Source organism: Lissotriton vulgaris, chromosome 8 (assembly GCF_964263255.1).
Source record: "Lissotriton vulgaris chromosome 8, aLisVul1.2, whole genome shotgun sequence".
Taxonomy (NCBI): Eukaryota; Metazoa; Chordata; class Amphibia; order Caudata; family Salamandridae; genus Lissotriton; species Lissotriton vulgaris.
In genome coordinates, this window is record NC_141696.1 from 710,250,240 (window position 1) to 710,322,328 (window position 72,089).

Genomic DNA, 72,089 nt, shown 5'->3' on the forward strand with positions numbered 1-72,089 from the left:
ACCTTGTACTCTTGTGATTGACTTATTTAGAAAGTTCTGGTATAGTTAGCTCCACGGTTTAACCCCTGATTACTCTAGCCCCTATTGGTACCAGAGAAGGAAAGGCATGGATAATTGTGTTGTTGAACATTGCTGGGATAATAAGTAAGCTAAATGACCCTAACTGGTGTGCTTTTATAAAATGTTTTGATGTAATATGTCTCCAGGAGACATGGGTCATCACTAACAGTATTTTCCTAGTAGGGATATAAGACCTTCTTGGTGCCCGCAACTCCATCCAAGGCGGGAAGACTTAAGGGCGGTGATTATGTTTGTTTCCCAGGCTATCAATTGCTGTATGAAGGTGTTGCAAACGGACAATCCCTGAGTGCAGACTTTTTTATTTTCACAGCGGACAGACAAGCTGCTGTTACTGAACTTTTATAATGCTGTTACTGCCCTAGATGTTTGTAATATTTCTAGGCTAGGTGTGTCTATTAACAGTATGATACCAAAGTTTAATCAAAATGGTTTTCTTTTCATCGCAGGGGATTTTAATCTTCATCTATGCGGGGACCAAGCTGAGTTATACCCTCCTAATATAGGATGTCTGCGTTGGGTGAGAAGGCATGTTGAGCATACGAAGCAGGAAGGCTGTTTGACCTATTAGTGGATGAATTGGATCTGACTATGGCATTGTGCTGGGTGGATCGTAAAGGGAGGACACTTTTCCCCACCTTCTCAGGGAGGGGGTGCTCATCTTACATTGACTTTATTTATGTGTCTACTCCCTCCCTTTTCTGACAGAGTATTCAATTAAAGAGAGTATTTATAGTGATCACAATCCTAGAGGTGTGGCGCCGCGCCAGTGCAACTGACTCTGGAATCTGGGGATCACGGTTCGATCCCCCGTGCCGGCGGCAGTTTAGCCCAGTACCATGTGACTCTGGGCAATAGCTTGCTTAATCTTCCTGACGGACCCCAGCACCTAGAGACCCTTACGGGTGATTGATCACGCTTTACAAATGTGGATTATTATTTACAAATGTGGATTATTATGCACTACAGTCTGTTGGTTTGAGTTAAGGTAATATAGGTCGAAAAGAGAAAGGGGCTCCCTTAAGGTTACAGATCAAGGCAGAAGGTTAAGGTGGATCCAGATCACCCCGGAATCTTTCTACGAGTCCCTCACAGCAAGGTGTAAAAGGGAACTTGATATTTGCGGTAAAGGGCAAGAATCACCGGGGAGCATCCTTGACGCATTTGCGCCTATTTCTTGTGCTATTGGGGACCTCTCAAAGGCACCACCTAGGCACCCAAATGAGCACATAACAAGATGGTTTGACCGTTATTGTTCCATAGCAGCAAGGTAATTGAGGGGAGCTTTTGGTACGAAACCTAGGGACCCAGACCTAGTGAAAGTCTGTCGAGGTTAATATAAGGGAGAACTAGCGAGGCGAAAGGGCGAACGTCGGGACGAGGCTTAGAATAACCTTGTGCAGGCCAGTACCCTAAACAACAGCAAAATGTTCTGCAGTATAGTCAATAACCCCTTTCTGGCAGGAGATGCTGGACATGCCCTGGATGCTCATATAACAGGGGAGGAATGGGTTGAACACTTTCAAGAAATGTTTTCTATTCAAACTGATCTTAGGCCAGTGGAATGTTTGGGGGTAGGAAAGTCTGCTCTTGGTAATAATGCCGAAGAGGTTAAAAAGGGTGTTGAGGGTCTGTCCAGAAACAAGGCCCCTGGTTCTGATGGCATAACCCGACCTCTTTTATCTAATCCCCAGCTGTGGGTGCCAATACTTACTTTTACGAATAACACAGCTATTAGAGATGCCCCACCTACCTCTTGGGCCATTTCTACTATTATTCCTATCTTCAAGAAAGGAAACAGGGATAACACTTTTAGTTTTAGGCCCACATCTCTGTTGGACTCAACAGTAAAGGTGCTGGGTTGCATTTTATTGGAGAAGTTAACCACATGGGCGGATGAAAACAGTATACTGACAGATATTTAATATGGCTTCCACCTCGGGAGGTCCACAGTGGACCAATGCCTTAACCTGTATATGATTTTAAACAAATATACGGTTGCACACTCTGGTATGATTTACCTGGCCTTCATGGACTTGTCATCAGCATTTGACAAGGTGAACAGAAGCAAATTATGGGTCACATTAATATTGTCCTCTTTATACAGGATCCATAGGGATACCAAAGCGGTGGTTTGTTATTCTAATGATGGTAAAGTAATCAGCCAGTTCCCGAACCAGAGAGGGGTACGAGTGGGGTGTTTGTTGGCTCCTTTTTTACTTAACTTATATATTAACAATCTAAAGAAGGATCTGATAGCCACACATGCGGATGTTCCCCAGGTGGGCCGCCATGGCCTGCCTGTATTACTGTATGCCGATGATGCGGTCCTTATGGCCCGGACCGAGAGGGGTTGCAAACATTACTTAAGTCCTTTGTGTCCTTTATGAAAGACCGGTACCTGCAAGTTAATAACTCTAAGTCATACATGATACAGATAGGTCACAGGTCATATAAATCCTATAATTTTAAGGTAGGGATCATCCCTGTCCCTAAGACTAATGCCTTCCCCTATTTAGGAATTATGTTGGATACCAAGCTAAATTGGAGCTCTTTGAAAAAAAGTAAACAGGGGGGTCTCCTCTGCGCTAATACAGCTATTTTTAATTTGTCTTCCTGTCTGGTAAAAAACCTACAGGCGCCCTACTGCAGATGTACAGATCTAGGTGCGCATCTCTGGGGGTGTAGGGTAGTGAGATCTGGGGCTATGCCACTTATGAGGACCTTCAAATAGTGCGAACTAAGTTTATGAGAGCTCTGTTATGCGTTCCACAGGGCACTGCCAACTTATTTTGTTCATAATGAATTGGGTGTGCCTTAACCTGACAGACCTGTTGTCCTTTCGCCCTTTATTGTACTGGCTTAAAGTATGGTTAAGTGATGGGAGCACCCTCAATAAGGAGATATTGAGGGACTGCCTTGGCCTAGATGGTACCCACCGTATACCCTGGTTCAACTATATATGGGATGGATTCAGGAAACTAGTTAGGCCTGACCTCTTTTGTACCTCTGATATCATCAGTAGGAAAGACCTGCCATGGGTGAAGGAGTCCTTTTTTAGACTCAGGGTGATGGAAAGGGAGGAATTTGAGTTAAGGAAGCCTAGTGTGCGTAGACACATCCTTCTGAAAACAGCTCCTTCCATGGAACCTTACTTTTAGGGCTCACCAGCTCATATGACCATTTTTATTGACTAGATTTCGCCTTGATATATTCCATCTTCTTCTTGCTTGCCCTAGAGGGGTCAAGAAAGGTGAGATCTTGCTGCCCTGTGGCTGCAACAGTACATCTCCACTGGACATGCTTCATTTTTTAATGTTCTGTGGTAATTATGAGACGCCAAAGGAAGTCCTTTTAAATCCCTATTTTAAAACAAGCCAATATTAAACAAAGTGCGACCTGCTTTACTTTTTTATTAATGCTCTCAGGGAGCACCATATGGCACCTTCTTAGCTTTTTAAAGGTGGCAGTAAGGCTCAGAGCAACGTCTAATTAATCATCTGGGGTGGGGGAGAAAGGGACATGGAGCCTTCACGTATATTTCTTAACTAATTTTATTGTAATTGTTATGTGTTTGGGAGTAGTAACTTTGACTTTTGTAAATTTTTATGTGTTTTGGTGATGTACTTCTGACTTTTATGGTTTTTATTACAAAAGCAGAATAACGTTTTATTGAATGATTGATTGAAGCTTACCTTTGACTCCGGCGACTACAGGGTTGATTAGCTTCTGGGTCAAGTATCAGCAGCAAAGGTAGGAGTTAGACGATCGGGTTCAAAGTGGAAACTGAAGTGGATATAGAAAAAATGCTGAGTTTCTACCTTATATGTTATTGTTATTATGAGTTTTATATAGCGCTCAGCTACTCCGAGGAGTGTCCTGGCGCTGGAAACCCAAGGCGGTACAGAGCGGGAGAGAGCAGACAGAACTTACTGAACAAAAAGCCACGACTTAAGGTCCTTCCTAAAAGCTAAAAGATTGACACTCATCCTCAGAGACAAAGGCAAGGCATTCCACAACTGTGGCGCCAAACGTTTGAAAGAGCGGCCGCCACAGCGGGCACGCCTGATAGCTGGTACAGAGGCCAGGGCCAGGGAAGATGACCTGAGTGACCTAGATGGCTGATAAAATTCCATCCGTTTTCTGATGTATTTAGCGCCAATACCATGAAGTGCCTTAAAGGCCAGAGTGAGTGCTTTAAAGACAATGCGCTTCCGAATTGGAAGCCAATGGAGGGTCTTTAAAAGGTCTCTTGCACTGGATCTCCGATGAAGACCGAATTTGGCGCGCGCTGCAGAGTTTTGAAGAATTTGCAGACGCGTTAGGAGGAATTCCGGGAGGCCAAGATACAGCACGTTGGCGTAGTCCAGGCGAGAACCTATCAACGACTTCACAGTGATTCTTCGGTGGGCCAAGGATAGTAATGGCAAGAATTTCCTAAGCATTTTAGGAGGCCAAAACATTTGCCCACTAGGCCCAGTATCTGGGCCTAGTGGGCCCAGATACTGTATCCCTTCAAAACAGCCAATTCAGGTGTGGAGGTTTACTTGCCACAGTTACGTCGTCAGGAAGGCACATTGTGATTGGCCCGGTGGTAATATTGGTTGTACTCCCTCCAACAGCCGCTTTTGCCTATGGCAGCGTCAACGCGTGTGGAAAATTCTGATGGAGATGGCGGCACTCGGACGGACTATAGTCCATAGACCCACCAGCATTTAAATTGAGTTGGCGAACTGCCTAGTAGGTAGACAGAGAAACCGATAGAAAAGTGACAATGGGACCAGATCCGCCATGATCTAAATCAGGCGCTTAGTTTGTGGTATGTAAATGGTTATTTTTAGTGAAATTATACACTTAGGTATAACTGACATTTTAAAGAGCATATACCTATTGCACACATACAGAGGTTAAGAAAGTAAATAATGCTTTTAAATATTTGCAACATTTGAAATGATACGCTGGGCATCATTGCTTCCTACAATGGACATCTGTCGGAGGCTGGCAGCAAGGTGTTAGATACCAGTTATGAACGGCACCACTGTGAGCCAGAATTACCTTTTGGAAAATGGCTTATTCCTTGCTGTTTAAGTTTTCCAGTGAGGCGGTCCTCACTGGAAAATAAAACATGAGCTCCTCCTCGTTACTGCTGTGCATAGTGAAGCAAATTGAATGTACAGTCATTGCTGCATATGTCCTGATGTCAGAAAGCTGCACCAGAATCCAGTTCTGGATGAAGATTAGCTGGCGGAAATAGAAACCAGGTGGTTCCCACACTATTCCACACTATTCTAGCGCAGTTTCCCAAGGAAGATCCTTGCACAGAAGTTGGACAGGCATTGTGTACAAACCTATACTCTCCTCCATGACTGGCAGACTGGACTGAAACCTTAGAAATGGAGATACTGTGCACTGCTTGGCATAAGTGATCCCTGCCTCTTAGCGCTGGATGAGGACAGAACAAGCCGTCTCCTTCTGAATTTGGCATACAGATTGGTTATGTCGCATCACCAGATATCTCTAATTGGACGGTAGCAGTGCCTGCAACGGCTTTTTACTGGATAGAATCTTTCTTCTTCAACACAAACATTTACATAACAAATAAAAAAAGCCCTTTCCGATGACACAACTGAAAATTATAATGTCCTGCAAGGACTTGCACAGGTAACTAATTTGCTTTATGAAAAACTTGTAGCCTAAGATTTCTTAGAGATGCAGACGATTCTGTATGAAACAATCATTGGCAAAGCCAAAATGTCGCACCTGTGCATGAGCTATTGGCTTGAGATCTATTGGCATTGAGCTGGTACAAATGAAAGGGGACTTTTTCCAAGGTAGTATTAATCTATGTTAAAATGTGGAACTGGCAATATAATACTGCCACAGAATATTCCACATTATGCCACATATTTTTGCCTTTTCTAGCCCAGTAATTTAGCGAACTCTACTGAATAATTTAGTCTTCGATTGACACATAATTCCAGTGGTCCTAGTGGTACGCCTTCTTATGTTATGCCAGTTGTGCTATGTTTTATCTACAGCAACGTCAAATCCGAAGATTCCTATTCTATATGAAAACAATGGCACTGTGAAATGAGGGATCACTTTCATTCTGAGTAATGCGCATGTTGTTCCAATTATGATTCAGAAAAGGGGGTGGTGATGAACAGAGTGTCTAAATTAAGCAGACCACTCTTACCCAGTCCAAAGATCAGGGCTTGATCCATCACCGTTTTTTAGCTCACTGCACCATCCCAGCTCAGAACTTGGCTATATGCAAATTAGTCTGACCCTGGCCCAGTGCATCATGGGAACAGGGCAGACCAAACTACCAAGCCAATTCTTATACTGGGAAGGAAACAAGCTACCGGGGACCGGTTTCTGGCATTTCAGCCGTCTTCGGCCCGGCTTGCTTGAATCCTGATGGTGCAATGAGCTAGGGACTCACATCTGAGTATACCCTTCCACGCTTATGGTGGACAAAAATGATTCAGAAAAGGGGGTGGTGATGAACAGAGTGTCTGAATTAAGCAGACCACTCTTACCCAGTCCAAAGATCAGGGCTTGATCCATCACCGTTTTTTAGCTCACTGCCCCATCCCAGCTCAGAACTTGGCTATATGCAAATTAGTCTGACCCGGGCCCAGTGCATCATGGGAACAGGGCAGACCAAACTACCAAGCCAATTCTTATACTGGGAAGGAAACAAGCTACCGGGGACCGGTTTCTGGCATTTCAGCCGTCTTCAGCCCGGCTTGCTTGAATCCTGATGGTGCAATGAGCTAGGGACTCACATCTGAGTATACCCTTCCACGCTTATGGTGGACAAAAATGATTCAGAAAAGGGGGTGGTGATGAACAGAGTGTCTGAATTAAGCAGACCACTCTTACCCAGTCCAAAGATCAGGGCTTGATCCATCACCGTTTTTTAGCTCACTGCACCATCCCAGCTCAGAACTTGGCTATATGCAAATTAGTCTGACCCTGGCCCAGTGCATCATGGGAACAGGGCAGACCAAACTACCAAGCCAATTCTTATACTGGGAAGGAAACAAGCTACCGGGGACCGGTTTCTGGCATTTCAGCCGTCTTCGGCCCGGCTTGCTTGAATCCTGATGGTGCAATGAGCTAGGGACTCACATCTGAGTATACCCTTCCACGCTTATGGTGGACAAAAATGATTCAGAAAAGGGGGTGGTGATGAACAGAGTGTCTGAATTAAGCAGACCACTCTTATGCAGTCCAAAGATCAGGGCTTGATCCATCACCGTTTTTTAGCTCACTGCACCATCCCAGCTCAGAACTTGGCTATATGCAAATTAGTCTGACCCTGGCCCAGTGCATCATGGGAACAGGGCAGACCAAACTACCAAGCCAAATCTTATACTGGGAAGGAAACAAGCTACCGGGGACCGGTTTCTGGCATTTCAGCCGTCTTCGGCCCGGCTTGCTTGAATCCTGATGGTGCAATGAGCTAGGGACTCACATCTGAGTATACCCTTCCACGCTTATGGTGGACAAAAATGATTCAGAAAAGGGGGTGGTGATGAACAGAGTGTCTGAATTAAGCAGACCACTCTTACCCAGTCAAAAGATCAGGGCTTGATCCATCACCGTTTTTTAGCTCACTGCACCATCCCAGCTCAGAACTTGGCTATATGCAAATTAGTCTGACCCTGGCCCAGTGCATCATGGGAACTGGGCAGACCAAACTACCAAGCCAATTCTTATACTGGGAAGGAAACAAGCTACCGGGGACCGGTTTCTGGCATTTCAGCCGTCTTCGGCCCGGCTTGCTTGAATCCTGATGGCGCAATGAGCTAGGGACTCACATCTGAGTATACCCTTCCACGCTTATGGTGGACAAAAATGATTCAGAAAAGGGGGTGGTGATGAACAGAGTGTCTGAATTAAGCAGACCACTCTTACCCAGTCCAAAGATCAGGGCTTGATCCATCACCGTTTTTTAGCTCACTGCACCATCCCAGCTCAGAACTTGGCTATATGCAAATTAGTCTGACCCTGGCCCAGTGCATCATGGGAACAGGGCAGACCAAACTACCAAGCCAATTCTTATACTAGGAAGGAAACAAGCTACCGGGGACCGGTTTCTGGCATTTCAGCCGTCTTCGGCCCGGCTTGCTTGAATCCTGATGGTGCAATGAGCTAGGGACTCACATCTGAGTATACCCTTCCACGCTTATGGTGGACAAAAATGATTCAACACAAACATTTACATAACAAATAAAAAAAGCCCTTTCCGATGACACAACTGAAAATTATAATGTCCTGCAAGGACTTGCACAGGTAACTAATTTGCTTTATGAAAAACTTGTAGTCTAAGATTTCTTAGAGATACAGACGATTCTGTATGAAACAATCATTGGCAAAGCCAAAAGGTCGCACCTGTGCATGAGCTATTGGCTTGAGATCTATTGGTATTGAGCTGGTACAAATGAAAGGGGACTTTTTCCAAGGTAGTAATAATCTATGTTAAAATGTGGAACTGGCAATATAATACTGCCACAGAATATTCCACATTATGCCACATATTTTTGCCTTTTCTAGCCCAGTAATTTAGCGAACTCTACTGAATAATTTAGTCTTCTATTGACACATAATTCCAGTGGTCCTAGTGGTACGCCTTCTTATGTTATGCCAGTTGTGCTATGTTTTATCTACAGCAACGTCAAATCCGAAGATTCCTCTTCTATATGAAAATAATGGCACTGTGAAATGAGGGATCACTTTCATTCTGAGTAATGCGCATGTTGTTCCAATTATGATTCAGAAAAGGGGGTGGTGATGAACAGAGTGTCTAAATTAAGCAGACCACTCTTACCCAGTCCAAAGATCAGGGCTTGATCCATCACCGTTTTTTAGCTCACTGCACCATCCCAGCTCAGAACTTGGCTATATGCAAATTAGTCTGACCCTGGCCCAGTGCATCATGGGAACAGGGCAGACCAAACTACCAAGCCAATTCTTATACTGGGAAGGAAACAAGCTACCGGGGACCGGTTTCTGGCATTTCAGCCGTGTTCGGCCCGGCTTGCTTGAATCCTGATGGTGCAATGAGCTAGGGACTCACATCTGAGTCTACCCTTCCACGCTTATGGTGGACAAAAATGATTCAGAAAAGGGGGTGGTGATGAACAGAGTGTCTGAATTAAGCGGACCACTCTTACCCAGTCCAAAGATCAGGGCTTGATCCATCACCGTTTTTTAGCTCACTGCACCATCCCAGCTCAGAACTTGGCTATATGCAAATTAGCCTGACCCTGGCCCAGTGCATCATGGGAACAGGGCAGACCAAACTACCAAGCCAATTCTTATACTGGGAAGGAAACAAGCTACCGGGGACCGGTTTCTGGCATTTCAGCCGTCTTCGGCCCGGCTTGCTTGAATCCTGATGGTGCAATGAGCTAGGGACTCACATCTGAGTATACCCTTCCACGCTTATGGTGGACAAAAATGATTCAGAAAAGGGGGTGGTGATGAACAGAGTGTCTGAATTAAGCAGACCACTCTTACCCAGTCCAAAGATCAGGGCTTGATCCATCACCGTTTATTAGCTCACTGCACCATCCCAGCTCAGAACTTGGCTATATGCAAATTAGTCTGACCCTGGCCCAGTGCATCATGGGAACAGGGCAGACCAAACTACCAAGCCAATTCTTATACTGGGAAGGAAACAAGCTACCGGGGACCGGTTTCTGGCATTTCAGCCGTCTTCGGCCCGGCTTGCTTGAATCCTGATGGTGCAATCAGCTAGGGACTCACATCTGAGTATACCCTTCCACGCTTATGGTGGACAAAAATGATTCAGAAAAGGGGGTGGTGATGAACAGAGTGTCTGAATTAAGCAGACCACTCTTACGCAGTCCAAAGATCAGGGCTTGATCCATCACCGTTTTTTAGCTCACTGCACCATCCCAGCTCAGAACTTGGCTATATGCAAATTAGTCTGACCCTGGCCCAGTGCATCATGGGAACAGGGCAGACCAAACTACCAAGCCAAATCTTATACTGGGAAGGAAACAAGCTACCGGGGACCGGTTTCTGGCATTTCAGCCGTCTTCGGCCCGGCTTGCTTGAATCCTGATGGTGTAATGAGCTAGGGACTCACATCTGAGTATACCCTTCCACGCTTATGGTGGACAAAAATGATTCAGAAAAGGGGGTGGTGATGAACAGAATGTCTGAATTAAGCAGACCACTCTTACCCAGTCAAAAGATCAGGGCTTGATCCATCACCGTTTTTTAGCTCACTGCACCATCCCAGCTCAGAACTTGGCTATATGCAAATTAGTCTGACCCTGGCCCAGTGCATCATGGGAACAGGGCAGACCAAACTACCAAGCCAAATCTTATACTGGGAAGGAAACAAGCTACCGGGGACCGGTTTCTGGCATTTCAGCCGTCTTCGGCCCGGCTTGCTTGAATCCTGATGGTGCAATGAGCTAGGGACTCACATCTGAGTATACCCTTCCACGCTTATGGTGGACAAAAATGATTCAGAAAAGGGGGTGGTGATGAACAGAGTGTCTGAATTAAGCAGACCACTCTTACCCAGTCAAAAGATCAGGGCTTGATCCATCACCGTTTTTTAGCTCACTGCACCATCCCAGCTCAGAACTTGGCTATATGCAAATTAGTCTGACCCTGGCCCAGTGCATCATGGGAACTGGGCAGACCAAACTACCAAGCCAATTCTTATACTGGGAAGGAAACAAGCTACCGGGGACCGGTTTCTGGCATTTCAGCCGTCTTCGGCCCGGCTTGCTTGAATCCTGATGGCGCAATGAGCTAGGGACTCACATCTGAGTATACCCTTCCACGCTTATGGTGGACAAAAATGATTCAGAAAAGGGGGTGGTGATGAACAGAGTGTCTGAATTAAGCAGACCACTCTTACCCAGTCCAAAGATCAGGGCTTGATCCATCACCGTTTTTTAGCTCACTGCACCATCCCAGCTCAGAACTTGGCTATATGCAAATTAGTCTGACCCTGGCCCAGTGCATCATGGGAACAGGGCAGACCAAACTACCAAGCCAATTCTTATACTAGGAAGGAAACAAGCTACCGGGGACCGGTTTCTGGCATTTCAGCCGTCTTCGGCCCGGCTTGCTTGAATCCTGATGGTGCAATGAGCTAGGGACTCACATCTGAGTATACCCTTCCACGCTTATGGTGGACAAAAATGATTCAACACAAACATTTACATAACAAATAAAAAAAGCCCTTTCCGATGACACAACTGAAAATTATAATGTCCTGCAAGGACTTGCACAGGTAACTAATTTGCTTTATGAAAAACTTGTAGCCTAAGATTTCTTAGAAATACAGACGATTCTGTATGAAACAATCATTGGCAAAGCCAAAAGGTCGCACCTGTGCATGAGCTATTGGCTTGAGATCTATTGGTATTGAGCTGGTACAAATGAAAGGGGACTTTTTCCAAGGTAGTAATAATCTATGTTAAAATGTGGAACTGGCAATATAATACTGCCACAGAATATTCCACATTATGCCACATATTTTTGCCTTTTCTAGCCCAGTAATTTAGCGAACTCTACTGAATAATTTAGTCTTCGATTGACACATAAGTCCAGTGGTCCTAGTGGTACGCCTTCTTATGTTATGCCAGTTGTGCTATGTTTTATCTACAGCAACGTCAAATCCGAAGATTCCTCTTCTATATGAAAACAATGGCACTGTGAAATGAGGGATCACTTTCATTCTGAGTAATGCGCATGTTGTTCCAATTATGATTCAGAAAAGGGGGTGGTGATGAACAGAGTGTCTAAATTAAGCAGACCACTCTTACCCAGTCCAAAGATCAGGGCTTGATCCATCACCGTTTTTTAGCTCACTGCACCATCCCAGCTCAGAACTTGGCTATATGCAAATTAGTCTGACCCTGGCCCAGTGCATCATGGGAACAGGGCAGACCAAACTACCAAGCCAATTCTTATACTGGGAAGGAAACAAGCTACCGGGGACCGGTTTCTGGCATTTCAGCCGTCTTCGGCCCGGCTTGCTTGAATCCTGATGGTGCAATGAGCTAGGGACTCACATCTGAGTCTACCCTTCCACGCTTATGGTGGACAAAAATGATTCAGAAAAGGGGGTGGTGATGAACAGAGTGTCTGAATTAAGCAGACCACTCTTACCCAGTCCAAAGATCAGGGCTTGATCCATCACCGTTTTTTAGCTCACTGCACCATCCCAGCTAAGAACTTGGCTATATGCAAATTAGCCTGACCCTGGCCCAGTGCATCATGGGAACAGGGCAGACCAAACTACCAAGCCAATTCTTATACTGGGAAGGAAACAAGCTACCGGGGACCGGTTTCTGGCATTTCAGCCGTCTTCGGCCCGGCTTGCTTGAATCCTGATGGTGCAATGAGCTAGGGACTCACATCTGAGTATACCCTTCCACGCTTATGGTGGACAAAAATGATTCAACACAAACATTTACATAACAAATAAAAAAAGCCCTTTCCGATGACACAACTGAAAATTATAATGTCCTGCAAGGACTTGCACAGGTAACTAATTTGCTTTATGAAAAACTTGTAGCCTAAGATTTCTTAGAGATACAGACGATTCTGTATGAAACAATCATTGGCAAAGCCAAAAGGTCGCACCTGTGCATGAGCTATTGGCTTGAGATCTATTGGTATTGAGCTGGTACAAATGAAAGGGGACTTTTTCCAAGGTAGTAATAATCTATGTTAAAATGTGGAACTGGCAATATAATACTGCCACAGAATATTCCACATTATGCCACATATTTTTGCCTTTTCTAGCCCAGTAATTTAGCGAACTCTACTGAATAATTTAGTCTTCGATTGACACATAATTCCAGTGGTCCTAGTGGTACGCCTTCTTATGTTATGCCAGTTGTGCTATGTTTTATCTACAGCAACGTCAAATCCGAAGATTCCTCTTCTATATGAAAACAATGGCACTGTGAAATGAGGGATCACTTTCATTCTGAGTAATGCGCATGTTGTTCCAATTAAGCAGGGGCATTAACTTTTCTGTAACGAGAGAGAGCGGTAAAAAGTAAAAATCAATATCGCTAAAACACAGGGCCGGCTTTAGCACTGGTTGCGTCGAGTGTGTAGTGTTGTGGGAGTGGGCGCAACCACCCTGGCCCACGAATAGCGTTACCGTGCATGTCACCTCCCCCCCTTAAGCGTGTGTTCAATGGCTCCGCCCGACGTGGGGACGGAGAGCACGTTGTGATGTTAATAAGAGGCCCAGGACCCTGGGCGTGGCAGGCACTTGACTGACCACTACCATAGTACATGTGTGGTCTCCTTTTATGCCTGTGTGGGGCCTAGTCACGACACCACAGAGTGTTACAATGTTTGTTGGCGTTCCCCAAGGACCACCTCTGCCACGAATTCCCTCACTACCACCATTTAACAGTGCCCTTCAAGTCTCCATAACACTCTCTCTCAGATGCATTTAATTCATTTTATAGCACCACTCATAACAGTGTAGGGAGTCAGAGCACTTTACATCACACTCACTATGCAGAGACAATCAATCATAGGTATGTAAATCAGTGTCTAGGAAATGTTACGTAAGGCAGAGGACTACACGGTGTAGGAGTCACAGGTCATCCATACAGCTAGACAGTATAGTTTAATAGTGCTTAACATGGAGAAGCACAAACTCAGAATTTGAAACGTAACACCAAGGTTGGGGGTTCTCTTTAATATTCGTAATTGATTTCTACCCAAATGAACCCTTTTACAACATTAGGATAAAGAAAGACTGGGAAAAAATCATAACACTCGAATCTATTGTAATTTGCGTGCAGCTCTTTGATGACAGTTATTAGCACACTGTTTACCGGCCTATTTACATTATATACACTTTGCAATCTGCATGGTCACTTTCTTTGCAGCAGGCATATTAACCCACTATGCTACCTTACCATGAGTCAAAACTTCCACTAGACAAACGTCCGAGTTCTCTCTAGGAAGAACATTAATCACCTGAGTTATCTTGCCATTTTTATTGTTGCCTGAAAATTGCTGGAGCCCAGGAACGGGTAGTAGGTGCTTTTCAAACCATATTATACTTGCAAACACAACGCCATCACCCAAAGTCAGTGCCCGGTGCAGTCGCACCGGTCACACCGTCCTAGAGCCTGCCCTGCTAAAACAGTCTGCGCTGTAGCAACTTGTTAAAAGATAACTGCCACAGTACAAAAACCCCTGTTTTGGCAGAACGAAATCCTAGATGGTAATATCGCAGGGCTATGACAAAGGTAAGACCTGTAACACGCTTAACATGAACACAAGATAACTCCAATTCACGTGCCCACAAACAAACATTTTATACCACCATGCAATACAAAAAACATGGCGTGCTACATTAAAATTACAGACCTGTCACAATTATAGTGAGCTCTAACATATACAAAACATTTATAGATGGAATGTTTGAGTCAATCGCAGGCATGGATAATTACTCGTAGCATATCCCAATCCATCATAATTATGCAACATGTATGTGCAACACAGCAAATTGTGATGGGTATGCCCAGACATGGGTCCCGTGCTAACTGTGCTATATGACTCAAGCTATACCTCACTGATGAGACATAAGTAGATCGAAACAGGTCTGCCATTGTTTGTAGTCACTTCTGGAAGGGGACGTGCCTGGCAATTCGGGACGGACTGTTACCATGGGAAGTAGGGTCGGTATTGATTTGCACAAGGTAGGGCTTTGTCTAGAGTGGCAAAGTTGGTGAAAAACAATGGCCTGGAATCCAGCCCAGGCAAATGCCAATGGATGAGATTAAGTCAAGCATTCCATCTGTCATTTTGTTGCTGTTACAGTTACACTGTGGCAAGATCACAGGCACATAAAACAGATGAAAATGCCACTTCTAAGATGGGATGAAGCAGCTGCTGCATGGACATCAAATGTATTTGTCATCGATAGTCTTATAATACTGAGTAACCACAGTACACACATTGGACCTAATTACATGTCAGAAAGAACGAAATGAATGCATGCTTGCATCCATTCATTTTGCTTTGCCTGATTACTACTGGTCATGTGTTTCTACAACCGAATTTGCGGGGTGTGGAAGAACCTGACTTGATTTCATCAGCTGGAAAAACAGGGCCAGGAAAATCACATTAGGCTTTGGCACAGCCACAGCCAAGTTTTATTTTGTTTCTGTTTTTTAACAGGGGAAAGCATACAATGCTTTCCCCTGCTCAAAAAAAGGTTTCTACTCTCCCTCCACCAAATCCTTGGCCGCCACCCAATGCACCCACATACATTTACAACCTGCTCAGATCAGATGGTATATGTATGCAGAAAAAATGCATAGAATAGTGAAATCCTAGTGGATTTTACGGTTGGAACAATCGGTTCAACGAGATAATTGACTAATGCATGGGGTTTTACTCCTAAATGCACAGTGATAGGGTAATTTACGGCATGGAAACAGGAATATCACCCTAGTATAGTGCAACCCATCATCAGGGCCATAGTGTTATATACATGGGGAAATAATTGGGAAATACCATTGCGAATATACTTGAAGTCATGAGGCTGCTGGCCTTCCAGAGGTGCACATATTTCATAAAGCAAAAAGAACAAGAGCAAACAGAACAATTAATGGCTGGAACGCTGAACAATGTCAAACATTCCCCACCAGTCCAGAGATCTGGGCCAAAATCCATCGTTTTTTAGCTCACCAGCCCATTCTAGTTTGGACCCTGCCATATTCAGAACAGTCTTGACCCTTCTTCCCATAGGAACAGTCCAGCCCGAAGTGCCTGGCTGAGTCCTCCTGGACTGGAAACAAGCATCCTAAGAGCGGTTTCGGGGTATCACCCCCTCAGCAGCCAGGATAGCTTGAATCCAGCAGCATGGTGAGCACGGGAGCCACGTCTGGGCATACCCTTCCCACTTAGGGCATAAAATGCAAAAAGATCAATTGAAGGATGGAATGCTGAGCCCATACCTAAGGCAAAACCGGTCCTGGGTTGCTTCCGTTCTGGGCCATGGCGGAACTTGCTTGTCAGATCAGGCTGTACTGTTACTATTGGAACAGGGTCAAGACTGATTTGCATATAGCTTGGTCCAAACTGAGGTGGAAGGGTATACAAAAAAACGATTAATTGGGATGCAGCCCCAGTGATTACAAGTGGCTGGGATTAATTCAAGCATTCCACCCATCACTATTTTGTATGCTTATGATGTCACCCTAAGTGGGACGAGTATGCCCAGACATGGGTCCCGTGTCCACTGTATACCTGGAACCAAGCTGTACCTGGCTGATGAGCACATAACTAGGGTGAACCCGGTCCTTGGTTGCTTGTGTTTCAGTTCAGGGTGGACCTGGCTGTTTCTAATGGAGCAGGGTCAAGCCTGGTTTGCATATAGCTTGGTCCAATCTGAGGTGGCATGGTGGGGAAAATAACGATGGATTGGGATGCGGCCTGAATGATTACCAGTGTTTGAGATTCATTCAAGCATTCCATCTATCACTGTTTTGTATACATATTTCATAAAGGGCTGCCTAAACCATAAGATATCAACACACTGTTGTCAGCAAGCCATAATGCACCTGACTTTCAAAAAATGTCTGCCTATTCACCACAGGCTATTTCAGAAAGCAGTCATACATAGCTTTGATTGTATGTTTTGTGCATGCTTGTTGTACAACTTAACCATCAAGTATAACTAAGGAGGTATGGTAGCAATCAACTTTGTGCTGTCCTACCACTTTGTGTGCCTGTGTAGTGTCATTGTGGGATTCTTTTCCTTAATATCATGTATATCCTGTTGAAACAAATCATCTGGATTCACACCCCTGTGTCACATGCAGAAAAGTTGCATCATTCGGAGGAATATTGAATAAGCTACCTTAAATTGGAAACAGGATTTTTTCAACTCAGCTTCCTTGGAATAAAATATTTTAGACAATTCTAACATTTGTAAGCAGAGCACCTGGATAATTATTTAAGTGATACGTACAAGAAAAAAATATAGATGGTGACCTATTATCCCTTAATGACCACATTCACACAATATTTATTTGCAGACACAGGCCATTGTAGGCCTAGACACAAAAACTGCACAATAATAAAATATGAAGACCAAGGCCCTCATTACAAGTTAGGCAGAATAAGGTGAGGCATTTACCACATGTGGTATATACCATTACCATATGATGAGGTTTTTACCAAGTGTAGTAAATACTCCATATTCCTTGTTTTTAACTTGCAAATGAGGCATACCATTCAGAATAGGTATTTAACACGCCAAAGTACGCATGCTTTTCTTTATTTACAGACATTTGCCCCAGATACATTTCAGCAAGTTTGACCTCCCAGAACTTATCAGCGGAAAACAGAGTGTGTGATAATTGTTGCACACTCATAATTCCAATCCCTGTACAAAAGTTGCTTTAGCTCTGCAGGGCCTTAGAACTGGATTCCTCCTACATTTCTTCATGCGACTGACTGCTAATAGCTGCAGCGGTACTCCAAGGCAGTGGACTGGATAAAATAGAACACGGTCTCTACAGTCAGCTTGATTGCCTAATTATGTGCTAGACAAGCAGATGGATTAAAATGTCTAACACACAAGTCACCTAGAGGTCACTGGTAAAGAAAGAACCCAATCAATGAGCCAGATATGCTCATTTAAAAAGGAAACATTAAGATACAGGAGACAGATAGGATGAAGGGAGTGTAGATTTTAGTCTCTGCACGAAAATAATGTGATTGCTTTTCCAGGAAATCAAGCTGTGCTTTCCTGGCTAATAGGCCTGTTTATGGGGTGAGGGTCAGGGATCTAGATGTCAAGAAGCAGCTACAACCTCCTGGCTTGCCTTTGTTAGAGAGGGGAACTGCCCCTGCTACTGCTGCTTTGAGGGGTCATGAGGTAGCAGCATAAATATAAAGTAAAGAAGTCTCTAGACAATATTTACATTTTGCGGTTTTCACTGATTTCCTTCCCCTTAGCCCACAGCAGTAAACACAAGCAGTAATATATGTTTTTTTAGGAACTCAAATGGCACTGTGGTAATGAGATAATCTTTAGAACATGTAAACAGAGGTAGTGGAATACGGCACTGCCAAATACAGGAATTACAGAATACCAAAGGCTGCCTGATCTTGATTTCACCTCATTTCTTGTTATTAACATCTTCTGCCCACCCCCGCCGGCTTCTTACCTCTTTTCTTCACTTTTGAAGGTCCATTTACAACCCTGCTTTTTCCCCTTTACCACTGCTGTCCTATCTTTCTATTTCTCCTGTTTCCCTTTCTCTCTCTTGCCATGGGTCAAAGTCTAAGGATTAAGCCCCAGTCAGAAAAAATGAATGTTGGTGCCCACCACCTCCAACCACAGGCACAGATTAAGAGCCTAATTACGAGTCTTGCAGTCCATGGACTCGTGGTCGGACTGCCATGGAAAGGCAGTCGGAAAGGGAAATCCTAATCCCTACGGCGGTGCCTGCACAGGCACAACCCACATTGAAGGGATAGGATTCCGACCGCCGCCCGATGAGATCTTAGATCCTGTTGGAGGTGGCGGTCTTTCCGCTGACCTCTGCTGTCTGACCACCTTCTTCCAAATGCAGAGGTTGGATTATTGGCCTGTATGTCGATGGGACCACCACCGACAGCCTGGCGGTGGCGGTCTCACCGACATCGAAATTAGGCCCTTTGTTATGGTGTATTTAAGTATTTTCGTATTTGTTAGACCCAATATCTTTTGGCGTGTTTCCCGTGTCTTTTTGCTTTCTGACCTCCTGGTTTTGACTCTGTTTTTGCTGGTTTGGTGTCTCTGCACACTTTTCACTGCTGTCCAGTGTTAAAGTGCAAGTGCTTCTATTGTAAGTTGGATTATGGATTGGTGATTTCATTATTGCTATATTTGATGTACTAGTAAGTCCCGAGTAAAGTGCCAGAGCCTATAAATCAAATGCTGCTAGTGGGCTTGCAGCACTGATTGTGCCACCCACAATAGCAGCTGTTCAAAGGGTTCTCAGACCTGCCATTGCAGTGTTTGCTCTCAGTGTTTACTGCCCTGTCAACTTGACAAGTGCACCCATTTGTCATGCCCTAACCTTCCCTTTTATTACATGTTAGATAAACCTAAGGAACGCCCAAGGTACCCCTATGGGCAGGCAGCAGTGTATTTGAAGGTAGGGCATGTACTGGTTTGACATGTCCTGATAGTGAACTACAGTGTAATTCGTTTTTCACTGTCGAAAGGCTATCTGCCTCATAGGATTGAATGGGGAATATTCTGTAACATTTCACTAGTATATCTTCCCATTAGGACAAGATAGGGAAACAGAGTTTAGTATGCCTGAACTCAAAATGTAAAAATACATCTTTTAGTAAAGATGACTTTTAGGTTCTGTGTTTGAAAATACCACTTTTAGAAAGTAGGTATTTTCTTGGTTAGCCATCCTGTGTGCCTCTGCTGGGTTGTGGATTGACTGTCTAGCTTTGGAGTGACAGCAGCTGGGGATGTGCATTCTCTTCAGACAGCCACTGGGGGTCGAGGTGTGTCCTGCCTTTTCTAGATGAGTCAGGGCTGGGTTGAATAGACCTGGGCCGCATTTAGAGTAGTGGGAGGAGATTTCCTTGCACCTGAATAGGCCTGGTCTGCCTTGGACAATGCTGTCTCCACCTCCTGCAGAGAAGCTGGGCCAGAAAGGAGCAAAGACATTCTCTGCCCAAGTGAACAAAGAGAAATGCAGTAAATATTGGGGCCCAGATCCCTGAATTTTAGAACTCGTTGGACTCGAGGACCCTGCCAAGAAGAAGAGCTGGAAGAACTGATAAGGGAAGTACTGCCTCGTTGCTGCTTAGTTGCTTTGTTGGTTTGGACTGATGTTGCTGCTTCAGCCTTAGGCAGTCAAAAAAGAACTGGACTGAACTTTCTTTACTTGTGCTGAGTATCTCCAAGGGCTTGAAATTGAGCTTGCCTCCTGTTCTCACAGTTTCAGGGACAGTAAAGACTTCACTTACCTCTGGGTACCACCTCTGGAACTGTTGGTTTCAGTTGCCACAGAGGGGAATGCAGCCGACACAGTCACCGACACCGATGCTGGCTCAGTGTCCTGAAGGCACCACAGAGGGCACAGCCGTACTTCGCACTGCAACTCTAGTCTCACCGAAGACCACCGCCACCACTGAGCGCTGCTTGCACCCTGACCTTTGGGCACCGCACTCCACACCGCTATGCTTCACTTTGCCACCTTGGTCTCACCAATTACGTCACTGCCTGCTGACCGCCACACCCATGACTGCACCGTGGTTTGGGGCACCGCTCGTAAGTTGCACGATGCACTGCCCTGTCCCACACCGCAGTCTGGGCTGACTGATGCCAGACCCATCGACCGGCACTGTCGCTTGCTCTATGACCTATCAGCAACACAACGAGCACCACCTTACTCTGCACCGCAGCCTTGGTCTCACCGATGCCCCTGGATGACTGTCACTGAGATGGTGCCTGCACTGCAACTTGAAGGCACTGCACGCCGCAGTGTTACGCTTTACAACTACAACGGTTGCCACAACCAACCTGCACAAATGCAGTTGGCTGGAACAAAAGGTACTGTTTTCGAGTCTGCTGACACTTAAAATGGTCCGCACTGTAGTATTCTGTTGTTTTCAGCACCGCAGTGGCACCGGATAGAGCTACTGACCCCAAGGAACTGCATTTTTAATTCATACTTGCAAAGTGCCTATTTTTGATTATTGTAAGTTGATCAGTTATCATTTTGGTCTTGTTTGCACAGATAAATATTGTTATTTTTCTAAAACTGTTGTGGTGTTCTTCTGTAGTGTTTTTACTGTATTACTGTTGGTTATGTGTAAATGCTTTACCCACTGTCTCTGAAATAAGCCTGACTGATCATGCCAAACTATGAAAGGGGTGAGCCAGAGTTATTTTAGGAGTGTAGCCCCCTCAGCCTGACTAGAAGGAAAGGTCCCTACTTCGACAAAGGCGCAAACCATTACCAACTAGAGATCCCCATTTCCAACAGTGTGGTTGTATTTATTTTGTACTACCGAATAAAAAATATATATAAAAGAAAATACAATAATTTTGAAGACAAGAACAGCAATTTTGAGACCAACAATGTGTTACATTATTCTGTCAGGGTATAACTATGAAAGTATTTTACCTTACCCTAACATCCTGCATATTTAGTGAAGACACAATTTACCACATTTGTCTATATTTCCTGGGTTCACAGGCCCTAAACCTCAGTTAGGTGTCATAAACCCTTGTCATTGTCTTTCAGGCCACCATGTGCTGTTGCAGTGTGAAGAAATACTACGGACCTTATTACGAGTGGCCCAGTAAAAAGCTGGATTATTACTCACCCCAGAATAACCGACAACAGGGGTACCAGTAACTTTAAGGATGGGGAAAATATGACCCAATACTAATTGGACTTTGAGGATTTATTAAGAAATGAGAGATTACAAGCAGGGTTGGTAGTTACATGTCTGATTCCCTTAGTAATTCATCATTTTAGAATGAACTCTCACCTCTTTGAGTAGCAGTGTTGGATTGGCCTCTTGGTCAGTCAGGCACTGCCACATGGGCCACCTTGAAAGAATCAGTGTGTGGTCCATTTTAATATTGGTACCATGGACCGTGACAGGACTAAAAACACAAGCCCACACTCTGGTCCTTTCAAGTTGTACCATCTGGCACTGCTAGGCTACCAGACTGTCTGGTAGGTAAGTCTAATACTGCTGTGCAGTCAAAAACTTCAAATAACAACACAAAAACTCATAATTCAAATGTGGTCGTGAACTTCTGTTATCAGCCCCATCAGCATTTGGAGGCCGCTCAAATAATCATGCAAATAGTAGATCAATACAGTCAAGATGATAAAAAACAGATTCTCCTCAAGTCTTCAAGGAAGGTTCGCCATGATACTACACAAATCTGAGATATAATTTTCAACAACATGCCATGAGATATTTCACTGCTAGGCAAACACTGACACACTCTAGGCATGGGTGTTACCCATGTGGTGATTTTGCTGCCCTGTCCACTATAGCCCAGTTGGGTTCTTTTTTGTATTTACAGGGGATGTCTCCTGTGCCACTGCTTCTTTTTATTTAAGGAGACACCCCTAGTATCTCCTGCCACCCCTCACTCCTTGGGATTTTGCTACCTACACCTGCTGCATTTTTTTATTATCTGGTACAGTACAAGCTGCAAACTGTCCGTCAGCACTAAGAGTGTGGAGTGAAATCCACATGCCAGGTTATGATATAAATATGTATTCAGAGAAAAGGAACTGAAACCAAGTGCAAGTGGGAAGTCATATAAGTGCACCTAAATATATTATTTATTTTTGAAAAAGCACACTTGGAAGGGTGGATTTAATTTGAGATAGCCACGAATGAGGATTACTAACCTGCTGTTGCAATCATAGAGTCATCAAAGCCATTGAAATCCACAAGGAAGGTGGGTTTGCTAGGCTGTCAATGGTTGCCTTCAGAGTTTATTTTGTGACAAGAGGTTGCATGTAGTTGGCACAGATAAAAATGTTGAGGACCTTGATTTATTTTTGATGACTAGCATTAAACTTAGAGAAAAATAGAAAAACGAATAAGGAGGAGAAAGGGAAGCAAAGATGTTTGTCAAAGGGGGAAAGGCAGGGATGGAATAAACATTCAAAGGGATATAGTGATATAAGAGAGAGGAAGCGAGGGTTGGTGAAAAATACATGAGGTGGAATCAAGTTCAGGCAACCTGGTTATTCAGCACCCACGGTATACAGCATCACCATTCGTGGAATCCTAAGAAGAACTTTAGGCCACTGCACTTATATATTTTTTTGTTTTAGAAATTAAACATTAGTTGTCTTAAGGGCATGGATTTGTCTCTAATTCTTACAATCAAACAAAAATGGTCCCTTTTGCTTTACATCTCCAACAGCCTTGCTGTCAACACAAAGAGGTAAAACACCATCAACTTTTCAACATTGAGCACCTCTGCTTTCTATTATGCTGCATTCACTATAACATATCAGTGGCAACTGGTACATACGGAGTGCACGAAAATGGGTGTTGAATCCTGTGTCTGCTCTCACTGACCTATCTTAAATTGGGCCCTACATATATAGATTTGTCATACAATTTAACAATCTATTTATTTAGGTCCTGATTTTGAATTTGTTTTGAGTTTGTTATACACTGTCTCCCAAACTCTCAGCCTGTCTGCCTAATTTGGAGTCGGTGGACTGGCAAGTGTACGCCGACAGTGCAAAATGTGCTCTGCCGGCATAATCCTATGATGGCTTGAGGGAGTATAGGTCATCAGAAGTAAGCCATCTGACTGTCTTCCGTATTTAGAGTGAGTGGTTGGACAGCTTTTTTTACTGCCTGTAACCACCAGGAATATCCTGGCATGAGGGACAGTGAAAATTAAAAAATGACTTGCACACCATGGGAGAAAGTTCCCATTGCGTTGGGGCCATTAGTTTTTACTTTTTCAACTACAACAAAAAACTACCACTTTAGGAGTAAAAACTCTTAAAAGTTTTGTGTAAGCACCTGTCACCAATGATGGATGTACACCAAATTTTTGAAAGGCTTTGCATGAACTCCTGTGACAGCAGTTCATACAAACCCATTGAGTTCACTGCAGGGCTAGAGGTGAACCCTAATTTTGGCAAGTGGAGTAAAGGCAGGGTAGCGTTCATGAAGTCTCCGCTACCCTGACTGCTTTCACTCCATCCACCAATCTCTAAATTGGGCCCTTAGTCTCACTAATAGTGCATATAATCAAACTTGCTGTCTCTGCATTTTTGCTTTTATGGCTGTGTAAAGCACTTCCCAATTATATTGTGAAGATATACGTTATTAGAACATTGGAATGTTGGTAGCTCCATTGAAAACAATGGAGTGCTCCGGGCTTATAATGGCTGGTATAAGCCCGGAGCTCCAACATTCCAATGTTTCTTTGTTCACAGCTCTGGCTCTGAACAAAGGCTTCAGGGAGCCTGAGGGTATTTAAATCCCCTCGTGCTCCCTGAAGGCTTAGTTTTATTTGTTAGAACATTCTGCCCTCTAGTGGCAGAATGTTTTAATAGCCTTATACCCCTTCGGCTCGGGCCTTTAATGCTGCAGCGGGCCTTTCATAGCTGGTATAGCTCATACAGCAGGCTATAAGGCTATATTATGACCCATCGAAATCTATTTTATATTCCTTGTAATATTTACATTTCCACCAAGGCACTATAACATTCAGAGACATATGGAACAATTGTGGCAATACACTAATACACTGAAAGTGCACACTTAATTGTACTCTCTCAGCGGCCATCACAAATACATAGAACAGAGTGGTAATGTAATGATAAGAGAAACTTCAAATCCCAGCATGTTTAGGGGTACAACTGTGACCCATTAAGATCCCATTCAAATACTATATAATGATGGACTGGTTGTAGTTCTTCCTCTTTCTTACTGCTCTCTAGCAGTCAGTTAAGTGCTTCCATTTTCAGTAGTAAGTACAATTCAACAGGAATATGTCATAACTCAGCTTAAAAGCAATATGGAGGATAATGCTCTCTTTTACAAATAGTGAGCAGAGAGTCACCTCCTAAGGGTTACTGGAGCAGAAATTCAGAACACAAGGGAGCAGCTTTTTGAATCACATGCTAAGCCTAACACTAAATCACTGATCATTTTACATTTATTGATTGCCATTGATACTGTGGACCATAGCTGCTTCTTACATTTGGTCAGCTATTCAGGAGCAGGTTTCAGGGCCTTGGAGTGGCCCTGTCTGTCTCAACTAAATGTCATTAATAGGTTGAGCAGGGCCAATGTACATCACCATCAATACCTATCACACATGAAGTACACCTAGATTCAGGCTTTTTACATCTCTTATTTAATACTTGCATGATCAGTTAACCATGGATCATTGTCTTTGTTTGGTGATATAAAACATATTATTCCAAAAAGGGGGAACGCAGGGCTTTTATTTCATAGGTCCAACATACATGCCCTAAACATAATGTAACAAATAAGGTATGAAGTTCCTAATGGGAAACACAGGTAAGGGTCAAAGATCATGATACGTGTCCCCTTGTGTTTAGGTGTCCAAATGAAATGGATCAGGAAGCAGAATTTCTCCTTTTTGGTAAAAGACCCTCACACAGCCAACAAGCAGGTGTCTTGCTTCATCATCGGGTCTGCTCCTATTCGGGTTGGCGCTGCAATACCCGATCAGGCACCCGTGATGAGGCCTACTTGGCGAAGATCTTTTTTCCGTTAGCCGTTGGGTGCAGTAAGGGCCCTAACATGTAATAAGGGTGTAGGTGGTAATGTGGTGTGAGCGTGAATGAAAACAGGGAATAGTGGTCCACTCAGAACAATTTTAATGAGGTGTGGCCACTACCCTGGTTAAAAATGAAAAACGCACCCTCCCACTCTAAGGTATGTGGGGATATGTGCTATTGTGAAAAGGTCAACATGATCTCTTGCCTTAATTCTATTGATGGCAATTCTTCAGGACCAATAAGGGATCTATCTACACTTTCTGGTGGTGGTCAGACCTCATTGAGGTATAAGTAGGACCACCTGTATAGCACCCTAAAAAGTGGCATGGTAGATCTGACCCCAACCCTCATGGAGTAGGGGTAAGTGGCATCCTGTGCTGGTAGAGGCAGACACTATAGTGTAGTGTTGGTTCCGGCCAAAAGGACCCTCCGTATCCTACCCCTGCAGCTGCACAATAACACACATCCCCACATACCTTAGAGTGGGAGGGTGCGTTTTTCATTTTTAACCAGGGTAGTGGCCACACCTCATTAAATTTGTTCTGAGTGGACCACTATTCCCTGTTTTAATTCACGCTCACACCACATCACCACCTACACCCTTATAAAACGTTAGGACCCTTACACACACTGCACCCAACGGCTAACGGAAAAAAGATCTCCACCAAGTAGGCCTCATCACGGGCTCCTGATCTGGTATTGCAGCGCCAACCCGAGTAGGAGCAGACCCGATGATGAAGCAAGACACCTGCATGTTGGCTGTGTGAGGGTAGTTTTCCAAAAAGGAGGAATTCTGTCTCCAGATCCATTTGGACACCCACACACAAGGGGACACGTAACACGATATTTGACCTTTACCTGCGTTTCCCATTAGGCACTTCGGGGCATATTATCAAGGACAGGCAATACATTATCGCCGCTTTTATCGGCAGGAAACTGCAGATAAAGCGGCGATAATGGCCTTGATAATATGCTCTATGAATTCCAATCGAAGCCCATGTTAGATGTGTTCACATTTAACATGGGCTTCGATTGGAATTCATAGAGCATATTATCAAGGCCATTATCGCCGCTTTATCTGCAGTTTCCTGCCGATAAAAGCGGCGATAATGTATCGCCTGTCCTTGATAATATGCCCCTTCATACCTTGTTTGTTACATGATATAAAACATATGTCAATGATATCTCAGCAGATATTTCCTTGATTTTTAATTGTCTCTTATTTTAAAAAAGTGTGGATAAAGACAAATATTTCTAACCCATTACTGGGAAATCTGAAAGTTTAACTAACCTTTAAATGAGCATCTGTCTCCAGACATCCACCAGCCCCCGTGAGCACTGTGCCTAGGCCCAGATTCTGTCAGCGATAAAAGCTGAACGCTTTCATCTTTTCAATGTTTGCAAAATTGGTCCTTATTATCAGCTGCCTAATATATTTGGTTAATTCAAGCAGCAGAGTTGTAAAGGTTAATATAAACTGTCCTGCACTTTATCCACATGTATCACAAAGTTTGATACCCAAACTTCAGGATTTTCGGAACAGTGACATTTTTGGACTCTATAGTCAACGGACGTATGGCCTTGGATAGTTTCTGGTGGTATTCCATATCAAATACATTATTCAGAAATCAATTCATAGCCTGACACCAAGTTATATCAGGGCTTTCAGTTTAACAACCTCTTTCCCTATATAGAGTTGGACTAAGCTTTTTGAGAAATCACTAAAAGATCCTGGAGCAAAACTAAGGAAAAAATTGCCCCAGCAGATATTTGCTATTTCAACATTTACTTTTGATGCAGCAAGACTCACTATTGTTAATATAAATGAGCCAGTTTGGGGGAAGGGGTTTTTGTTTAATCATCTGCTCCTGTTGAGGCGTGATTATTGGCTACATGGAAACCTAATGATTGCGTTACAGTACATCTTTAATGTCTTTCAGTAATTTATTCAGTTTTTTAGCTGTATTGTGATTGTTAGTTTTTGTGGCGGTACACGATACTGATGGGTAAATATATCCACAGGTAAGTGTACATCTACTATACTTAATTCCACATATATATGTACCTTGACGATATATCTAGCTTCGAAGGTCCTATATGTGGAGTTAAGAGTGCTAAATCTATACTTACCTTTTTACTTTTATCACCTCTTTATTTTGGTCCTCAATATCTTGGATATGACATTGTTGTAAATTAATATTCCATACATGATTTTCCGGACTACAGCTGCTAGTTTTGTGGCTTTATCTTTATTATGTGGTTTATGTGATATGGTTACATATGATTTGTTGGTATTTTGTACTGCAACTCGAGGCTGTATTGTTATAAATATACATTTATAATTATAAACAAACAAATGAGATGAGAACCACCCCTTCTCCTAATTTTTCAATATATATAAATTTGATAGACAAAAATAAGGGTTAAATGATCTGCAAAGTTGAAGTACAGCATACCTTGAAACTACAGAATAAAGTTTTTCCAAATAAGCTTTTTAAAGTATTTTTTGGCTTGAAAAAATACGCTTTTGTAATGGCCAATGGCTTTCCTGTATGAGAAAGAAAAATGAGGAGAAGATGTAGCCTTAGGGCTAGAGTGGTCGCCCTCGAAGCTGGGGAACCGGGTTCGAGTCTCAGCAAACGATGCTCACCATCCTTTGAATTTGGGCAAATCACGGAACCCCCAGTGCCTAAGAAAAATGAATGTGTCCTCGTGTAACGGAACTGGTGCTCATGTAAAGCGCTCTGATACCCGATGTCTCAGGTCTAGTTCATGCTATATAAAACTCTAAAGCAACTACCTAATGTCAGCTTTCACTGACATCATTTGCCTAAAAAAAGTGATGGAGGTGCCTTTTAATAAACCACTAAAGATAGTTATTTTTTTTAAATCTTTCTTGACTTGCTTTTTAAATTGTCTCACTGAAATGAAAAATGATAAAATCCATCAAAATGGTCCAGTGACCGAAGCAATCGTTCTTCTGGCTAAGGGTATCATTGTGAGTTTCCTGGAAATTAGAGGTGGAAATACCACATTCAGAATTACGAATTCTTGCTGAGCGCTCTTCCACAAACTCGGCTTTTCAAATTATTAGTAATTGATAAATAAAATGGTCACAGGATTAGAGGGTCCTTTTCCAGACACTTTTATCCACTCAGAGTATTTGAATACAAGGGCCGTGGCAGGTTGCAGGGGGGGTTGGGCAGTAATAGCACTGCTGTGATTGTCGGCTGTAGGGAAGCAATGGACATTCCCAAGGGCTGTGGGAGGGGCAAGGCAGAGCCAGTTAGAGCCTCTTTTCTCTCCAGCATGAGCCCCAGTGCATATAAGTATTACTGCATGCGGTAATCCCTGATGCCGGAAACCCAAGCCATATGGAATTTACTAAGACAGTGTTCCCATCCCAGCTACCTTGGGGCTGGCTTATGTTCCTGCTGACTCTAAGCAAGGGACTAAAGGGTATATTTACAAGCCCCTATCGCCACAGGAACGTCTCTTTTATAAGGTTTCCGCTTATTCACAAGGTGGCGGTAAGACACTTAACGCCGCCTTGTGAATAAGGCACCCTTTCAAGCTATACTTAGTATGAAAGGGACAGGCAGTGGGTGTTATGGGAGGTGTCTCACCGCAACATCCACTGATTTTGGCACTGCCCCATATATACAAGGTAAGCGTAAATAGGAGGCAAAGCCAAAATAAAGACCAGGAAAAACCTTAAGAAGGTGAAACAAGGAGACCTGCTTTATTTGTCCTTTTTTTTTTACTGTTTCTATGTGTGCTGCGTTGTGCAGCACACATAGAAACAGCAAAACACCATTGATTGTTTATTTGTAGGAAGGTGTCCCTTTCTGCACATAAACAATCATTTAAAAAAAGAACGAGTTGCATCTTCTATGTGTGCTGCATTTAGAAGCACACACAGAAGTTACAAATCGCCATTTCAGATTGTTTATGGGCAGAAAGGGACACCTTCCTGCACATAAACAGTCATTCCCTCAAAGCAGGTGCAAGGGCGCCTGCACTATGCAGGTGTCCCTGCATTGGCGCTAGACAGCTATAATTAGGCCAGAGCAGGGGAAAACACAGGGCTGCACTGTATTCTTGTAAATACAGTGCACCCCTGCGTTTCAGAAGTGACGCAGCGCTTCGCCACTTCACTTTTAAATATACCCCTTAGAGTTTCATTTTAGCAGGGACAGAATACCTGCGAAGACAATAAATAGCGGATCGTTCAAACTGGAAACAAAAATCCGTTATTTATAAAACTTACAAAGCGTACAAGGCAGCAGCGAGAAACGATGAATAAAAAGTTATTATTTCTCTTATGCTTTACTTTTAAAATCATTTTTTTCTCGTGGAGAGCATCATATGTATTTGTGGTCTTAAATATTAATATACATATTTAATACAATTTACCAAAATGCAAACTTTCAGTTACAGTTTTTTATTGTAATCCGCAGTGCATTTTAAAAGTAAAAGTAACCTTTTTTGTTACTTTGCAGGATCACAGCCAAGAATTAAATGTGTGAACTGGGTAATTGATTCTAGGTGACTGGGCGTCATCTTCTAGACATGGCATGAGTCACTGCCTGTTAAGTAAGCTAATGTTATGTTTAATTCTTAAAACACCACATAACACAGAAACGACCTTAGGACAGTTAAGGGAAGACGGCCAAATCTCTATATACACACACAAAAGAAGATAAAACAAGCATTGTCAAAGTCAAGAGTTTTAACTTACAGACTTGATAAAACGTTAAATAAAAGATTTCTGCAGTAGCAAAACAAAACTTTTACTACCTGCATTTTAATGGGTGATGATTCTGTGTCCTTTTGAGATGTAAATCAGCCCTGTTTGTATTGTATGCAGCACTTCATAGGAGACAGAATGATACACCAAACAAATAATAGCATGTTGTGAGAGAATTATAGTTCTCTGGGCAGTGCCAATCATCACTGCCTGTACTTTTCAAAAACTGGCAGCAATAGGGTCTTCTGACAGCTGCACTGTCACACCAGATCTAAACAGGGCTGGAAAAAGTATGAAAAGCAGAATAGAGTTTTGCTTGAAGCCATAGGGGTTCAAGCAAGCACAGAAAGTGAGTCCGACCCTGTGAGAGAATGATATACTGTTTAGGCAGTGCTTAGTGGGATTCTTCCACCAAGAACATTTTGAAAAATGAATGGAGCAATGTCCTGCTTTTTAATTTGTGGTTCAATTAGAGTACCCTGAATGACTTCTTCCACAGCACCAAAAATCGGACCATACATTGTAGTCACATATTGCATATTTGTGAAGGAGTTTTCTTCTGCTGAACACTGGCACTCAGTCTTGAGGATTAGGCATTGCTAAATTTGAGCTGGTGGTCGCAGCTGAGGCCAAGTGTCTGGCTCAGAACAAGAGGGAGAACAAGTATTTGAGATCTAAAAGGTCACACATTTTTTAGAGTTAGAGCTATTGGTGTTGTAAAGGACAATGTATTTTACCTATGTGTTTTGGTTTGGAGCGTAGTGGATGTATGAACAGAGACTAAGGGTGGGCGGAATTAGCGTAGTCACGCTACGCAAAGCTCTTTGAAATGGTAAAAAATCTCCCCCCTAGCACGCAAAAGTTCTGCAAATATGCGGAATTGCTTGTTCCGCCCGTTTGCAATGTTTTTCCCGTTTGCGAACGCTGTTTGCATGCTCGGGGAGAAATATCTCGCGAACGCACATTTTGAAAGTGCGAGCAAGCCAAAAATTCCACGAAGCCGCTGGTCGTGGAATTTTTGGAAATTCCGCGTTCTCCACGGAACGCAAAATTACCCAATTTCCGCAAATTCCAGAGCGGAACGGAATTTTTCCACCCAGGCCTAACAGAAATACAGCTGCAGCACTGCCTAGAGGACTAAGACTGAGTAGAGAGGATGTGGAGAGAGGATGTGGTCTGATGGCTAGACTGCCGACTTTTGGAGCTGGAAAACCAAGGTTCAAGCCTCGGGTTCGACTCCACATCCTGTGATTCTGGGCAAATCACTCAATCTCCCTGTGCCTACCAAAAAAAATGAATGTGTCCTTGTGTAACGTAACCTGTGCTCATGTAAAGCGCTCCAATACCTTTGGGTCAAGTTTGTGCTATATAAAGCTGCAACAAAAAAAAATTAGGAATTACCACTGGGACCAGAGAAGCAGCACTGCGTAGAGAACTTAGAATGAGAAGTTACCAACGGGACCAGAAAAGCAGCTAGCAGCCCTGTGTACAGGACTTAGAATGAGTAATTACTGACACTACCAAAGATGCAGCTGCAGCACTGCCTAGAGGACTTATAATAGGGTATTACCGATGAGACCAGTGAAGCCGCTATAAGTATTTAGCTTTGCAACACTTTTTTAAAAATTTGCTTTACAAATTAAGCAACTTTACATTTGATATTAAAGCAAAATGCCTCAAGCTCAAGACCCACTGTGCGCTTTACAAGTAAACGATCTAACAAAACATGCTGCTTTTTACACAAATTTGAGATAGTCATAAACATAGTGCTTCGCTGCTCCATTTTTTTGACACAGTAAATTTTGCAGTGTACATATTGTAAGCTGTCCCTTCAACGAAGAAGGAGTACTGATCCAACATTGGTGACAAAACTTGAAAGTGTCAAGCCAATTGGTTAAAGCGCTTTGATACCTTTATTTGCACTATATAAAAACGCAAAACATAATAAGGAATAAAAGAAGAAGGGCTTGCAGGTTTTTGAAGTGGTGGAGTGAAAAGAAGCACTTCGAAGAGTGATCAAATAAAGCATGTTTGCATGTGAGGGTCATCTGGCTGGAGTTGATTGTGAGGGGAAGGTGATGGAGAGCGAAGGGAGTGTAAAAGAAACCATGAGCACTATGTGGAATGCTTAAAGCAGCAAGATACACTGTCACTTTCCAGTGTAATTAAATACATACCAAAGATAAGCGCGATAGCTTTGAAGAAGAAAAAAACCTTTGAAGTGCTTGGCTCAGCGCACCCTGCTGCTACACACTGACTAATAGGGAGATGCCATAATAGAGTAGGAAATGCATTTTAAGGATGCATTAATGTCCAGATGAGCTTCAAATGTTTCATATTTATATCACAATCCACATTTTTTTTGTGTTATGTATCCTTTTTAATTGGTAATATGGAGTCTGGTTATATTTTGTACATATGTTGCAATACGCAGCTTTTCAAATAAATATATTGTCATTAAAAGCTTCAAACATACCAACTCTTCCTCAAGAATAAAAATGCTAAGCAGCACAAATAAGTTATCAAACAGAATATAACGGAGAGCGCGCGATGCGGCGAACCAAGATGGCCGCACCCTGAAGAGCTCCGAGCCGACGAGCAGCGCTCGTGAAGAAAGGGCGGACTCCGCGACGGATTTTCGCGGTAAAAGCGGCAGATATTGCCATCGGAAGTGACCCTCTACACATGGTCATGCTTTCCATTCAAAATATGGCATTTTTAGAGCTGTAGCCTGCTAATTTGTTTTCCCCTGACTAGCGGCTGCCATTTTGTTTACCGTTTTTTCTCTTCACGCAGTATTTTTCCCTCGCTGCTATTCCTGCTCATATTCCATGGCTTTGTTCTTTGCTGATACTCATGCTGGACCTTATTCTTCCTCTCTGGATTTGCTCTATTAGCTGTGAAGCGCCAACCATTTCTCCTTTGCGCTATTTGTAATTTGCCTCAACTTTGCAGCTGCCTCATGGATTCAGACTCCATTTGTGCTGTTTTTTTTTACTTTTTGAATATTTTCTGCAGTTTCCTGTGATAATGTGGTTGCTGAAGTTTATTAATTCCTGAGGGGCATTCCACTTCACGGATTTTATGCAGTCATTTTAATAGGCATCTCTTGGCTCCACAATTCAACGTCTCTTTGCCTCTGTCAGAGTTTGTTTTGAACGCCTGCTGCTCTGCTTTAACCTCTTCTTGTCATTGTTGCTTGTTGCTGCTGGCGATTGACCTCTCCTCCGCCTCTGTTTTGCTTTTCTGGTGTTTCTCGTTATGATGGAACCTTTACATACTACCAAGTTTCATGGTGCCGCTTCTGGCACACGTAAAGACCCCGCAACAACTGGTAAACGTCACAAAAAGGATCCTCCATCTCCATCTAAATCTCCGCCTCCTGTCACTCTTGAGGATATTATGGAGGAACTTCGTCTCATTCATCCATTCATGACGGAAACCACCACAACTCTTCAGAGAATGGAGGAAAAATGGTCCAGTTTGGATATGCGACTGTCGGATGTGGAACAAAAGGTCAGTGATGCTCAAGACATTGTAGCCAGTGTTGCTAGCCTTACTAAGGAGGTTGATCAACTTAAGAAAACTGCGTATTTATGGTGATCCGGAAGGTTCTCAGGGGTTTGACATCATCCAGTTCTTGAAGACCCAAGTTCTCCCTATAACGGGTCTCCCTAAACACATGTATGTCAATATTCAAAGGGCTCATCGCCTTGGACCAAGAAATTCTTCTTCTACGTCTAAACCCGGAGGCATCATTGCTTACTTCCTCCTGTACTCAGACCTCATGACTATTCTCCATTCAGCTAAACAACATAAGCAGATGATTTGGTCTGGTCACAAAATATTCCTTACCCAAGATGTTTCCAAACCAACTGCTGCTCGACGAAAAGAATTCCTGGACCTGCGACCCACGCTTCGTTCGAAGAACGCTAGATACGGCTTAATCCATCCTTTCTTTTTCAAAGTGACTTATAAAGACAGATCTTATAGTTTTGATGACCCTGCGGATCTTCGAAAGTTTATCCACACTCACAAGGATGAGCTCATGGACCTTAGCAAATCTTAGCATTTTTGATTTATGTTTGATGTTCTATAAACGTTCTGTATTTCGCTTATTGTTGTAACAAAGTTCTCTGTTCTCTTTTTATTTCCTAGGTCTCCACCTCACAGTTTCTTTGTCATATATACCTTTTCTCGTGCAGCCATGATGTCTGTATTGTGGATCCCTTTTTGCCGACATCCCTTCCCAACTGTTTGGTAAGTCCCTTTCACCTGTCTTAGCTGGTTACCGTTTGTTTTTGGATTTTTGTTTTCTTGCTATGATTATTGTTTGATGTAACCTAATGTTTGTTTTCGTCTCCTGCTCGTGTGGTTTTCTGGTTCTTTGCTACTCCCCTCTCACTCCAATGTCCTCCGTTCAATTGTCCTCCATGACTAAAGCCACCCGGCTTTTTGTCATCTTTCTTCTGATTTCCCTTCTTGGGGGATCTTGTCTCCCTATTTTCTTCTCTTTTCCATTCATTACCTCCTTTCCTTCTCCCTCTTTTCTTCCTCTTCTTCTGTTCTTGATTTCCCCCTACTTATCATTGTTTTCTCTTTCTCTAAGGCAATTTTCTTCTGATTCAGTTACTCTCATATCTTTTTCCTTTTACTATTCATTTCCTGATCCTTCTTCACCTTCTCAACTTCTTTACAATCTACTCACTTGTATTCCTTTCTTCACGGTGGTTATGGGTTTCAATGTCTCTTCTGTTAATTTCCTTCCAATAGCTTCCTCTCATTCTTCTATCTTCTTTACCTTTTGCCTATTTCTACTAGTCTACAGTTCTTCTCTCCTATTCTCTCGCCTACTCTTCTGTGATTCCAGGAGATGAACGGTCTTCGTGTTATTTCTTGGAATGTTAAAGGACTCCGTAACCCTGTCAAGAAACAGCGGGTCCTATCTCATCTAGCAAGATTGAAATGTCAAGTTGCTTTGTTGCAAGAAACTCATCTTTCAGTTAAAGACTTGCCTTCACCACGCAAACAATGGGTGGGTGAAATCTTTTGTTCCCCATCAGTAAATAACAAAAATGGTGTTATTTTCTTTTTTCATAAATCATTATCAATCCAGTTAAAATGAGTTGTTAGATACCAATGGTAGGTGGTTATTCTTAGATGTAATGGTTAATAATACAAATCTATCCTTTTGTAATGTTTATGGTCCCACTGGCGTAGATATGTCTTTCTGGAATGATTTCTCAATGCTTCTCTCCTCCCATGCTACTGCTGATTTAATTGTTGGTGGTGACTGTAATCAACTTATGGATCCTTTTCTGGATCTTAAATCTCAATCTAGATATATTCCCAACAAGATGCAAAAATCCTTTTATAAAGCTAATTCTTCCAGAGGCCTAATTGATTCCTGGAGGATATCCCACCCCGACACCTTGGAATTCTCCTTTTTTTCTCCCGGTCATGCATCACACTCCCATATAGATAACATTTTTCTCACTCAACACACAATTGGCGCTATCCTTATTTCAGATCATGCCCCTGTTGTCCTTGATATTGATCTCCCCTCACCCACTCCCAGTTCCCGGCGTTGGCATTTTAACAATTCCCTTCTTCTAGATCCCAATTCAATGAGTAATTCACTCTTTTCATGGAGGAATTTTTTCAAAATAACCTTAATTCAACTTCTCAATTTCACTTTATTTGGGATGCTTTCAAAATAGCGGCTAGAGGTTATATTATTGATTTTGTCTCTCGTAAGAAGAAATAGGCCCCTGCTCAATCTTCCCTTATTCTTAAACAAATAAAGGAGTTGGAACATCTCTTTTTCACGTCTAATTCTGCTGAAACACTTTCTTCCCTAGTCAAAGCAAAAATTCAATATAATAAACACTCTTGGGATGCGGCTTGTAATAATCTTCTTAAATTCAATTCTAAAATGTATGGGGGCGTAACAAAGTTGGTAAATCTCTTGCGAATTATCTCAAAATCAAGAAACAAAAATCCAAAATAGCTGTTATTACTGATGTTCATGGGAATCGTCAGTCTACTGATGATAAGATCCTCGAATGCTTCGTTCAATATTATTCCTCTCTATATGCCCCTGAATCAACACCATCATCTGCTTAAATTGATTCCTTTTTCCAAACTATTCCCAAATCTCCGAACTCCATTGTTGATCTCTCCTCCCTTGATGCACCCATTTCCGAAAAAGAGATTCTCCAAGCCATTATTCTCTTACCTAAAGATAAATCACCCGGTCCAGACGGCTTTACTGTTCGTTTCTATTTTCACTTTAAGAATATCTTATTACCACATCTATTTTCATTGATTACTAATTTTCTCTCCATGGGGGAATCCAAAGGTTCTTTTACACAAGCAATGTTATGTTTACTCCCTAAGAAAGATAAAGACTCATCTCTTTGTAAAAACTACCGGCCTCTTTCATTAATTAACACTGATAGTAAAATATATGCAAAACTTTTAGCTATCCCATTAAATGCTATTATTCATGACCTCATCAACATTTATCAATCTGGTTTTGTTAAGGGCAGATCCATTACGGATAATTCGAGAACTCTCCTTAATATTATTCACCTAGCTTCAAAAATGAATTCTCCATTCGCTGCTATTACCCTTGATGCTGAAAAAGCATTTGATAGAGTTAGCTGGGATTTTATGTTTGGCGCTCTCCGGTGGCACAACTTCAGTCCCCATATTATTAAATTAATTCATTTGTTATATTCAGCTCCCTCTACCTCTATTTGGGTCAATGGTGTTCAATCTTCTTATTTTCCGTTGCATAGAGGCACTAGACAAGGTTGTCCCCTATCCCCTCTTTTTATTTTAGCTTTAGAACCCTTTCTCGAAAAAATGTGCCGCTCCACATCTTATACTGGTTTTGTATATAAGAATAATGATATTAAGTTCACCGCATACGCAGACGATATCTTACTCTATATCTCTAATCTGGATACCTCCTTACCTTCTCTCTTCTCCTTATTGCATCAGTACTCCTCAGTCTCTGGGTATAAATTGAATATTGATAAATCTGAAGTGTTGCCCCTTAATAAATGTTGTCTCCCTCATATGTTTCAAGGCTCCGATTTCGAATGGAACCCTAAGAACATTAAATGTCTGGGCATTCTTTATGCTAATAATATCAAAGACACTATTAAAATCAACTATACGGATATTCTTACCAGGCTTTCATCGCTTATAGACCCTTGGTCTCCACTCTTTTTATCCTGGTGGGGAAGATTAGCTACTATCAAAATGATGCTTCTCCCGATTGATAATTTCTATCGCTCAATGCTTCCCATTTCTCTTCCCATTTACTTTTTTACGCATATCCATCGCATTCTCACTAAGTTCCTATGGAACAATCGCAAATCTAGGTTTTCTCTCTCTCGCCTTCAGCAGCCAAAGAATCTGGGAGGGGTCAATTTTCCCAACCTTATCCATTTTTACTTCTCTTTTACTTTAAAACAAATATGGCCATTTTAGTAGATTCACCCCCTCTCCCTGTGACAGCTTGGAGTGCAATAGAATTGGCCCAGCTTTCCCCTTTCTCTTTTCTCACAGCCACCCGTTTGTCTCAACCCCCTAAACGGAACCTCACACCTATTTTTAAGCATTCTAGTGCGCTTGCCTTATCACTATTTCGCTCTTTTCTCTCTCAGGCACAACTCCATTCTCTTACTCCGTTACGGTATAATTACTCCCTCAAGGTCAATAATAAAGCACTCTTTTGGAAAGAATGGATTGACAAGGGTATTGTCTTTTATGCTAAGCTTCTCTCGACGATTCTTTGTTGGATTTTTCTGATATTCGTACATCCTATAATTTATCCAACACATACCCTTCCCAATACCCCTCACTTAAACTAGCCCTAACCACATTCATATCTCAACGTGGCTCCCTACCCGATACTGACCCATCAGATTCCCTTCCACCAGATTTTACTATTCTTCTCAATGCTGCTGTTATTTACAAAATTCTCTCCTGCTCTGCTCCAGAACGGCCTAAATCTAAGACTGAGCTTGCATGGGAGAGAGACCTTTCACAGGAATTTTCATTCCGTTTGGGATTCCATTTGGTCTAAAGTTCATACAGTATCTCGTTCAGCTAGTACTACACAGACTTTATATTTTTTTTATAATCGACTTTTTCTTACCCCTTTAGATTTATTTAAATTTAAAACTGCAGAAAATAGTCACTGTTGGTCTTGCTCTTACGTTGATAGTGATTTTTTTCACATGTTTTTTCACTGTCCATTGGTCAAATCCCTCTGGTGTCAAATTTGGTCTAAGTTAAATGATATTTTAGGTACAAATCACATTTTTGATATTGTTCATATTTTTCTAGGAGGTTCCTCCCCCATTTGGAATGTCTCATACAATGTACGTAAATTAATAGATTTGTTTATAGCTATTTCTTTGTAGGTAATTACAACAAACTGGAAGGATACCTAAAACAATTCTTACAATGCATGGTGGAATTTGTTGTATCATCATCATAGACTTTTTTTTTTTAATTTGTTTATTTGCATAGTAAGTAGAGCAGTAGCATGTAACAGTTTGTATACAAAGAAATCGCACAGTAATACGCTCTTCTAGGCACAATGGTATCAAGTATAATATACATTTTCTATTTTTGTTTGCAATTTAGTTTAACTAAACAGAACCCTCAAAAAAAAACCACCCACCACCCCGTTTAAACCCACCCTTGGCACTCATACATCGTATTTGCAGATATCCATTGGTATTTGGCTATGCCCAAAAACAGCTCTTTCATAGTGTGGTATTCTGTACAGTCAGTCAGTGACATAAACAATAACTGCATGGGATCCCCCATTGCTGTGCTCAGGTGCACCAAGCATTTCTGGGGTATGTTGTGGTCTTTTGAGATCAATTCATATTTCAATCTACAGGTAATGAAATAACAGACTCGTCATCTCCCCCCGTTTCAAAAATTCCTAGTATAGCAAACCAGTCTAGTGAGATCGGCGTCTTCCTGAGGCCCCTGCGTTCCTCATGCTGCAGTGCTTCTCCCTCTGCCCTATCCCATCGTACAACTTCCGTCTTCCATAAGTCAGGGTCAGGTGGTGTGGGCGATTTCCACCTCAGGGTGATTGCGCGTTTCGCAAGTATCATGGCCATATCAGTGAAACGTGTTGATACACTTCTTTTACGCTTCGCTGGTCCCAGCCCCAGTATTGCATATTTTAAGGTGTGTGCCTGTAGGGGAGCACCCGCTCCGGCGAGCAATTCGTGGATAGTGTTCCAGTAATAGCCCAGTTTTGGGCAGTCCCATAGCATGTGTATCAGTGATGCATCATCCGCTCTGCATCGGGGGCAGGTGCCATCAGCGTCAGGGAACATAGCGTGTATACGGTGTGGTGTTAGATACGCCCGGTGTAAGACCATCAGTTGAATACATTTTAACTTCGGGTTTCTAGCCACTTTTTTGGGAAATTGAAGGATACGCTCCCATTCCTTATCCCTGAGTGGTCTTCCTATGTCGCCCTCCCATTTGGCCTTGACGGGTAATAATGAGATCGCCCTCCCTTTTCTGATACCTGCAGTAAGCCATCTGGTTAGGTGACTTCCCGTTCCTATGAGGTACTGCATTGTTAGCAAAGGGTTTGTGGGCGGCTCGACTCCATCTTGTGCCCACATTCTTGTCACGTAGTGACGTAAACCAGCGTGTAGGAGGAACGATCCTCCCGGGATGTTATGGGTGGTCCTGAAGTCCTCAAAGGACAACATGTGTCCATCTACAAAGAGGTCTCCGACTTGCATTACCCCTGCGTCGTGCCATGTCATGAGTTTATGGGTCGAGAGCATTTCCGACTCCAGTGGGATACCTAGCAGTGGAATTGTAGGAGCGTATGAGGTCGTCGGGGTTGTGTATTTTACCGCTTTCCGCCAATATTGTACGGCAAGCCGGAGAAGAGGAGGGGTGTCCCTCAGTAACTCCGAACGGGGTAAAAGTAAGATATGGATTTTCCATTTGGATCGATCCTCCTCCGTCATGTCGATCTCATGTAGGTTCCGGCCTGCCAGCCAATAGGCCAGCCATTGCAGCTGACAGGCAAAATTATAGGCTCGGAAGTCCGGTGCACCCATACCACCAGTCCCAGAGGTGAGCTGTAACTTAGCAAGTCCTATGCGCCTCCGCCCCGATCCCCATATGAGCTCCGTTAGGAGCGTATCCAGTGCCCTGAACGTTGTAGCTGGAATCAGGAATGGCAAGTTACTGAAATAGTAAATGAGGCGGGGAAGCACCACCATCTTGGAGACTGCCACTCTACCGGCCACCGATAAAGGTAACGACAACCAAAACTGTATCTGTGATTTGAGTGCCCTCATTGCTCTGCCCAGATTGCAGTCTATCATTTCCTCAGCACCTCTGTATATTTGGATCCCAAGGTAGCGGAAAGTTGTGTCCGCCATTTGAAAGGTGTGTGGCGTGAAAGGCAGTGGTGCAGATGAGCCAGTGGCAGCAAAGCAGTACCCATATGACTTAGGTTCACTTATAGTGAGGCCCGATAATACACGGTAGTCCTCAAATAGTTCGGGTATAGGGTCTAGGTCACCCCTCAAATCACGGAGGTATAGGATGATATCGTCAGCATAGGCGGATACTACGTGTGTCGTCCTGCCTCTCTGAATGCCACGGTGGGAAGCCTCTGTCCGGAGTTTACAGAGCAGTGGTTCAAGCGCCAGGATAAATAAGAGCGGGGAAAGTGGGCACCCTTGTCTGGTACCCTTTGCAATGGCCAAGGGCTCTGAGATGCATCTGGACGATCACACCCAAGCTGTGGGGCGGGTATACAGCAGCCTGACCCATGCAATATATTCGGGAGGTATCCCGAATTTTGCAAATGTTGCAAACATAAAAACCCATCTGAGGGAGTCGAAGGCCTGTTTCAGGTCCAATGAAATACAGCCATCAGTGCTTATATCTGCCTGGTCCCGTAGCATAAGTTGGGCTAGCCTCCGGAGGTTCATGGCTGTGCTTCTACCAGGTACAAACCCGCACTGACCAGGGTGGATCAGCTGGGGGATGTACTGCGCCAGTCTTGTTGCCAGTACCTTGATCAGAATCTTATAGTCGGTGTTAAGGAGAGATAAGGGTCGGTAGTTAGCCAGGTGCACCCCGTCCCTACCCGGTTTTAAAAGGGAAGTTATCAAAGCCTGGAGAGATGACTTTGGTAGGGAGTTGGCCCGTAGTGCCTCTTGATAGATGATTTGTAGGCGTGGGGCTAGCAGGTCAATGAATGTCTCAAAGAATTCGGCCGGTAGGCCGTCCGTCCCAGGAGTTTTATTCCTCGGGAGAGCGTGTATTGCCTGTCTAATCTCCGCGATGGTGATGTTACGTTTCAGGTCGTCCCGTTGTCTGTCAGTGAGTTGGGGCAGATCTAAGTTCCCCATAAAGTTCTCCAGTGCCGTTTGTGAAAGGCGCCGGTGTGGGCCATATAGTGTGGTGTAGTAGTCCCTGAATGCAGTGTTGACTCCTATTTGAGTCGAGGCTGTCGAACCTTCTTGGTCTATAATTTCCAAGATTGGAAGGTGTGTCGGGGAGTCTCGTATAATACGGGTTAACAGTGGGCCTGATCTATCAGCCTGTGTGTGCTGTCTGCTAGTGTATTCCTTGTAGTCCAACAATCTCAGGTCTTCTAATAGCTCAGCATGCCTTATGTGCGCTTCTTGTAGTGGTGTAAAGGGTGGGTTCGCGCCCACAGCTTCGCTCTCTAGCATTGCCAGTCTGCCCTCTACTTCCTTAAGGTTATCAATCACCTCCCTTTTCCTGCCCACCCGGGTGCCATCGCTTCCCCTCTAATGAAGACTTTGAATGTGTCCCACTCTATTTGTCTGGAGCTAGCAGTGTCAGCATTCGTAGCAAAGTAATTCACAATGGTGTCTGCCATGGACGATTTGAAGACAGTGTCTTCTAGCAGTTCCGTGGGCAACCTCCAAGTCGGTATCGGTGCCAGGAGCCTGCCCCACTGTAATGTCAGTTCGACTGGGTTGTGAGAGAGCGTCTTACCCATATGTTGTGCTGTGAGAACCGCCCCCAGTAAAGAGTGGGAGCAGAATACGCGGTCGATTTTGGTGTGCAGTTGGTGTGGTGGGGAGAAAAAGGTGTATTCCGTGTCTAGCAGGTGTTTGCTACGCCATGTATCCGCCAGGCCCCATACTTCTGCCCACTGTGCTAATGCAACTGCCTGTCGCCTGCTTTTCGTGGCGTGCAAGGGTGGGTGTGACCTGTCCAACGCGACATCCAGCACAGCATTAAAATCCCCACCAACAATCCATTGATATTCTGCCCAGTCCGCTAAAACTCCATTAATTCTAATTAAAAAATCCGATTGACCCGAATTTGGTGCATACACACATCCAAGCACAACAGTGGTACCATCCAAGAGACCCCTTACAAACACATATCTGCCCTCTTTGTCTATTCTCTGCTCTACTGGCCTGAAGGGGACAGAATTACGAAGCCAAATAGCGGCCCCCCTCGAGAATGCAGAGTAGGACGTAGCAAAAAGTTGTCCCTTCCATTTCTTCAGCAGTTTCGAGTTTTCAGCACTGTTCAAATGTGTCTCTTGAAGGCAAGCTATCATGACCCCCCTACGGTTTAGCTGAGCCAGTATTCTGTGTCTCGTGTGACTCGATCCCATGCCCCGCACATTCCAGGTGCACAAGTTGTAAACATTAAGTGGCCCCATGACTGATCGTGAAATGTTGAAATGTCGAGCTCGTGGGCGAGCATGCCATGTATACCTTGTGGTAGTAGAGAAGTACCATGTTAACAGTTAACCCCTGAACATCGAGGTCCCCAGGTAAACGGACCCGGGGTCCAAACCATGATACCCAACATGGGTACTTGTCAAACATAACCATGTTCATATGATGGGGGAGCAGTCTACTTGTTCCTGATTTGTACTGGCCTGCGGTGACATAGCAAGCACTTAGCAAACTCGTCCCCCATGCCACCCACCCTGTGTGTGGGTATTTATGTGGTTCATACATTACCACCCGGATATCATCCAAGGCGCTGTTGTTAAAATTCTTCAGCCATTTGCGCCGTGATCTTGGGGAAGAGCTGTAAGCTGTCCGCCGATCCTGACACTTCCGTATGCGTGTCTGAATTGCTGGCCAAGTCTCTTGCCGCGCCCGCATCATGAGCGGCCAGCGCCTCCTCTGTCAGCTGTGCCACCGTCGCTCGTTCCTCAGAGCGGCTTTTTGCAGCTTGTCCCTTCGGCGATGACCGTGCTGAGGGGCCTCGGCCAGTATTAAAGCCAGAGCGTCGCCGGCCTGGTCGGTGCTGATGTCCGTCGCTCCCGTTGTCTGCAAATGGGTCCTGCGAGGCTGGTGGCGTTAGCGTCACCTCCATCCACTCCTCCGCTTCCTCTGGTGAGTCAAAAAAGTGTGATCTGTTGCCGTGCAGGATCTTGAGGTGGGCGGGGAACAGGAGGGCATATTTCAATTCTCTCTCACGTAACTTGCGTTTCACCCCCAAGAAGGTGGACCTAGCTCGTTGCACTGCTGGTGTAAAGTCCGGATATACGGATATAGTCTTGTCTTCATATCGGAGCGGTGCTTTCTCTCGGGCTACACGCAGCACTGTGTCACGATCTTTATAGTGAAGGAGGCGCGTGATTAAAGGACGCGGTGGTGCTCCTGGTTGCGGCGGTCTTAAAGGCATTCTATGCGCTTGTTCCACGCTGTACAGGGCGGTCAGATCTTCCGGGCCTATCATCTTTTTGAGCCAGTCTTCCACAAACTGAGTAGGATTCCTTCCCTCACTGCGCTCTGGAATTCCCAAAATGCGGACGTTGTTGCGGCGGGCTCGTCCTTCTGCATCGTCCACCTTGTCCCACAGCTGTTTGAGTTGTTTTTCCATGCCTTCCAACTTCGTAGAATGTTCAGTTTGCTGGGGTATTAGATCGTTCAGTGCAAGCTTCTGCTCCGAGACCCTCTCCGCCAGTTTGTTCTGGTCTGCCCGGAGCAGCGATAGGCCCGTCGCCATGTTATCCATGCGTAATTCTAGCGCCTCTCTTGTGGCCCGTATTTCGTTTAGGATGAGGTCCAGTTTGGCATCCTGTGTTCCCTTCCCTGTCGGCGGGACAGTGTCTACATTGGAAGAGGCCAGCGGATCCTCCGAACCGGTGGACTGCATAGCCGTCGATGCGCCCTGGTCCTGGGCCTTGCCCCTGTGCCTCCCCATGGATCTAGTGTGCAGGTTGACGACGGGCCAATCACACGCCCTTTCCACAGCCCCCACAATTTAGCGGCACACAATGTCCTGGGTCCGGGCCGCCCCCGCAGCAGTCAATCCGAGAGGAGAGGAGGTGGCAGCAGCACAATCCAGCGTGGGTTGAGGGGATTCGCTGGCTCTGTGGTAGCTGTAGTGCCTCTGATAGATGCAGCGGTGCTGTGTTTAATTCTCTTCGTATAGCTGCAGTGTGGGCCTTGGCGGGGGTGGCAGGTATTGTCTGTTGCATGGTATGAGGGGTCCGCCAGAGGTAGGCCAGAAGTGCCGTGTACTTGCCCAGGTGGAAGTGGACTCGGGTGTGGCAACGTCGCCTTGGGTCGTGACCTAGGTGGTCGTATTGCCGCCGCGTGGGTCTGCCTCTGGCAGGGCAGGCGCAGGAACCCCACAGGTGTCTTGCTATGCTCCCGGGGTTGTGGCTCTGTGGTCGTGTCCCAGGGCCCCGGAGTTGGCAGCTCTCAGCGCCGCCGGCCTGTTAATCAAGGTGGCCTTGGAAAGGATGCAAGATGGCGCCCGCCAACACCGCTGCGGCGCCGGTCCGTGCAGGGTAGCCGTTGCGTGTCCCCAGCTTGGTGCAGCGGTCCCTTGGCCACCCCAGCTCCCGCCTTGGTCTCCACAGCCCACACGCACTTCCCAGGCTCGTGCGCGATTGCGGACACCACCGCAGTGCAGCTTCGGGTGTCGGTCCGGTCCGAGTGTGCCGCCGGCTGGGGCCGGGTCTGGGAGGGCAGGGCGGACTTCACGAGGATTCCCGGGGGGGATGAACCAGTGCGGGAGGAGCAGGTAGAAGATTCTAGGCGTGTGGCAGAGCTCAACGCCCACGCTCACCTCCGGCGCCCTCGCAGCGTTCCGCCGTCCGCAAGCAGTAGGTCGGCCTCCCCACAAATCGAGGCCGCGGCATCACTCGTGGCAGCAGGCCCCGGCGACCACCGCAGTCTTACATGGTTCTAGTCGGCGTCGGAAGGTGGTTACTCGCCGTCGCCGCTCCTCCCTTACTTGCTGTATCCCTGGGTGTTGAATTCGGGTGAGTGGCGTTGCTGGGAAGCAGGATAATCGGCTTGTATTACGGCTATGGACGGAGCTCAAGCACTACACGTCCGCCATGTTCGGCTCATAGCCACGTCCCCGTATCATCATCATAGACTTGATCTTGCCTTTGCCACTACTACCCTCCTTTTGATCAAAAAGGATTTGTTATGGTCCCCTTTACCCGATTTCCTTTCTAGACATGTTCCCTAACTTGTATTCATTGTTTATGAATTGTTTGAAATCTTACCTTCTCTCCCCTCTCTTTCTCTCTTTCCCCCTTCTTCTTCTTTCCTCCGCCCTCTTCTCCTCCTTTTAAAAAAATTTAAAAAAAATTCAAAAAGCATATTACCTTAGTATAATTTCTTACTACTCCCTTTTTGGGATTTTTTTTTCTTGATTCCACCTTTTATATTGTGTATCATCATTGACTCATTTTCATTGCTCATTATATTGTAATGATGTTTTACATTGTATATTATTATTATTATTAGGGAGTTTTATAAAGCGCCTGGTTACGCGCCCGGCGTGTCCCCGCGCTATGGTAAGTGGAATAGACAGTCCAAGCAGCCATTACAGTAGCCTACCCTGCATATAGGTGTGTCTTGAGTTTCCTTCTGAAGATGGACTCTGATGTCTCCAAACGTAGCTCTATAGGCAGGGCATTCCACTGCTTGGCGACCAGATACCTAAAGGACCTGCCCCCCATGGGGGCCTTCTTTATTTTTGGGACTTTCAAAAGCCCAGTACGAGAGGAGCGCAAGTCCCGCAAAGGCTCATACCGAGTGACCAGACTTTGTAGCGGAACAGGGGCTTTGCCGCTCAAAATACGGTGACGCATAGATAGAGCCTTAAACTCCACCCTTCTCCTGACAGGAAGCCAGTGTAAAGCCTGGAGTGCTGTTTTAGAGGGAGATCTCCTAGGGAGCCTCAAAACTAAGCGAGCAGCTGCATTCTGCAACACCTGCAGGCGGTTGATGACCCTACAGGTGGACCCCAAATACAGCAAATTGCCATAGTCTAGGCGCGAGGTGACGAGGGCATGCACCAGAGTCCCACGCGCTGTAATGGGTAGGAGGTCCAAGACCTTCCTCAAGGTCTTCAGAACTCCAAAGCATACCCCCACCAACCGGCCGATCTGGGGGCCAAAGGCAAGGCCAGCATCAAGCCACACTCCAAGATTCCTTACTTCCTGACAGGGAACAGGGATATCTCCCAGACAGGGTGGCCACCATGCCGACGACCAAACAGATGGACCTCCTCCCACCACGAGTACCTCGGTCTTGCTACAGTTGAGCTTCAAACAGTGGGCGGACATCCAGGTTGCCAGTTCTTGCATGCAAACTCTGAAACTGTCCGCCGCAAGACCGGGCATGCGTGTAAGGGAGATTACCAGCTGCGTGTCGTCGGCATAGGATACCAGGCACAGGTCATGACTCTCAACTATCGCCGCCAGCGGGGAGACATAAAGATTGAACAAGGTTGGGCTCAGGGACGAACCCTGAGGGACGCCCTGGCCCAACATAATCTCCCTAGAATAACATTCTCCTAGGCGGACTTGATAGCACCTGTGTGTCAGAAAGGACTGGATCCATCTAAGCGCTGCTCCCGATACCCCACCATCATTCAGACACTGTAGCAAGATGGAATGTGCTACAGTGTCGAAAGCAGCACTTAGGTCCAAGAGAATCATGGCCATGGTCTGGCCCTCGTCCATGCCCTGCCGTAAGGTCTCTACTGCCATAAGAAGTGCTGACTCCGTCGAGTGTCGAGGACGGAAGCCAAACTGAGAGTCATGAAGCAGAGAGGCCTCTTCTACAAAGTTCATCAGTTGAAGATTTACAGTTTTCTCTGCAACCTTCGCCATATATGGCAGGAGAGAGATGGGACGGAGATTTTCTAGTTTGTCATAACTGATGTTAGGTTTTTTTTGCAGAGGGAGAACCACCGCCCGTTTCCAGGCGATAGGAACAGTATGGGTCTCAAAAGAGATGTCGAGGAGATGTCGGATATAAGGCTCCAACACATGCAAACTTCCCACCAAGCATTTAGGAATGGTGGGGTTCCTAGGAGAGCCTGATTTAATAGATCCACAGATTTGTATGAGTGCCTCAGTAGCCGGGGTAGTGAATGTGGTCAGTGTCCGTTGATCCCCCCTCATCCTGGTTTCCTCCTTGAACTCAGGGCCTTTGCTAGCTTGGCCCGGAAAAGCTGAGTAAATCTTTGCTACTTTATTAGCGAAAAATTCTGCTATTCGATTGCAGCTGCCCACCGTGCAGAGTTCTTCAGGAACTGCCGCAGGCTTCCCTGCCGAGAGTGATTTATAAATCAAAAACAGTTCCTTCGTGGAATTTTCTACTTCCTTAATTCTGATGTCATAGTACATCGTCTTAGCCTTCCTAATAAGTCTGTGATAGGTGCGTCTGCTAGTTACATAGTCAGTTTTTTAGGCTGTGTTTTGATGAACCTTTTTGAGTATGAGAGTGGAGTGTTTTGGTAAATATGGTGGAAATATTGGTTTGTGTATATATGATGAGATGTATGGATGAATTCTTGTTGTGTGTGAACATGTTTTCTTTTGGGGCTTATATAAGTTAATGAATTGAATATAAATTTGTCTATATATTGTATGATTAATGCCATGAAAAAGTTATAAATAAATAAGAATATTTTTTTCTAAATAACTCTTGATTTGGGACAATGATGATTTGTATATTGTACTAAAGTTATTGAACACTTAAGTAGACACCGGTGAGAGGTTCGTTTCCTGTCTCTTCAGTGACTTTGCTACAGCATTTGTGAGGATGGCGGTGGGAATGGTGGTGTAAGCTGGGTTTAGTGAAGGAGAAGTGGATGCAGTGGTGGTCAGTCTAATGTAGCTCAGAGGTGTGGCTGACGGAGATGCTGTTGCTTGTGGAGAAGATGGGGAAGAGCGCGTGTCCTGTTGAGTAAATTGGAGAGGTGACCCGTTGCTTGAGACCGATAGTGGCGAGGTTCTCCAGTCGGGATGAGGTGTTGTGGTCGGTAAGGTTGTCCAGGTGGAAGTTGAGGTTGCAGAGGAGAAAGTAGTCCATTAAGGCGAGAGAGTGGTGAGCAATAAAGTTAGCAATGGATTTGATGAAGGTGGAGCAGGTTCCAGGGGGTCTGTAGACAAGGTTGCCATGGAGGGTTGTGTTCAGGTTGGTGCGGGATCTGGAAGTGGAGGTGTTCCATGTCGGGAGAGTGGTCGTCATAGCTGGTTGTGAAGTGGAGGGTGTTTTTGTGTTTGATGGCAATGCCTCCTCCTGGGCGGTGGGCCTGTGAGATGAACACTAAATATTTGTTCACATTTTCCATATAATTAATTTCTTTTTGCCTAGTGCACAGATTTTTGGTGTAAATTAGTTGTATGGCAAGGTGCAGAGTGGCCACTTGCAGGCAGTGTAGTGCAGGCACTGAAGAGAATGGGTATGCCACATACTTTCAGGGGGCAGAGCCAGTTGTGGAAGTGACAGCCCCAGCACTGTTAGTGTTTTCCAAAGAAAGCTTCTGGGCTGTGGCACTTTTTTTTACATGTTAAACATGGGTCTCAGACTGGCCTAGATGTAAAGATTGTTTAATTATGTGCTATGTATTTTTTAATTACACAACAGACACCTGGGCCTTTTTCCTGGAGAGGACCTATCCTGTCTTTTTTCTATCCAGCAGGGATTGAAAGACATTTGGAAAGATTTCTTCACCCCCAGAGCTTATTGTGGAAAACTTTGTCATAGGCAGTCTAGCCACACCAAGGTAGATGAATACCACCTAGGTGGGAGCTCCTAAATAAGTTGTTACTGGATGGTAGCAGGGATCCAGTTGTGTAGTACAAATATCTCAGGGCATACCCCTAGGCGATTGCCTTTATTTTGAAGGTACTCTAAATGTAATTAAAAACCAAGAAGTTTCAGATGTTTGATGTTTCAGACAAATTAAAAGCCCATATGGATCAATGGCCTTCTTCAGGGCTCCTATAATCGTTGCTTATTTATGCATTCCTACCATGCACAATTATGAGCATAAGGCTCTCATACCTGTGTTACCACTGTTTGTGGTATAATTGCAGGAGCAATTTATTACAAAAATAAAATAGATTATTATATATATAATGGATCTTACCTACTTAATATACACACCCACACACATATGAACACTGCTAATTTCAGAACACTATAAGGGTGCACTATAAGAGTGCACCAATGGGTAATGATAACGTTCACAGAAATAAAAACACACATGTAATCATGCGTATATATGCATTTATCCATCTATTACACTTATCCTACTTATGGGTGGGTCTATTCATGATTATTCCGGGGACACTCCCCCGTTGCCACACATTTGGAGTTTCAAAAGGAGTGTAAAATCAGTTTATGTCATTGCTTTGAAACAATGAATTATTATGTTGTGTTACTTAATCATACCCAAATGTTTCAGAGCTCTGTGGCATACAAACAGACTAAACACTTTTGGGCTCTTTTAGCCATAACGTTGTGGCCATGTAATGACACATCAGGCCCAAACTATTTGGCATGCAAATTGACAAGACAAATAGGTTTTTTTTCCACAGAGTTTTATATAGCGCAAACTTGACCCAAATTGGGTATCAGAACGCTTTACATAGCACCAGTTACATTACATGTGGACACACATTCAGTTTTGTTAGGCACGGGGAGATTAAGTGATTTGACCAGAATCACAGGATGTTAAGCTACATTGCTGAGACTCGAACCCAGATCCCCAGGTCCGAGGTAGACCGCCCTAGCCATTAGGCTTTCAGAGCCAGAAGACTGTACCCCAAGGTTAGTGGGCTTCATATTGCCAAATGATCTATTCTATTATGTCAGATTTTTTTTTAATTAGACTTAGCACACAATCAAACAACGGACACAAGACAGTTGACAAAGCTCTTTTTGTTGTCCAGGGTTTACATATTAAAAGGGTAATTTTTGTTGTGACTGTGATCTATTTTTAGAGATACCTTATGAATTTCAGGTCATTTTGGCTATGATTGTGAAATTACTACAGAAGTGTGCTTTTAACAAAGTCAAGTGCCCCTTCTCAATCCTTGTTATTTGCTGCTGACTCCCATTAATAATGAAGCATACTACAAATGTGGTTTTGAGGTGAAAAAGGAAAGCATTTGTTTAGACCCACTAATATATTTCTGATAACAGGCTTACTGTGTCAAGAAGTTGATGCTGTTGTTCAACCTATCGCTTCCTATATCTTGCCAGTAGCCGAACCCGGAGACAATGCAGGTGTCTATTTTTTATTTAGCAAACACAGCTTCAATACAGCGCGATGATGACATTACAACAGGTAATGTGTCAAGTACCCAGGTACATGGCGCTGTTGGGTAATGTAGTTTAGTTAAAGCCATTTTGTTAAGTGAGTTTACCTGGACTAAATGATTGAAATCGAATATTGCAAATACATAAATAGGATTAAGTTTAAATTATACCTGGGATGATGGCCATACCCATCAATTACATGGATGATCTAAGGTCATTTAGGACCTCAGCAAAAGCAACTTACTTTCTGCCCAGGTAAACTATGTTAGAATCAAAATGTCTTGACTCCTTTGTTCTGTTAAAGGTGAACAGAAATCTAGTACTACATTCTGTTGATATTACCAGGATCCAAGGAAAGACCTCTCTTAGACTAGTGTGGGGCCTATAACCATAGGTCAGCTGGTAGACTTGGCATCCTTGGCATCCTTGGCATGGTTTCCCCTGATTTTCTGCCTCTACCTCCTGTATTTTTGATGCTTTGCTGGATTTAATTTTTGCTGGCTGAGTTGCTTTAGGCACTTTGCCACTGCTGAACAGTGTCAAAGTGCAAGTGCTCCCTAGGGAAATTGTTGTTATGATTGATTATCCATGATTGCGATAATTAGTTTACTGGTAAGTTCCTGGTAAAGGGCAATGAGTGTGCCAGGGACTGTAAATCAAATGTTACTAGTGGGCCTGCAGCACTGATTGTTCCACCCACTTGAGTAGCCATGTAAAGGTATCTTAGACCTGCCACTGCAGTGTCTGCACACAGTTTTAAAATGCCATGTAGACCGGACAAGTGCACCCACTTGCCAGGCCCCAACCTTCCCTTTTCTTACATGTAAGGAACCCCTCGGGTAGGCCCAAGGTACCCCATGGGCAGGGTGCAGTGTAGGTAAAAGGTAGTATGTGTGCCGGGGTGTTTTACATGTCCTGAGCGCGAAATACTGCCAGTTTCATTGTTCACTATTGACAGGCTATTTGTCCCGTAGTCTAACATCAGAGTTGCCTTGTAACACCTTGCAAGTATAACTTTTCACTGGGACAAGATAGAGAAATGGAGTTTAGGCTCCCTGAACTCAGAATTTGACAACACACCTTTTTTAGGAAGATTGTTTTTAAATCGTGTGTTTGAAAATGCCACTACTATCAAGTAGAACAAGAAAACTAGGGCTTGTGCCCTAGACACAAGGTGCACTACTGTTATTCACTCAAAGAGTGTATGCCATTTACATTAAGAAAATTAACAAGCTTAAACACTGTATTTTTTAAATTGAAAATGGGAGCGACATTCCAATGTATAAACGTTCTTCATTGAATCATCACTGAAGTGCTGAATGTAGCTCGTTCCTATTTTATTGTGCAAACGCCGGGCATATCACAGGGAGTCTGTTCCATATGAGTTAGATGGTATTCAAGCAGTTACCACATTGATAAAACAAATCCCAATGCCTTTCCGGCATAGGCAATAGCCCTTCATCACGGGAATCTACAGGCAAATAATGGTAACAATAAGAATGCATCATACTGAACTTGACAAAACAAGAGATTCAAAATAAGGGCCACTAAATCCTATGAGGCAAACATCAAAGACTTACATTAAAATGAGTATCTCTCACGAGAGACCATGGAAAGTAGCCAGATAGACAGCCCTACGTAGGAAAACATGAGAAAAAGGTGGAAATCAAAATCACACACGGGAAGCCATCACCAAACACAATCCACATGTCGTTTGAAAGGAAAACCAATTGGAGCAGTTATGCTCCAATATGGGCCTCTCCAGGAAACCCTGAGTGACTAAAGGACAAACTTTTAGCCCTGTTAGTAGAAGCAGGGAGAACAAGGTGGCACCAGCTACTTGAAGGGCAGACCTTAGTGGATTGGGAACAACTGTCATCGTTGTTGAATGGGAATATCTCTAGATTTAAGTATTATCAGCTGGTCGGCTGGCCAAAATCACTGCCAAAAGACGAGGCAGGAAATCGAAACCTAAAAAAAAGTCCTGGACAAAAGAAAGCAGTGTTGGAGTGGTACTGGCTGTTTGTACTTGCCAGAGAAGAGGAGTTTGTCCTTCCCATAGAAATCTGGAGGAAAGACCTATTGTCGGTGGACATACAGAATCTCTGGCAAGTATCGATGTCTATGTTATGGTATGTTGTTAGTGCTGCCTCTCTCAGAAAAAAGCATCTATTTACGACACATAGGGCTTATTGGTCACTGAAAAAGCTGACAAAGATGAACAGGTAGGTGGTCAAGATCTGACCTCAGTGTGGGGAGGAAGAAGCAGATGATCTCCACATGTTTTTCCGCTGCCCCAGCTTCTAGGTATTCTGGCACAATGTAAGTTTGGTTCTTACAACATTTTTGGGTGTAAACCTGGAGGTAAGCATGACCTTATGTATCTTTGCGGCTTTGAACAAGGAGGAGGAGGTAGGGGCCAGGTTGGATAGGAAGCAGAAAAGCCTGTTGTTTATGTTGATACTATTAGCTAGGCGTGAGAACTGCATTAAGTGGATAACTCTGCACCCCTCGTCAAAAAGGGAATGGCTAGACTCGATACGAAGGGTGCAAATGTTGGATAAGAGCAGGGAGGGCATAAAGAAGCTTGATTTTTGGGATATTTGGGATCAGGATCTTTTAGTTTAGTTTACTTTCACGGGTGTATTAAGTTATTTAATTGTTCAAGGCTGGCTCCAAAATGTCCAATGATTAAGCAATTTTGCAATGACTCCCGGGTTCAGGATCCGCCAAAGTCCCCCTCAGTCCTCCTCCATCTGGATTCCAAGGGACAGGAAGTTTGGGGATTTGTGCTTCACCAAGTTACTGTTTAGAGGGAAGTGTGAAGACCCTCTTATTTGCTTTCTAGTAGATTATTGCACTAAAGAGGACAAAAAAAGTAAAAGAAAAACAATTGCAGGCCATGAGTTAAAAAGGGTCAAATTGAATGAAAACAACACCTTCTTGCATGGTTCGTGACTAAGCTGACATGTATCCCCAATATGCTCTAACAAAACGCTATAACCAAAATACCCCTCTGGGCAGTGTTGTCCGTTGAGTAAATGTGCATCAAACTCATGCTGACTCTTAGCTGAGTAAATAAATGTGCCCAGTACCTCCAAACAGCGCGGTCTGGAGATGAGCCACCAGCTGAAGAATCGCTGTGTGCACAGGAGTGTATTAAACTGAAATAAAATGGGACAAAGTAACACTAACGCGACCCAGTAAAAAAGGCTTCAAACAGAAAAATAAATAAGGCAAAGCGTGTGCTTGAACTTACTGAGACTCTGATTTGAAATCAGTGAAAGAGAACGGTCAGCCTCATATGGCGCCTGCTCTAAAAGCTGGTGCTCAAGACTGAAGTGAGGAGAGGTGAAAGCCTGTCCGACTGAAAAACGAAAATCGTGGTACACAATGGGCTGCAATGTGCCAACGCAGGCACCTTTTCACCATGGTGCAAGGTGCCTGCTTTGCAGGGATGATTATTTTTGTGCAGGAAGGGAAACCTTCCTGCACAAAAACAATCACAATAGGATTTTTCTTCTTTCTACAGCACACATAGGAGGAAAAACGAGGAGAAATAAAGATATTTCTCCTAGTTGTGCCTCCATTATGCTTGCCCTGGGGAGGTGTACGTTTTTGGTGCTGCCTCAGACTTACAATTTCTCGTAAATCTGGGGCAGTGTCAAAAAGGCACAGATGTTGCTGGGAATGCGACTGGCAATACCTATGGAACACCCCTTTCACGCAGTTTTCTGCGTGAAAGGGGCACCTCTTTAAAAGGCAATTAAAAGCCACGTAACATGGCTTTATGTGGCCTTATAAATTTGCCAGTAGCACATTGCGCCACCTGAACATCAAAAAAGTGACGCATGGTCTGCACAGTAGTGAGGGTAGGGCCTAAAAAAAGAAGCCCTGAGTTTTTTAGCTAGCATACTTGCATGATGTTTATAATCCCTCTTCTCAGTACAGTTCCTTCTTAGTCTGAGGAATTGTATGTTTAGCCCAAGGCCTGACCTAGGCATCTATTCACCATACCTTATAACAATGTCAGGTGTGCAATGTAAACTGAGAAAGCCCTAATGTGGGGGAAATCAACAGGTTAACATGAAGAATATTTTGCCCACTGGGCACTGGCTAAGGTCCAGAGGGAAATAGTAAGAGATACACAGATGAAGGGCTGTTCCCTGCATGATGATGTGGGCATGTCGCAAGGTAAGCATCATCACATTCACCCCATGGCCAGATTTACTAAGGCTCTGGACACTGTAAAGGGATTCAAAGCAACGTGCAATGCCTTGGTATTTACTTCCAACGTAAAAAGCATTTTGTGCAGACAATAAAAGTGCCCTGTTCACAGCACAAAAATTGATTTGCACTGCTTTGTGCCACTTTGTGTCAAGAGGCAGTTACTGGGGCATTAATTGGGAAGATCAGCGCAAACACCAATACGTTTAGATGCCAACTCTGATCTACTAAGATAGCCAGATGGGCTAGGCATCACAAACGAATACTTCTTTCAAGCAGACGCTCACAAGCGGAAATCTGTTCATTTCTCAACATAACCCACATATTGCCTGTATGCTGAAGTGTACAGCACACAGCCAACACATGGAGTTCCTATTTACTTGTCCGGGCATTGGAACCTGTACTGAAAGGCTGCCTGTTGTGAACATGTCCTATAATGTACCAAAAAATCCTCACAACATGCAGCCCATTGACTTTTGACAAACGGTCTCACCCAAATGCAATCATCTGATGAGCCAGCATTTGCCCCCCCATTCACACTGCCACAGCATTTGGAAGCTACTCCAGTAAATGTATATATTTTGCTTGCTAAGTCATCTCTCCACCATGCTATCCATTCGATAAGCCACAGTTTTTTCCCAAAAAATGCTCAACACCTACCTTAAATACTAAATAGGTGAACAATTACAGCTTGCGGAGGGTCTTCCCCACAATAAAGAATGGCCATTGAATCACAGAAAATTAGTGCCAAGCATTTTGTCTCTTATTTTGTAGACTTTTAAAACTAGGTCGTTGTTGTGATTGCTTCCTTTGCACCATTTTGCCTTCCTGCAACCAAACACCATCCTATTTTTAGCAAATGTGTCATTGACTGGGTGGACATAGATGTACCAAATAGGAACCATATTCTAATTGCACAATGGCTTTGGCTGCCAGCCGGAAGTATGGCTCTTACGATGTTTTTTCACACGTATGAAATGCCCTGCTGGGGGAGTTGCCCTACAGGGGGTTGCGAAGCCTTTGGGGGGTATGGCATGACGCCTAAGAAGATGGCCGCCCAATAGAAATGTTCCAACGTGGCTCGGGAGGGTCGACGGCCTCCCAGAAAATTGAGCACCTCACTCATATCGGAAACATAGTCCATAAACTGTGGAAGAACTCAGGACTCCTGGTATGCAGTTGTAGTACGAAGAGGAGGACCTGTAATTGTTCATTCTGCTTATTTGGCCGGCGCATTTTTCCCCATGGACTCACACCATCCATTTTGAATTTTTACTCTAACACAATTTTGAATCTTTACCGTGACTCAATTAGGCATTGTCAACACACAGAGTGACATTTAATTTTTACTCATCTCATTGACAAATTGTCTTCACTCTTCAAAGACATGCATTTGTTTATGAACCAATTTTTTAATCAACACAGCCACATCATATCTTATTTTGAGCTGTCTCTTCAGGGCTCCTCTTGAATTATCATTTGTTTTCTTCACAGCATTCTATTTGTTTCCTCTGCTTCATTTTCTTTTGAAAATTGTTGACTTGTGATTGGTACATCAAATTTTGCAACAGATTAAAATATCTAGTTGACACAGTTTTCTTGCCTGATTATGGGGAGAACAAAGTCTATTCATCACACACACTACTTGGTCTGCCCCACCACCTTTGGAAGATTATAATCCCTTTAATATTCTTCAGTCAAACATGGAGGAATCTGACTGCAATATGTTACCTCCCCCAGTGGGTCATACGCCCCATCATCAAATATACCACTCACACAAACATGTTACTAAAATAACTACTTCCTCTACACTTTCATCTGGCAAATTAATTAAAAAAGACACTCCATCACCTGTTTTCTATCCTAGGCCTACTTCCATGGATTTACTTCTTGAAGAGATTTGGGCTCTTGGACCATATGTGGAAGAAACTAACAAACATATTCAAATTTTATATGACAAATGATGTGCATGGAAAGTAAAGTAGTACAAATGGAACAGAGTGTAGAGTCCTTTCCAGATGTGGTGAACAAGGTTCCCCCTATGCAAGTGGGAATTGCTCGCCTCAAAAATACAAGTGGAAAATATTGAAAATCGATGTAGGAGTAATAATTTACACATTTATGTGTTGGCAGAAGGCTTGGAAGGTCCTGATCCCATTTCATTTTTTAAATCTTTACTTGACTTCCCGGACACTCCAGTCCTAAATATTCAACAAGCTCATCGTTTTGGTCATGGGCCTCGCTCAGCGACATCATCTACTAAACCAAGAGGAATCATCATTTAATTCCTACAATACACTAAATTATTGAAAGTTCTTCGTACACCTAAGACTATGCTAAAGAAACTTCAGATAGGAGAAAGAATTTTTGGGACATGAGACCTGCACTTTGCAACATCAATGCCCGTTTTGGGCTCTTTCATTCATGTTTATTTAAACTGACGTATAAAAATAAGACTACAACCTTTGAAGAGCCTATCTTATGACATTTTTTTGGATAACTGCAGGGAAGAAGATATGGCTATTACCAGGCTTTCCAATGTTTGATTAAATTGTAAATTGTTTTGATTGATTCTTTATCTGCTCATTTGTTATAGCTGCATATTATGGTTGTTGTTGTTATTATATGCTGCTTATCCTTCATGTTTCTTCTTCTTTTTGTTAGGTATGGTTTCTTTGTGTATGACCATTGTTCTTCTCGATCCATCTGGATGGTGTGTCTTCTCCTCTCCAATCTTCCCTGGGTTGTTTAGGCAGCTGTGTCGTCTTCCTCATTAGACTTCAGCACCCTCAATTGTTTTGTGTCTATTGTGGTATGTTAGTTTGTCCTTTATCTCTATGGATTTTGTCATTTCTTTTTTTTACTTACCTTCCTTCTTTTTCTCTCTTTCTTCCTTTCCTTGTCAGGCAGATTTCTTTCTTTATTATACACTTTTCTCTTGTTTACTACTTTTTATATCCGTTTTTCTTATTTCTAACTGTTTATTGGTTTTTCATATAGTTTTCATTTATGATCTTGTATTTTTTTCTATATGCTAAACAATTTTTCTGGTTCACTTGTACTTGTTTTTATTATCTATAGGATTTTGGCATATATAAACTATTGGTAATACTTGAATCAGAGCTATACATTTGTTAATGTAGTTTATACTATTTTAAAAAGTATCTCTTGAAATGTTAAGGGTTTAGGTTCTCCTATAAAACGTCAAAGAGTATTAACTCATTTATATCATTCAAACTGGGATTTTGCTTTACTGCAGGAAATTCATACTTTAGACAAATAAATATCTAAACTTAAACGACAATGGGCTGGCCATGTTTTCTTCTCCTGGCACTTTCTCCTGGCACCGGGAAACATAATGGAGTAGCCATTTTATGTCACAAACGTTTGGATATACAAGTGCTTACACAAGATACTGATGTGATGGGTAGATGGGTTTCTGTTTCCTTATTGGTTAATAAAATTGCTAAGACTATTTTTAACTTTTATGTGCCCACTTCCCCAGACAACTCCTTTTGGCCAATCATCCATTCTACATTATTGACTTATAGGGATGACTATTTATTAGCAGGTGGTGATTGTAATATGGTCTTTGATCCCATTATGGTCCGTAATTTTACTCTAAATTCATTCCTTCTCACATGCACTCTCAGTTTACTTCTACTATTCACCAAAGGTTCTTAGTGGATGCATGGAGAATATGTAATTCCACACTTTTGGAATATACGTTCTTCTCCCTGGTACATTTTTCCACATCCTGTTAGATTATTTGTTCCTTTCTAAATCGCTTTCTCAACATATTAGCAATTCTAGCATAAACTTCATATTAATTTCAGATCATGCTCCTGTTATTTTGGATTTGGATCTGTTTCCCCTACCCAAAGCACTAGAAGATGGCGATTTATTAACTCTCTTCTATTGGATCCCAATTTTACACAGTGTTTTGAGTCTTTTGCTAATACCTTTTTTCTTGAAAATGAGAGCCTGAACATCTCTTTCCAGATTGTATGGGACACCTTTAAGGCTACTTCTCGAGATTTCGTTATTTCCTTTGTTTGATTGTTTCCTTTGAAAACCTCACTCAATAAACTGAAATTACTTACAGCACAAATTAAAAAATTCGAACAATCTTATTTTCACACCAATTCTAAAATTTGCTTAGAGGAAGTCATTTAATCCAAATTCACTTTTAATAAATTATCCACAGAAAATGCCAAGTCATTCCTACTCAAAGCTTCGGCCAAATACTATGGTGGTCAGAATAATGCTGGAAAACTTCTAGCTAACTACCTTAAAGTTAAAAAGGAACACACTAACATAGATTATATCCTCACCGCCGCTAATCCTATGGTTTATAAAAATGAAGACATTTTATCAGAATTTACACATTTCTTTCAGAATTTTTATACTTCGGGCTTTCCCACATTTCAAGAGGATATTCCCCAATATTTGTCTTCAATTTCTCTTCCTTCACATCTTAACATATATTTTTCATCATTAGGAGATGATACTCGAATCTTAGACATTTCTTATGCCATACGTATTATTAAAAGAGGCAAAGCACCAAGTCCTGATGCCTTTACCAGAGAGTTTTACTCTCATTTTTCAAATCTTTTTCTTCCCAAATGACATCAACTTTTTCTCTTTTTTCTATCTTCTCAAAAATCTAGTGGTTCATTTCAAGACTTAGTTCCAAAAATCAGGGGGAGAATGGATCACTTGTCCTGGGAAATCAGGGTCTTTGTAGTGTTGGAACCATATAAAAACCCTCATAAAACAAACACTGGCCAGTGGCGGTATATCTTGATTCTCCGCCTTGGTTTACCATTACAGCATCATCATAGGGTTTTTAGATAGTACATATGCTGTCCTCCACCCAAGGGTAGACCAACTGATTTACCAGTAGTGTCCAGATATTAAAAAAGAGGGCGTGAATGTGCTCCGGGACGCCGCACAGAGACAGAACAAGTCATTGACTTGCAAGAACCGAATCAGATTCTATACTGCTCTACGGTGTCCTGAAGAATGTTATAAAACAACACTATGAAGATACGACAGATCTGAATTCACAAATATAAGTGGTAAGTTAACCACTTTAATTAGGAGCCGCAATGAGCACCTAAACATATTCGGTCCTGACGAAAGCCTTAAGAAAATACGAGAAGGCTGAAACATGTTGACCGGTAGACAGGTAACTGGATTTACACACGCACCACTATTATATTTTTCATTTCAAAGAATTTTATTATTATGAAAAAGCAAATGAAGATATACAATACAAGTGTCAGTGATACAATTGATATAGTATAAAACAATCAAAATACAGTAGGCAAGCATGCACCACTATTATATTTTACTTTCTCACATCACTGTTTTTCTAATACATTTTTGTGTCACATAGTGATGAAGGGAATTTTAACTTCACTGCACTTAAGCACATTCACGCCCTCCTTTTTAATCTCTGGACACTACTGGTAAATCAGTTGGTCTACCTCCGTTTGGAGGACAGCATATGTACTATCTAAAAACCCTATGATGATGCTGTAACGGTACACCAAAGAGGAGAATCAAGATATACTGCCACTGGCCTGTGTACGTTTTATTAGGGTTTTTATATGGTTCCAACACTACCAAGACCCTGATTTCACAGGACAAGTGATCTATTGTCCCCCTGATTTCTGCAACTAACAATTGGAAGCCGAATGGATCACAGCTTCTCCTTCCCTCCACATGAATTATTACACGTTCATTTGAAGAGGACAACAGAGATCCTACATTATGTAAAAACTATAGGCCCATTTCTTTAATTAATGTACATTATAAAATATTTGCAAAAATTCTGGCTCTTCGGCTAGAATCCTTTTTACCTTAACTGATCGGTCAAGAACAATATGGTTATTAAGGGTAGACATATTTCCGATAACACAAGGCTATTTTTGAATGTTTTTTGCACATCTAAATCTTATAAACACTCTTAAGAAGCTATTTCTTTAGATGCTGAAAAAAGGTGTTAGTTGGCCTTTTATATTTTCTACCCTATCTTAGTTTGCCTTTGGACCTAAATGTATTAATTAAGTCCCTCTATTATATTCCCTCCTACTTCTGCTATTTTACCTAAGGGCCTTCTCTCTTCATCTTTTTCTCTGTATCGAGGCATTAGACGAGGTTGTCCTCTTTCTCCTCTAGTCATTCTTCTTGCACTCAAACAATTTTTGATAAAAATGTGTTTAAATTCCCAAATTAAGGGCTTTCAATATGCTGATAACCAGCTAAAACTTTCAGTGTATGCTGATATCTTACTTTTTTATTTCACATCCACAAACTTCATAACCAGCTGTTTTTATCAGAGGTAAATCTGTTTGCCTCTGCATCTGGTTACAAATTAAATGCTGATAAGTGTGAATTTCTTCAGTTAAATGAATTTTGTTTTCATGCAGATTTTATTTTTTCTAACTTTCGGTGGAAATCAGATGAAATCAAATATTTTGGTTTATGGTTTGAATATTCTATTAAGGAGACTTTGGGCCAGATGTAGGTAAATTCAATTTAGCGAGTCCTTATTAGCGATTTTTACCGAATCGCTATTAAGGACTTGCAAAATTGGATGTAGGTAGGAATCGCTAAAATATTATTGATTCCTTAAAATTCCTTAATAAGAAATCGGTAATTGAGATTTGTTATTAAGGAATACCTAGCTATTCATTCCTATGGGCTTGGAGGCCCATAGGAAAGAATGGGAAGACATTCACTATTTGCGATTCGGTATTACCAAATCGCAAATAGCGGGAGGTATTTCAAGGGTGCCAGGGTGTCCAAAGGACACCCTGTTGCACCCCTGAAATGTGCATTTGTGCACAAGTGGCATACATACATGCCCTAAGGGCATGGATGTGTAACACATGGCACTTTTAAAAAAGCAAAAAAGTGCTTTTTTATTTATTTATTTTTTTTTTAATTTATTTATTTTTTTTGAAAACCTTTATTGTGCAGTAAATCAGTACAAATACGGGCCTACAACCAACCGGCCGGCCACGAAAACAATTAAGCACTATTGCAGCGTTACGGCGACATAGTACTACACCTCGTTTTAAGCAAACAATAAAAGTACACTTCAGTTACTGCAATACCACGTCCCAGAACCAGTGAAGGTTAATTTTTAAAAGTTTTCTTAATGCAAATATTGAGACAAGTCTTACTGTCCAGATGCTGTAAAAGAGAAATAAAGAAGGATCCATGCGGGAGGAGCATAACCATAATTGCAAGCATATTCACAGGAGTTCTACATCAACCAGCAAGTTCCCCCCGGGTAGTAAGGCAGCCATCCTCAGAGTCAAGTAGAAGACCCCTTCGCGCGCGCAACTCAGTTCCCGCCGCCACCTAACCCCCAGTAAACTAGACATGGACCCAGACCAAAAGTGAAAAATAAAAATAGGAATTAGAAAAGGCACCATAGAAATAATGACTAAGTTCTAACTACTAACCCCCCACCCTACACGCATGCGGAGGCTACGGCCTGCCCCCCCCCAGCAGTGTGTCTGTCGCCCCATAAACCCGAAATTTAGAAAGAAAGAAAAAGGAAGAAGAAGAAAGAAAAACGCACCATATGTTATAGAGAGAGAGAGAAGGACGCCCTAATCTACCACTCTCAAAGATAAGAAAAAAGGGAGAGGAGGAGAATTGATGTCAGGCTACCCGGTCTCCGCCAGTCCCCAATGCATCTTCCACCCCAGATTCAGGATAAACATCAAACATTAAAGCAGTACAGGAGCGAAGCATTACTTAACAGCGGTCACTGATCTAAACAAGACACATTCCCAATCCCCAGTCTACCCGCCCAGCCGCCAACCACAGAAAAACAGCCTAGCCCTGGCCCGAGCGCGGACACTCCCCCAGACGCGCTCCCCAGCAGAGGTCCGCCCACCACACAACAAAGGAACAGGATGGTGAGGGGGAGGACGACAACTTGAAGAAAACCCAAAATGGCCACGATGAGTCAGCAGGGGTCCCGTCCCGAGCAGCAGAATGTTCCACACAAGCACCAAGAACACACGATGCAATAAACAATATAGGCAAATGATACAGCGCAGGAGAAGAAGGCAGCTGTAGCGCTTCAAGCAGTTCTCGAGGCAAATGCACTGTAGGATACGGCCACATTGTTGCACACAGCGCTGGGAGGGGAAACAAAGTATCTCGAGTAGGAACATCAGGCTGGTAATCCTGGGCGTCGGGGAGGGAGACAGCGAGCTCAGCTGTGCTGCAGGCAGGAGAAAGCTCCGGCGCCCCACACGGTGCAGGTTGCGGCAGGCGGCAACTGTACAGGACCGGATCAGGAGTGCCCCACCGCAACGTAGATGGAATATGGTCCAGCCTGTCCCCCAATTCCCGGCGGCAGTGGCGGACCTCTGAACGGAGGTCACGCAAGGCTAGCAGGACGGCTGCAAGGGAGATATCAGTCTGCGGTCCCCGGGTCTCGTGTCCCCGGGGGATCACTCGAGTCTCGGGCTCTCCTGTAGGCAGGGCAGTCCCGGTCTCTAGCACGGGCTGGCGCATCTCCCCGCTCGACATGGCGGCGCACACAGCCACTGTGACCGGACAGACGACGACCACCAGATGAAGGAGAGCACCGCTGCAATACTCAGTAGCTGTATGCGGAGTACCATGCACTGTGCCCGAGAGTCATTCCACACTGGGTAGGCGCCCCACAGTGATATAAAACGATAAGGCAAGGAGGCAATACGGGATGCAGGACCCAAAATGGCCGGACAGACTTCCCCTCGTACCTGCTGCCTTGAACAAAGTCACCGCTGCGATAGGGAGCAACGGCCCCACAAGCACTGCACAGTCACCACGCCGTCTCGCGTCCTCTCATACAGCCGGGCACGGGTAGCGCAGAGCAAGGGTCACGCTGGTTTCACAACAGCCAGTGCCGGCGGAACGCTCCGGCCGGCAGCCGGTCCTCGTAGCACGGCAGGAGGAGCTCCCGCAGGCGGGGATCAGGGCCGGGAGCAGGAGACAATTATCTTCGGCCGCCGGGCGGGTAGGGGGTCCGGAGAAGCACCGCCGGGATCAGCGCCGTTTCGCCTACAATCTACCGGCGAGTGCGCCAGGATCAGAGTCAGGATAGCTGCACGGCAGACAAGGACTGGCGGAGCCGGGAGCCTACAGGTCCGCTCCGGTCGCCATCTTGGCTCCTCCCACTCAAAAAGTGCTTTTTTAAAGGAAATCGCTACTTACCACTAACTTGAAGTTGGTGGTAATTAGCGATTCCATAAGGCTGAAGTGCACTATTTTTAGTGCTACTTACATTGCATTTAAGGAACCACTATTTCCGATTCCTTAAATGCAAGAGCAAAATAAGGAATTGCTATTTAGCAATTCCTTATTTTACAAGTAGGTTTCAACTCACCTACATTGCTCCCAGCCAAATACCGTCGGTAACGCAGAAATTCTGCGAATTTCTGCGTTACCGCTCGGTATTTGGCCACCTACATCTGGCCCTTTGTCACTTAATCTTAAGGAATTACAAACAACATTAACATCTCTTACTCCCCGATGGAATCCTTTATATTTATCTTGGTGGGGCTGTCTCAATACAATAAAGATGATGCTGGTTCCTATAATACTTTTTGATCTTCCTAATATTCTTATTAATATTCTTAACTCTCAATATAAAACCCTTTATTCTATTTTATCTATATTCCTATGGAATAACAAAAAAGCTCATCTGTCTCTTAAAAAACTTAAATGACCTAAACAGTTGGGGGTAGTACATTTTCCTGATTTTCATTCCTACCATACAGCCTTTTCCCTCAGACAAGTTTATTTGTTCCTACAAGGGGATATTACATCAAACTTCCCATATGGACTACTACTGAAAAATCCTTTATTAAACCACTTTCGTTTAAAGAATGTCTACCTTTTACACATAGGCCTCTGTTATTATCTTTTCCTATTTTTACCAATACATGTAAAATTCTTCAACCTCTTTTTATTCTTGTCCAAATGCTAGAGATCAATTTATGCAATCTTCAATATGGTACAACGAATATACTAAAACTAATAATAACATCATTGTTTGAAAGAAATGGCATGCTAAAGGATTTTGATGGGTTTACCAACTTTTTTATGATGATACTTATATCCCTTTTATAATTGCTCAAGACGATTCTCCTTGGCTTCCTCCTATGAATCCAAATACATATCTATAAACTCAGTGGTTCAGTTAGCTTATAATCAATTATTACATGTTCCTTTCTATGCCCTCCACCCCTAATATATTTCCACTTTTAGACATTCTTCCTTCTGCATCCCAAATATATAATCATTTAACTTCTTTTTCAGTTACTAAGAGTAAAACAAAGGCAGAACTTTCTTGGGAATCTGATTTGCAAACTTCCTTTTCCATTACCGACAGGAATAAAATTTGGACTGAAATAAGGAAGTCTTGTAGAGCAGCTAATACTACACAAACATTTGTTATTTATAATTGACTTGTATATACTCCTGTTTCAATGCATTGACTTGCAAGAACCGAATCAGATTCTATACTGCTCTACGGTGTCCTGAAGAATGTTATAAAACGACATTATGAAGATACGACAGATCTGAATTCACAAATATAAGTGGTAAGTTAACCACTTTAATTAGGAGCCGCAATGAGCACCTAAACATATTCGGTCCTGACGAAAGCCTTAAGAAAATACGAGAAGGCTAAAACATGTTGACCGGTAGACAGGTAACTGAATCTACACACGCACCACTATTATATTTTACTTTCTCACATCACTGTTTTTCTAATAAATTTTTGTGTCAGATAGTGATGTAGGGAATTTTAACTTCACTGCACTTAAGCACATTCACGCCCTCCTTTTTAATCTCTGGACACTACTGGTAAATCAGTTGGTCTACCTCCGTTTGGAGGACAGCATATGTACTATCTAAAAACCCTATGATGATGCTGTAACGGTACACCAAAGAGGAGAATCAAGATATACCACTACTGGCCTGTGTACATTTTATCAGGGGTTTTATATGGTTCCAACACTACCAAGACCCTGATTTCACAGGACAAGTGATCTACTGTCCCCCTCAATTCTACAACTAACCATTGGAAGCCAAATGGATCACAGCTTCTCATTCCCTCCACAATAATTATTACACGTTCATTTGAAGAGAACAACAGAGATCCTATATTATGTAAAAACTATAGGCCCATTTCTTTAATTAATGTAGATTATAAAATATTTGCACAAAATTCCGGCTCTTCGGCTAGAATCCTTTTTACCACAACTGATCGGTCAAGAACAATATGGTTATTAAGGGTAGACATATTTCCGATAACACAAGGCTATTTTTGAATGTTCTTTGCACATCTAAATTTAATAATCACTCTTAAGAAGCTATTTCTTTAGATGCTGAAAAGGTGTTAGTTGGCCTTTTATATTTTCTACCCTATCTTGGTTTGCTTTTGGACATAATGTATTAATTAAGTCCCTCTATTGTATTCTCTCCTACTTCTGCTATTTTACCTAAGGGCCTTCTCTATTCATCTTTTTCTATGTATCGAGGCATTACACAAGGTTGTCCTCTTTCTCCTCTAGTCATTCTTCTTGCCCTCAAACATTTTTTGATAAAAATGTTTCTAAATTCCCAAATTAAGGGCTTCCAATATGCTGATAACCAGCTAAAACTTTCAGTGTATACTGATATCTTACTTTTTTATTTCACATCCACAAACTTCATAACCAGCTGTTTTTATCAGAGGTCAATCTGTTTGCCTCTGCATCTGGTTATAAATTAAATCCTGATAAGTGTGAATTTCTTCAGTTAAATGAATTTTGTTTTCATGCAGATTTTATTTTTTCTAACTTTAGGTGGAAATCAGATCAAATCAAATATTTTGGTTTATGGTTTGAATATTCTATTAAGGAGACTTTGGGCCAGATGTAGGTACATTCAATTTAGCGAGTCCTTAATAGCGATTTTTACCGAATCGCTATTAAGGACTTGCTAAATTGGATGTAGGTAGGAATCGCTAAAATATTAGCAATTTCTTAAAATTCCTTAATAACAAATCGGTAATTGAGATTTGTTATTAAGGAATACCTCGCTATTCATTCCTACGGGCCTGGAGGCCCATAGGAAAGAATGGGAAGACATTCACTATTTGCGGTTCGGTATTACCAAATCGCAAATATCGGGAGGTATTTCAAGGGTGCCAGGGTGTCCGAAGGACACCCTGTTGCACCCCTGAAATGTGCATTTGTGCACAAGTGGCATACATACATGCCCTAAGGGCATGGATGTGTAACACATGGCACTTTTAAAAAAGCAAAAAAGTGTTTTTTTAAAGGAAATTGCTACTTACCACTAACTTGAAGTTGGTGGTAATTAGCGATTCCTTAAGGCTGAAGTGCAATATTTTTAGTGCTACTTACATTGCATTTAAGGAACCGCTATTTCCGATTCCTTAAATGCAAGAGCAAAATAAGGAATCGCTATTTAGCAATTCCTTATTTTACAAGTAGGTTTCAACTCACCTACATTGCTCCCAGCCAAATACCGGTCGGTAACGCAGAAATTCTGCAAATTTCTGCGTTACCGCTCAGTATTTGGCCACCTACATCTGGCCCTTTGTCACTTAATCTTAAGGAATTACAAACAACATTAACATCTCTTACTCCCCGATGGAATCGTTTATATTTATCTTGGTGGGGCTGTCTCAATACAATAAAGATGATGCTGGTTCCTATAATACTTTTTGATCTTCCTAATATTCTTATTAATATTCTTAACTCTCAATATAAAACCCTTTATTCTATTTTATCCATATTCCTATGGAATAACGAAAAAGCTCATCTGTCTCTTCATAAACTTAAATGACCTAAACACTTGGGGGTAGTAAATTTTCCTGATTTTCATTCCTACCATACAGCCTTTTTCCTCAGACAAGTTTATTTGTTCCTACAAGGGGATATTACATCAAACTTCACTTATGGACTACTATTGAAAAATCCTTTATTCAACCACTTTCGTTTAAAGAATGTCTACCTTTTACACATAGGCCTCTGTTATTATCTTTTCCTATTTTTAACAATACATGTAAAATTCTTCAACCTCTTTTTATTCTTGTCCAAATGCTAGAGATCAATTTTTGCAATCTTCAATATGGTAAAATGAATATACTAAAACTAATAATAACATCATTTTTTTAAAGAAATGGCATGCTAAAGGATTTTGATGGGTTTACCAACTTTTTTATGATGATACTTATATCCCTTTTATAATTGCTCAAGACGATTCTCCTTGCCTTCCTCCTATGAATCCAAATACATATCTATAAACTCAGTGGTTCAGTTAGCTTATAATCAATTATTACACGTTCCTTTCGATGCCCTCCACCCCTAATATATTTCCACTTTTAGACATTATTCCTTCTGCATCCCAAATATATAATCATTTAACTTCTTTTTCAGTTACTAAGAGTAAAACAAAGGCAGAACTTTCTTGGGAATCTGATTTGCAAACTTCCTTTTCCATTTCCGACAGGAATAGAATTTGGACTGAAATAAGGAAGTCTTCTAGAGCAGCTAATACTACACAAACATTTGTTATTTATAATTGACTTGTATATACTCCTGTTTCAATGCATAAAATAAATCCTACTCTGTCCTCTTCTTGTTGGTCATGTAATGCTATCTCAGCAGATCTCAAACATATGCTATTTGAATGTACCCATATTTATGCTTTTTAGTTGCAAGTACGGCAGCAGATTATTACCATTTTTCACACACAAATCCCTTTCCATTTTGTTAATGTTTTTCTAGGTAGTGTTTCTGAAGACTGGGCTTCTCATTCTAGTATTTATCACATAATAGATTTACTTCTTGCAGTTGATTTTCAAAAAATTACCAAGGCCTCAAACAATTATAATAAAGTATCTTACCAAGTGTGGTGGTAAGGTGTTTGTTACAATCACAGATAGGACAGGGCATTTGTCTCTCCATTAGCCCTTATTATCAAGAGTGATTTTGTATGGTTACCCACAACTAACTTTTCAGATAGGTCTGCAATAAAACAGGCTTTCATAATCCCTGAATTTAAGAAGTACTAAAACCCCCTTAACTACTTTAAGTATTTTACTTATTATATTTACTATTTATTCTTAAATTTCTTTCTACTCTCTGCTCTATGGTAATTATTATTCAGTGGTTATAAACAACACAGTGGTTATGTTTTAAGTTTGATATATATGTTTGCAATTTATATTTCTATTGCCTACTTCCTTCTCTTTTGCTTATTTAATGACTTGACAAATTTTGCATATATGGATTTTATCTTGTGTTTTTCCACACTGTACTTTTCTATATATAAATAAAATCCTTTCTCTAAACTAAGCGAAGCCTTTAAACATAATATTTATCATTTTATTGCTGCCCTAAAGGGCGACATCTCCCTAGTGAACTTAAATTCCTCTTTAATTTCATTTATCTTAACCCTCAAAAGCAACAATTGGACTGTTTGTTTTTCCGCATTTTGTACCAGCCAAATGCACCTTTTGGCTCCGAGTCCTTGTGTGGAATAATCCTATTCACGGGATGTCTTTCATTCCTACAACCCAAAAATAATCCACATAATTAGCTAACGTTTGTGCACTGCCTCTTTCCGACAGCGCCATTTAATGAAAGTGCTGAAATGCTTTTAAAATGCACATGGTGCTGCCCAGCCTAGTAAACATCACTAATAGCCCCAGACTTTATCCACATATTCAGGAGGTCAAGGTATTGGCAAACGACGTGCAAATATCAGGTAACATGGCATAACCGTTTTCCATGTTGTTAAGTGGACACAGAGCTAATATGTCAGAGATTTACTAAAGGGGGGGCTGTGTAACCCAAATGTTTGCTGCAGTGCAAATTACATTCTGTATCACTTGCCCTGCAGGGCTTCTCCTTTAAAGTTAAAAAAAGATTACTAGTCCCTGAAGTATTACTGAGGGTCCAATCTACAAAGATTTTGCTGTGACTTACTCTTGTAGTACTCGTGAATATCATGAATGCTGCTGTCTTACTTCTTTAATTCATGAGTCAACTAGGGGTGGTACAACATTATATCACGCTTTGTAATACTCCAATCTGTGTGACTCTGGCACTGAATGCACCATTTCTCCTGACAAACAGATAAGGCACCTCATTTGACGGAATCCAAACTCATTCTCATGGTGACCTGGTCGAGTGGAGATGTCTACTGAAAAGTTTCAAATACCTTATTTATTCAATACTTGACTTCTTTTTAGGTGGAGTAGCAGTGCACAAGACCTGATGTAATCACTTTACCGAGTGTAATCCAGCCTGCTGCTTGCAATTGGTTCACTCCTGCGTCAGTTTAATTTACTGGCTATTTATTGGTTAACACTCCGATACATCATTTCCGGATTTACACGAGGAGCACTGGCCAATTACAGTTTCCTTACACTCCTAAATGATATGTGTTTGTTGGGGACTACTTGTTTATTTAATTTCATACAAGTGTGTGGCACGGCGTGCTTTACCTCTGCTTGTTTCCCTTACACTCCTAAATTATATGTGTTTGTTGGGGACTACTTGTTTATTTAATTTCAAACAAGTATGTGGCACGTCGTGCTTTACCTCTGCTCAGACGCTGTTAATTTATATAAATATTACAAGATAAGGTATTTCCTATATTAAAATGTGATACATTACACCTCATAATTTGCCTTTTCTTCCGGCATGATTTAGTCAACGCTGCTGCATAATTTGGTCCTCCCCTGCCGCATAATTCCACTGCCCGCGAGTATGGTGCCCAAACCCAGAGTCACTAATGCTGAATGTTAACCTGAAAAAATAAATGAAAAGGAAATACTGATAAGTGGGAAAGATTGGCACCTATTGCTAGAAACTTCTATCAATGATCTTCAGAAATAACATTGAAATAACTGACCGGAAAGAAGATAGCAGCTATTGGTGTTAATCCCAACTGCTTAATGTATGTCTCAGCTTGCTTTGCAGCAGGCATTCTTTGCAGGCCTTCGTGTCAGCATTAAATATTACACACAGTTCATGAATTATGCATGAGCCCGCCGGTACAAAAGTTGTTGTCAGGGTTCAGTAATGAAGAGTAACATTGCAGCCTGGGTACATTTTGTGCCAAGTTATTAGGCGAAAAGTGCCTGTTTGACAAGAAGTCATTGTGAAGCAGGCCTGGGAATAGCTTGATAAAGAAAATAAATACATATTAAAGAGTTTCTATGCTGTGCTGTATCTTTCAGGTGTAAGACAGGTTTGGAGATTTAGTGACTCTGAGATGTGTCCTGCGTGGCTGCTGGTCTCTGTAGCATACGTAAGAACTAAAGGAAAGACTCACAATAACCGTTTAGTGGCTGCTTCTCAAAGGCCTATTTTCTGGTTAGTAAGCTGGTTAGCATTAAGTTGCCAGCATTCTTTATCTTTCGATTAGCATTCTGTTGTTTTGTATTTTTTTATAGGAACATAAACTATACCAAGGAACACAAATAACAGAATTCTCCATATCACAGGCCTTAAACACAATCTTAAAGTACTGTTCATGGTATGAATACCTGTATTCAGGGGCTTAGCTACAAACTGTGCAGCAGGTGCAGTGGCACCTGGACCCAGAGCATTGTCCCCCCAAGGATGGCTATCTTTTTCTACCCAACAACTGAATAAGGAGCCCCTTTTCCTTGCTTGCATGAAAACCTGCAGCTTTCTTGCTAGGCCCCAGCAACTATTCAGTTGAGACATGTCACGTAAACGCTTAAACAGTATAGAATACATTGATTGTGAATAACCTAGGGCTAGATTGATTAAGGAGTTGTGTTCTCCTTGCGCACACAAGGTGGTTCAAGGCAGTGCAATTTCTTTATTCAGATTTACAAAGCCACACAAGGGGCAATTTGCACCACCTTGTTAGCTTTCAAAAGAAATGTAAAGTGAAATTTCGAGCTCGGAGGCTTTCCAAGGGTGGAGCATTGGTGTTCCTACGCATACACCCATGTATTTGACACAATTCCAGATTTCCAAAAACTTGTAACCCTGGGACTACATC